Below are 72,089 nucleotides of genomic sequence, written 5' to 3' on the forward strand. Positions count from 1 at the left end.
CTGTAGTATGTTGCACTACTTTGCTGCCCTCCATTTTGTCACAAAAGAAGGACTGTGTGTTATCCTGGCAGTGATTAGATGGTCATAACCTGAAATCATGAAGCAGGATCCCTTGACTGGTTGAATATTCACTCAGTTACCCCAGAGGAGCCCTGAACTTTCATATATTTCAAAGAAATTCTGAATCGGAGGAAAACACAAAATTAAACAAAAACCCTCAGTCCAATGTTAGGGAAAGTCTAATTGCCTCTCTTCTCTCCTCCCTGCTATCCTGACCCTTCTGTGGTATGACACTTACCACTCTATGTACCTGGAAGTTTGCACTGAAGGGCAAAAGACCACTTTCTTGGAAAATCTGCCCAGAAAGAACCTGAAATCTCACAAATCAGTATTCGCTCACCCAGACTGGTTCTACCTCCTTGAAAAATCTATTAAGTTTGAAATATTTTCAATTTCATTCCATTCCAGTCAGTTTCATTCAGTTCAACTAATTTATTAAGCATTAGCTATATACAACAGACTGCTGTTAGGCAGTCGAGCTACAAAGACAAAATGAAAACTGTTCTGGCCCTTGAAAAGTTTATATTCTATGGGAGAGACACAACAAGTAAATACCAAGTGTATACAAAGTAGTACAAAATAATTTCAAGAGGGAGAGAAAGTGCTCATTACCAAGGGGATCAAGAGATGTTTACAGAGCTGTGCTTTGAAGGAAGTTAGGGATTCCTCAAAGTAAAGATGAAGAGGAGCTGCTTCCCATACATGAAGGAACCACTTTGCAAAGGGAGGTGGGATGTCATTTGCAGGTAAGAGTGTGCAGGCAAATCTTTAGCAACTGGCTCTCTGTAAATAAAATGTATGTAGGACAAATTTTTCAGTTTAATATGCATTATTGACATTTTCTCCATCACTTTCTTAAGTCTAGAGTGGAGGGGGAGGGACCTGTGGCCTCGAGGTCACATGTAGCCCTCAAGGTCCTCAAGTGCTGCCCTATGACTGCAAGCACTTGAGGACCTAGAGGGCTACATGTGGCCTCGAGGCCACAGGTTCCCCATTCCTGGAAAACAATCAAACAAGCTTTATTAGTAGTATTTGCAGATTTCTGAAGTGTAAATGCTCACAATGAAAATTTAATTCACAAATGAAAGCTTTCAGAGAAGGTTAGAGCTGCATTCAGCACATTCCTGTAACAGGGAAAAGCTAGCAGGCTATTTTGACTGAAGTGAAGAGTTCATGAAAGGTAATATGAAATAAAACTGAAAAGGTAAGTAGGAGCTAAACTGCAGCAAAGTTTAAATCCTAAGCTGAATATTTTTTATTTTATTCTAGAGGCAATAAGAAGCTATTGCAGATGGGAGATTTAGAGGACAAGGAGATTAACATGGTCAGATCTATATTTTAGCAATAGAAATCTGGCAGGTGTTAGGAAGATGGATCAAATAAAGATGAGACAAGACAATGGAGGCAGGGAAGCCATTTAGAAAGCCATTCCAATAGCTACGGCAAGAGGTGATGATGGCCCAAACTAAGGCAGAGGCTGTATAAACGTAGAGAAAGGTACAGAAGCAAGAGATGTCATGGAGGTGGGATTGACAACACATGGCAATCAATTGGATATAGGTACTGGGGGAAGGGCAAAAATCAAGGATGATTTCAGTGTTGCAAACAGCATTGCTAGAAGGATACTGGTGCCAGGAACAGATTTTATTTTTAAATGGAGGAGGGAATTAAGGGGGGAAATGAACCAAAACTGATCACTGCCCTCAAGGAACATTTTCTTTCAAAAATGTTCTGAATGATATTAGAATAAGTTTAGACTCTTTCAGGTGGACTACCTAGAAGGGAAGAACTATTATATGGATGTTTACATCCTGATATGTCATTAAAAATCAGTCACACTTTGTCAGATATATATACATCTCCATTGTTCACTTGTTTTAAATGATATGTGATTTTACCAGTTTTAGGGAATTCTTGGTGAGGCAGAGCCCTCTATTCAGTTAGGTTAGCTCTTGCTCTGAATCTTAGAATGTTCAACAGTTGCACTGAGCACTGAAATGGAATTGATTTGCCCAGGATTACATAGGCAGTACTGTCAGGAGGAAAATCTGAATGCCGGTTTCTTGGGCTGTGGTTGGCTTTCTGTCCATGAATCAGAAAGCTATTTTTCTGCTTTAGAAGTATTTTCCTTCTCTCCCATCCCGTATAGGTGGACTAGGGGATGATTTTTTTCCTTCATCCTAACAAGGAGAAGTGAAGGAGAAGCAGAGGGGAGCTTGCCTAGTGTTTTCAGAAAAGTGCCAATATCAGAGGTAACTTGTCCATAGACAAATGAGGTTTGGTAAAATGCTTCCTTATTCACTCAGGAAGTATTCAACGAACACCTACGAATGTCCTCAGCATTGTTCTAGGCACCATGAGGACACAAGACACACCAATACAACAGAAATATAGTATCAGCTGTAATACCTGCCCTTGAATTGCTCACAATTTGGCTGAGACAAAATATGTATGTATGTCTAGATGTATATATGCACATATACACATATACACATGCATTGAGAAGGCAAGATAGATCTATATATATCTATATATGTTATATATGTACATACATGTCAAGGAGACAAGATATGTTGATATGTACATGGGTGCATATGCAAGACACCTATATACATGCACACATATATCTGACCTTCTCAGCTAAGTGATAATGTATTACATGTATATCACAAACAAGATATATATCAATCACATCTTACATGTATCCGTAGATATTGTCTGTATATATACATATATACATGTATGTTATCTATACACTTATATTTGTACATGTTTATATAACTATGCACATAGAGAGGTAGTATAGCATAGCAAATAGGGCTTTCAGTTTGGAGTCAGGAAGACTTGAGTTCCAATCTTGCCTCAGACCCTTACTGGCTATATGACTCTGGGCAAGTCACTTACCCTCTGTAGGTCTCTGTTTCTTCATCTGTAAAAGGAAGGGCTTGGACTAGATAACCTCTGAAGTTCTTTCTGGATCTAAATCTATGGCCATATAACATTCTGTATTCCCATACATCCAGGAATAACTAGAGAAAGAACACAACACTTGCGATGCCTTCTGTCTTTTAAGGCATAAGTGTCTTCTGGGGGAGCAGTTGTATCCTGGTTTCATTTCATTCATAGTATCCAAAACTGATAGCTCGAGTCTGTTGTTGAAGGATGGTTGAATTCCATAAAAACAGTGGTTCTTGTCTATATGGTATCAAATAACCAGCTTGACTAAATTTTTCCATTTTCCCTCTGGTTATTTCGACATCACATAGACACAGAGACTGTCAATACAAGCCAGGGGAAATGGGGGAAATGACGTGATAAGACAGATAAAACAGGCCAAATAAAGCCACCCTTGGCCTGAATTGTTTATTTGAGCATGGTTTTTACCCCAATTTATCCAGATAATCGCCTCAATTCTCAGCTTTCTTTGGCACACCATAATTGCTAAAAAAGAAATTAGCTGAGATTTGAATTAGCTTTATTTTACAGAGAGCAAAAGCATCTAGAGTCATCTTCCAAATCATCCAGAAATGATGCAAAAGCACAAACAGAACCTGGAATCCATGCCAAACCCCATACTAGTAAATTTATGAACATAAAAAACCTCATTTCTGGGGCCTAAGGAAGTAAAGTGGAAAACAGATTTACCAAGTGTCAAATGTAGCCTTTGCATGCACAGCCTCAGGCCCTGGAAAGGCTATTGTGACTTAAGGCAATAACTATGTTGTGCGGTAGTGACTTAAGTCAATAGATATGTTGTGTGATAATTGATACCATTTTTTTGGTGGGGGGGGATATGGGTGCTTTTGCAAAAAAAGAAAAATTTAGTTGTGAAAAATAGTTCATTCCTCAGGGCTTTCCCTGCTGTGACTTGCAATAAGTAAAGGATGAGAAACAAAAGAGGCCAAATCCCTAGTGCTACGTGCAGTTAAAGTACAGTTTATGAAAGGACTGCCCTGGCTGACCAGGAAAACAATGTAAACAGCTTTTCAAAGCTAAAGCAGATGGCTTGCCATTGCCAGCTAGCAGGCTGTGCATGGTCCCAAGCAGAGCTAAGAGAAGCAAGCAGGAATCTGCATGGGGGTAAGAGCAAGGATGCTATTGTGGCCTGGAGATTTTCACAGTAACACAGAGTTGAGGTCACCAGGTGCAGCATGGCAGTGGCAAGAGGTCTGGATTTGGAATCAGAGGACAGGGGTTCGAGCCTGTCTCTGCTATGCTCTATTTGCTTGACTTTGGACAAATCCTTTCACCTCTCTAAGCCTTGTCTTGTACTATTAAAACTCCTAGTTGACTTTATTCTATTTATAGACTCTTTTATTCTCATTTTTATTAGTTATTCTTCACAATAATACTTTAATCTATTAATAAATATTGATGGAATGGCTAGAGAGTATACTTAGGATACTTAATAAGAAATGGACATAGTCTCTATCTTTAAGGAACTAATTCACTATGAGAAATGGGCTAGACAAATATGCAATAGGGAGAAATAGATACTTATAACATCAATTTACCAAATATACTGCCAAAATATTCTTACCAAAAATATTCTCCTTCAGAAGTGAACCTGTATTTATTCTAATGGACTCCTCTCTTTGTCCTCTGATTTGTTTTCCTCCTAGTAATATCGAATGTGTGCTAACTCATCCACCTTCTTTTGAATGTCTCCCTTAATGGTTAAGAGTTGACATTTTCCTCTGAACTTACAGGAAGACTGGTCAGGGTCAGGGGTGTTATGTGGCCATGAAACAATAAAAAATTGACTAGCCCAAGAACAGATTGGACCTGCCTCCACTGTAGCCTCGTTTGCACCATGCCCTTATAAATGGAGCTAACTAAAACCAGTCCATACAGCAATTACAAGAGGGATTTTATTAGGGGGAAGACTAAGTCAGAGATTGGACTAGGGGATTGGTGAACATATGCGGTTAATCAAAATGAAAGCATATTAGCATTTGGCAAATGGATGTTATCCTCATATTAGCTCATATTGCCACTTAGAAGAGTAAAGCACAGGAATAATAAGTAAGCTGTCCAATGCCACACATCAAAGCAGCACCAAAGTCAGAATTAAGGCTCCTTGCTCAGGAGAAGCAAAGAGCACTGGATTTTATAGGATGAGAGATTAGAGTTTGAAGGAACCATCTAGCTTATGCAGGCCAATGTTCTCATTTTGTAGATGAGCAAACTAAGACTCAGAGAGGATAACTGGTTTGTACAGAGTAATACCGGAGAGTCAACTTCAGGGGTGGGGCTTGAACCCAGTTCCTCTGACTCCAAATACAACATTCTTCCTACTCTACCACATTTCCTAGCTTCAAACTGAAACTGTGCCACTTAACTAGCTGTACTGTTATTCAGTCATTTATTTAGTCGTGTCTGACTCTTTGTGACCCTATTTGGGGTTTCCTTGGAAAAGATACTGGAGTGGTTTGCCATTTACTTCTCCAGTTCATTTTACAGATGAGGAAACTGAGGCAAACAGTGATTTGTTTAAGGTCACACAACAGTAGTAAGTATATGAAGCCAGATTTGAACTCAGGAAGATGAGTCTTCTTGACTCTAGGTCTGGCACTTCTTGACTCTAGGTCTACTGTGCCATCTAGCTTCCCCAACTAGCTGCACTACTATGTCAGAAAATAGGAAATAATTTAAATAGGCATGCCCTTTGGAATTTCGGAGGGATCTATGACTTGGGGAGATTCTGAAGTCTGTGTTCTCTCATAGTGACTAGTTAATTTTTTTCGATTTTAGATCATGAACTGGAGCTGGGAAGAAGCCTCAGAAGCCACCTAGCCCAACAAATGAGGGAAGTAGGGCCTAGAGTTATAAAGGGATCCACCCAAGGTCACACAGGCAATAAATGAGAGAGATGGGATATGAATTCAGGTTCTACTGTGTGACTAGTTTGCAGAATGGTTCAACATTCTGCTGCATAATGCACCCCGCCGTGGTGACAGAATTACAAGAGAGGAGATGGATGGCAATTATTGGCAGAGAATATTTATTCTCCTATAGAAGAGGTGGGGAACCTGTGGCCTCAAAGCTATTTGTGGCCCTTTAGGTCCTCAAGCATACCCCTTAGACAGAGTCTAAGTTTTATAGAATAAATCCCCTTAATAAAAGGATTTGCTGTATAAAACCTGGACTCAGTCAAAAGGCTGCACCCAAGGACCTAGAAGGCCACATGTGGCCTCGAGGCCCTGTCCTGTGCTAATGACCTCAAAGAAAGACCCTAAAATTATACCACAGGAGGCTGTTTGCTAATACCCTAAGCAGGCAGTTGTGATATGGTTTCATCAAAATCAGTAACACATTCCTTCTCTCCTGATAAATCCTCCAGTTCAATTTTACTTTCTTTTTTTAATTAATAAGCATTATTTTCTCTCCCTCTTACTCCCTCCCATAAAAAAGAAAAGAGAAAAACCAAAGCCTTGTAACAAACATTCACAGTGATGAAAAAAACATCCCCACTTTAGCCAAATGCAAAAAGGAATATCTCATTCCGATTATTGAATCCATCAGCTTCTCTATCAGGAAGTGGGTAGCATGATTCATCATTGATACTGTGGAATTGGGGTTGGTCCTTAAGTTTCCAAATCATTGTTGGCTGTTTGATTCTTGCTTTTTATCCTGGAACATCAGGGTGGCACCCTTCTATTTTCTCCCATTGCTGAGTTCCTCCAGGAGCCTTCATTTTGGGGAGGGGCCTACGCTAGCCCTTCATTCCCAACCTTAATTCTCCCGCTTACTCTACTTTTGACTCTGGACTTTAACACACTGCTCAGGCATGGCAGCTTTCTCCCACCTCCACTCCTTTTGGTGTGTTTTATTTCTTCATTAGAATGCAAGCTCCTTGAGGTCAGAAACTATCTTTTCTTTTCCCTTGTATTTGCATCCTTGACACAGCACAGTGTCTGGCCCACAGTAAACACTTAATAAATGCTTGTTTCCTTGCTTTGCCTTGCTGATCAAACGTTTCCAAGTGCCTACCTCTCTTCTGCTGGCTTTTATAGCAAGGACTACAATTAGGTCTCAAAACCAGAACTTTGTATTATAAAAACAAAAATATTTTTAAGAATTGAGAAAATAAGCCTAAGATGCCTGGCTCATTTCTTCTTCTCAACCTTCCCTAGAATGCCTCAGGAATTCTTTGCAATTAGGTGCCTGCCAGTAATAAGCTAATTACTGCAAGGTTTTGAGTTTACCCCTACGTTGCCTTGCACAAACTGGGAAGGCCTCCAGGGTACAAGCTTTTGACAGGATCAGAGGATTGAGACCTGGAAGGGATCTTAGATTTTATACATATATTTCCTATAAGTTTATACATATTTCCTATAAGGCAGCTAAAACCCAGAAGGATGAAATGATTTCCCCAAGGTCACACAGCTAGTCTGTGGCAAAGCCATGATTTCAACCCAGGTTTTCTGACTCTCTCTCCAATTCTCTTTTCATTACACTACAGCTGCCTCTTAGAGCCTCATCTAACTTGGCTCCTTATTTTAAATATTCAAATTGATTGTGAGCCAGGTTTGCTCACCTGAAACATATTAACACCATATCATAAAACTGTGATATAGCCTGGCTATATGGCTCATATGGGGCTCTCCCCCAACACTAACATAACAAAGAAGACACTCACTCTGTTTTCAATCTTTAGGAAGCATTTTTTCCCCTTTACTGGCTTCTCTTGGGAAGTTCATGTTGGTCATTTCTGATGACCCCTAAGTCACTCAGCCCATCCTTCACTCTCACCTGCTGTCTGATCCCCTCCATAGTTGGAGTCCTTCAGTGCCACGTCTTCCTTGATAGTACAACTGAAAATAGCTTGTGAATAAGTCAAAACAAGGGGCACTGAGTTATTCAATGACATGTGATGTTATTTGTTCTTTTGTTTCCATGGGCAGGCAGCAACGGCCCCAGTAGTAATTGGGATTGCCCAAGAATGAGGACTAATGACATAAATTCAACAATTTCTGTGGGGTTGCCTTTGTTTTTTTTCTCCTTAGTCATATTTCAATATACCCCTTACTTCAATGACTCTTTTATAACAAAAATAACAAAATAGTTAAGCAAAACTGATTAATAAAGGAAATTTGCCTGTGCGCTGCATTCTGTGCACCCCCACCTTTCCACAGAAGGGAAAAATGCATGTTTTATCATCTATTCTCTTGGACCAAGGTTAACCAATAATATTAATTAGTCTAAGAAGAAGTTAGATGGCACAGTGGACAGAGCACTGGACTTGGAGTCAGGAAGACCTGAGTTCAAATATGGCCTCAGATACTTACTAGCTATGTGATCCTAGGCAAACTTAAACCTTATCTGCCTCAATTTCCTTGTTTGGAAAATGGAGGTAATTCTGTTGCCTCCAGCACAGGATTTTTGTGAGAATAAATTGAGATAATATTTGTGAAGCATTTTGCAAACTTAAAGACCTGTATAAATGCTAGCTGTTATTATTAACCAGAGTTTGGCTGCCTTTCAATGTTTTTCTCTTTTCAATTATTGTACTTATCATGGATATCGTTCTTGGGGTGCTTACTTTACTGTGGAGAAGATCACATAAATCTCCCTAGGGTTCTCTGAATTTCTTATATTTATTCTTTCTTACGGCTCATTACGTTTACATATCACAATTTGTTCAGCCACTCCCTAGTCAAAGAGCACCAACTTTACAATTTTTGCTACCATAATATGCTGCTTTTTACATATGGGGATCATTTTATCCTCCTCTCCTAATCTCTTTAACTCCCAGGGGGTATAATCTCATGTAGTAGGTTTGTTGGGTCAAAGGGTATGAGAAATTTAATAACTTTTTTTTGCACGATTCCAATTTTTTCTATAATGATTGGATGAATTCACAACTATCAACAATGTTTTAGTGTTCCTGTCTTTACACAGTCCCTCCAACATTGACTATTCTATCATTTTATCATCTTTGCAATTTGAGGTATATGAGGTAAAACCTAATATTTTTAATTTGAATATTTCTTCTTATTACTATTGATTTGTAATTTTCATATGGATGTTTATATTGCACATTTCTGTTGGAAAATTGTTTTTATTCTGCTGGCAGAAATTCATGTGTCTCTGATCATGTCCAATATTACCCCCTGCCTCTTCTACGGTCATTTTCTTTCCCATTTTCCAGGGAAATTCCTTTCTGGGTCCCTATCCTTTTTTCCCTTTTGGATGCTTGTGGCTCCTAAAAACTCATTTTCCTTTCTCCTGAAATAGGATGCTGTCTATGGAGGCACAATACTTTATCAAAAGAAGTTTCCTTGGACATCAAATTCCTGTAGTTTATGCCAATTGTAAGGTCCCAATCTCAGCTTACAGAAGATATCCGTCCTCCCACGGAGTGTTGTTCAGTGATACCTCTTCCAACCACTGAGTCAACATTCCACTGCCTCTTTCTTTTCTTTTGCTTGATTCTCTTTCTTTTTCACAGTTATTACCATTGCATTGAGTAGGGTTTATCACATACTTCTATCTACCTTCTACTCCTCCTCTTCCCTTTTATGTACTCTGTATTCTGCAGTTTAATCTTACAACATACATTGATTCACCTGGGGAGGGAGGGGTTGTGAAGTTTAGTTCATGAGGTTTCAGATCTGTTCTTTCACTATGTCACAGCTCCTATTTCTTTAAATTTCAGTCTATCTTTAGTCTATTGTACATTTTGCTTTTAAGAGTCTGTAGAGATGGTACAATTTCTTTAATAACCTGTGTTTTCATTGGTAGTTGTACTTATCTACCTTTCTTGTGTTTGCAAGAATAATCTGATCCCATCTCTTGTGGGGATTTTTTTTTTTTTTGGTAGGAATGCTTCAAGTGACTATTGAACATTTTTTTTCATTGATCATTAAGTTCAGATTTGCAAGTTATATAACTTTGGATTGTATCTGGAGATCCTTTGATCCTTTCTGTGGTTTCTAGTGGGTGAAGAATAGCCTTGAAATATCTCCACTATCTCCTTTAGGAATTGATACAACTAAATGAAGAACAAAAAAGAGGGAGACAGCAGCATGTACGAGGCAATAACAAAGAATTTGTTTAGAAGAAGAAACTCAAACTTGGTATTTTTAGAAGCTTAAGTTCCATGAGGAACACAAAAAAGTGTTAATAATGTATAAGTAAATGTTAAAGGGAAGAGAATGTATGAAAACAAGGTAAAGAAATTTTTTTAAGAAAATGTGCAGAATTTTTAAAAAAGGGAACAAAAGATGCTGAAGAGTAGGAAAGGAGGGGAGATCTTTAAATTACTTAACTGAAAAGGGAAAAAAAGAAGAGGGGAAATGAGGAAAAAAATAGACACTTAAAAAAGAGAAAGAAAAGGGATGATTTGCTAAGTAAAACTCCAAAACCAGAGAAAAGAGTGACAAATTGGGAAGGAAGGGGAAAAGGAAGAATTTGAATGTGATGGGAAGAGAACTTGTGGGAATAGGATTTCCCTTAGATAGCAAAAATAATTGTAAAGAAAAAGCACTGTCTTTTAAAAAGGAGTACAATACTACTAGAATATCTGATTCTGAATTCAGATTTTTGGGAAGAAAACATAGAGGTAACTCTCACAACTTTACATATAAATGAAATGGACAATCCAATAAGATGGAAGATCTATGGATTGGATATGAAAACAAAACCCCACAATCTGCTGTTTACAAGAAACACACCTAAAAAGCAATGTCTTTCACAGAATAAAATGAGAGTCTGGATGAAAATTCACTATGGATCAGGTGAATTAAAAAATAGGATTTGCAATTATGATATCAAACACATAAAAAAATAAAAATTCATAATATAAATAGAGATAAGCGAAGACATTGCATTATGCTAAAAGGAACTGTAGGTAATAAACCAATATTAATATTAATCTTATGTACTACAAATACTTTGGCATCAGAATTCTTTTGAAAAGAAAAATGAATCAATCTCTTCTATTGTTTGTTACAGTCCTAGAAATTTGAGCAATAGCAATGACAAAAGAAACTGAAAGTATAAAGATAAGAAAAGAAGAGGTAAAAAATTATATTTGTTGATTACATGATGGTTTACTAAGAAAATCCTGAGAAATCAACAAAGATACTAATTGAGACAATAGTGTAGCAATGTTTTGGACTACAAACTAAACCTGCAAATACATCCCCCTAGGGAAAAAACAATATACATATATATATATATATATATATATATATATATATATATATATATATATATATACATACATACACACACACACATACATACATACATATACATATTTATATAGATATAAGAAAAAAAAGAAAGGCAAAGGGTCAAGTCCAGGTTTCCAGTAAGATGGAGAGAGACAGAGTGATACTAGACATTGAACTACTGTTACATTCTTTATATAAAGCCAACTCAGTCTCAGTGAATTTTTTTATATGTTCCTTTGTCATTAATATTTTCATGAAAACTTGTCTATAACTCTTTTCTTTCTTCATTCCTAGGTTGGATAATAGGGACCATAGTTATCTATGAAAATAAGTTCCATAATATATTTTTTCTTATTTATTAAAAGTAATTTTTCAGCATGGGTATTAATTGATCTTTACACATCTCAGAGAAGTCATTTGTAAATATATCTCAGTCAGTGTTTTTTCTTTGGTTATTCATTCACGGTTTCTTTGTTTCTCTTCTTTCTTTAAGATCCCTATTTTGCATTTTAAAAATTTAGATATTTTATATTTTTAGATAATCACACATTTACTTTAAATTATTAGTTTTGCTGGCATATACCAGTTCACATATTGAAGTTTTTGATAGTTCATTTTATTTTTTCTCTTTTTATAATAAATTTACCTTGTTAATTTTTTATTTAGATAATTTGATTTCTCTATGTTAAAAATCAAATCAACTAAATGACTCTTTTAAAAGTATTTATTTATGTATTTATTTTTAGTTTTCAACATTCACTTTCACAACATTTTGAATTCCAAATTTTCTCCCCATCTCTCCCCTCCTCCCACCCCAAAATGGCAGGGATTCTGAATACCCCTTCCCTCAATCTGTCCTCCCTTCTATCACCCTCCCTTTCTTTTATCCTTTTCCCCTTCTATTTTCCTGTAGGGCAGGATAGTTTTCTATACTCCATTGTGTATATAATTTCCCAGTTGCATGTAAAAACAATTTTTCACATTCATTTTTAAAACTTTGAGTTCCAAATTCTCTCCCTTCCTCATTCTTCACTCACCCTCATTGAGAAGGCAAGCAATTCAATATAGGTTATACATGTGTAGTCATGCAAAACACTTCCATAATAGTCACATTGTGAAAAGCTGACTATACTTCCCTCCATCCTATCCTGCTCTCCCATTTATTCCATTTTCTCCTTTGACCCTGTCCCTGTTTGCTTCTGATCATCCCCTCCCCTGATCTGCTCTCCCTTCTGTCATCCCCCCTCTCTTATCTCCTTTCCCCCTATTTTCCTGTAGGGTAAGAAATATTTTCATACCCAATTGAGTATGTTATTACTTCCTTAAGCCAAATCTGATGAGAGTAAGATTCATTCATTCTCTCTCACCTCCCCACTCTTCTCCTCCACTTTAAAGCTTCTTCTTGACTCTTTCATGTGAGATAATTTACCCCATTCTATCTCTTCCTTTTTCCTCCTCCCAATACCATTCTCTCTCATTCATTAATTTTATTTGTTACATATCATCCCTTCATATTCAACTCACACTATGCCTTCTGTATATATGTATGTACATACATGCATACATGCATGCCTACACACACATATTCCCTCCAACTACCCTAATACTGAGAAAGGTCTCATGAGTTACAAGTATCATCTTTCCATGCAGGAATGTAAACAATTCAACTTTAATAAGTCTCTTATGATTTCTCTTTCCTGTTCACCTTTTCATGCTTCTCTTGAGTCTTATATTTGAAAGTCAACTTTTCTATTCAGCTCTGGTCTTTTCATCAAGAATGTTTTAAAGTCCTCTATTTCACTGAATTTCCATTTTTTTCCCCCTGAAGGATTATATTCATTTTTGCTGGGTAGGTGATTCTTGGCTGTAATCCTATCTTCTTTGCCCTCTGTAATATCATACTCCAAGTCCTTTGATCCCTTAATGTAGAAGCTGCTAAATCTTGTGGTTTCCTGATTGTGTTTCCACAATATTTGAGTTGTTTCTTTCTGGCTGCTTGCAATATTTTCTCCTTGATCTGGGAACTCTAGAATTTGGCTATAATATTCTTAGGGGTTTTCCTCTGGGGATCTCTTTCAGGAGGTGATTGGTGGATTCTTTCAATTTCTATTTTACCCTCTGGTTCTAGAATATAGGGCAGTTTTCCTTGATAATTTCTTAAAAGAAGATGTCTAGGCTCTTTTTTTCATCATGGCTTTCAGGTAGTCTAATAATTTTTAAATGATCTCTCCTGGATCTATTTTCTAGGTCTGTTGTTTTTCCAATGAGAAATTTCACATTGTCTTCTATTTTTTCATTCTTTTGGCTTTCTTTTAAAATTTCTTCATTTCTAATAAAAATCATTAGCTTTTATTTACTCCATTATACTTTTTAAGGAAGTATTTTCTTTAGTGAGCTTTTGGACTTCCTTTTATGTTTGGCTAATTCTGCTTCTAAAGGCATTTTTCTCATTGGCTTTTTGGACCTCTTTTGCCATTTGGTTAGTCTATTTTTTTAAGGTGTTATTTGCTTCAGTATTTTTTGGGTCTCCTTTAGCAAGCTGTGGACTTGTTTTTCATGATTTTCTTGTATCACTCTCATTTCTCTTCCCAGTTTTTCCTCTACTTCTTTTACTTGCTTTTCTGTTTTGTTTTCTTTTGTTTTTTGTTTTTGTTTTGCTTTTTGCCAGGCAATTGGGGTTAAGTGACTTGGCCAGGGTGACACAGCTAGTACGTGTTGTGTGTTGTGTGTCTGAGACCAGATTTGAACTCAGGTCCTCCTGACTTCAAGGCCAGAGCTCTATCCACTGCACCACCTAGCTGCCCCTTTTACTTGCTTTTCAAAATCCTTTTTGAGCCCTTCCATGGCCTGAGACCAATTCATATTTTTCTTGGAGGCTTTGGATGTAAGAGCTTTGACTTTGTTGTCTTCTGGTTGTATGTTTTGATTTTCTTTGTCACCAAAGTAAAATTCTATAGTCTGAGGGGGGTTTTGTGCTATTTGCTCATGTTCCCAGCCAATTACTTGAGTTTTAAACTCTTTGTTAAGGTAGGGTCTCCTTCCAGTGTGGAGAATGTGCTGTCCCAAGTTATGGGGGGTTTATGCAGCTATTTTCAGAGGTACTTCTAGGGACCTGTAAATTTTCAGTTCTTACAAGGTGGTATGATCAAAGGAGAGGTGTTTACTCCTCTCCTGGCCTGTGCTCTGGTCTATGAGTCACCACAAGCACTCTTTTCTGCCTTTTCTGCCTCCTCTATGAGGAGGATTCCCTCCCACTGCTGCTACAAGCTCTGCCATGCCAGAACTCCTCTTTGCCCCAGAATTGCCACCCAAGACTGTGACCCAGGTCCAAGAATGGGCAAAGCAAGAGAATACTGCCTCAGCACCAGCCAAGAGATCCCTGCAGTCACCCTATGATCAGTCACTCAATCTTCCCACCATCTGTGGTCTGAGAGCTCCAGAAGCAACTGCTGTAGCTGTGGTCACCACCTCAGTACTGTGCTACAACCAGGGCTGGCCCATGCTACTCTCACCCAGGTCCAACAGACCTTTCTCACTGACTTTCTAAGTTGTCTTTGGAGTTTGTCAGTTGAGAGGTCAAGAAACCACCAGAGCTCCCCTTGATTCAGTCCCCTGAGGCCTGCTCTGGGTTTGCTAGGCCCCATCTTTGTCAGTGTGGTCAACACTGAACTGTGCTCCTCTCCCAGCCTGGTGCAACAGACCTCTCCAATCGACCTTCCAGGTTGTCTTGGGCTGGAAATTTGTTTCACTTTGTCTTTTTATGGGTTCTGTTGCTCTAGAAGTTGTTTAGAGTCATTTTTTACAGGTATTTGGAAGGGTTTGGGGAAGAGCTCAAGCTAGTCACTGCTTTAACTCTGCCATCTTTGCTCCATCCCCTAAATAACTCTTTTAAAGAACCAACTTTTAGTTTTATCATTTGGATAGTCTTTTTCATTTTTAAATTTTATCTATTTTTATATAGTTTTCATGATTTTTTCTTTGGCACTTAGTAACTTATTTTCAAGGTTTTTGAAAATTATGTACTCAATACAACTGTTCTCTCTTTAAAAAAATTTGCCATATGTTTTCAAAGATATATATTTTTCTAACATTAATTTAGCTTAATGCCTTATTTGTTTCATTACAGTCATTTTCCCTAACATAATTCTTTAATGTTTCTAAAATTTGTTCTTTGACACACTTGATATTCAGGATAACTTAGCTTCTGTCTTGGTATGTATCTTTAGCTAATGTTCCCTTTCTTAATTACTATTTTATTACATTCTGGTTTCTAATGAATTAATTCATCATTTCTGCCACTTTATATTTATTAATTATTTCTCTGTGCTCTAAAACAACCTTTGTATGGATGATGCTTAGAAATATGAGTATTCTTTCATAGTCCCATTCAAGAGGCATCATAAGTCTTTCAAATCTAATTTTTCTGACAATTTTTTTAGATCTATTTCTTTCTCTTTCACTTTCTGTTAACTTTGTCTAGTTCTGAAAGGGGAATATTGAATTCTCCTATAATTTTTGTTACTATTTATGTTTATTTGCCATTGGCTTTTTCTTAAAGGACTTAGACACCATGTTTTTGGTTGTATATCTGTTAGGCAATTAGGCAAACTACAGTCTAGGACTGTAAGTTACTGATTCATTGCTGACTTGCATTTGTAAAGGGGGTTTCCTTTCTGGGAATCCCTACATCAATAAAGTCAAAGATAAGTAAAAACAAATTATGATATTACCTTATTGTCCGTGCTGCATTATTAATTTTATAGTTTTCATCTGAAATCATGATTGCAGTCTCTGCTTATTTGGAATTTTCTGAAGTGTAGTAGCCTCTTCACCATCCACTATCTATTATTTGAAAGACATTTATTAGTACTTAATGTATTTTCCAATAAGTACTAATTTATTTTACTTTTCTTTGTTCTTTTCTCTTATAATATCCCATTTACATCTTCATACTTGCACATTTTTCTTTATTCTTTCTATATCCTTTACTTGAGGTAGGGCTTCTGGAAAACAAAACATTTTTCCTTCTGTCCAGTTCAGCTAATAGTGCAATTGGAAGTTTCATCCATTCTTCTTCTTCACCTCATCCCTCTCCTTGTGTTTTTATAGTCATGTATATTGTTTTGGTTCTAGGCATTTTATTTTGCATCATGTCATTCATCTTTCTATGTTGTTTTTATTTCCTCTTATTCATCATTTTTAGGGTGTAATAATATTTCTGTATATCCATGTTGCACAATTCATTCAGTCATTCCACAATTGCTGGGCATCTACTTTGTTTCTATAATTTTTGTTAGCACAAAAAAAGTGTTGTTATGAATATTTTGGTATTTGTGGGATCTTTCTTTCTCTGACCTCTTTTGAGTATATGTCTAGTAGTGAGATCATTGGGCCAAAGGCTATGAACAGTTTAATAACTTTTATATAATTCCAAAAAGTTTTCCAGAATGGCTGGACCAGTTCACACTTCCATCAAGAGTGTTGCTAATGAAAAAACTGACATTGGAGAGAAGTGAAATTACTTGCATAAAGTCACACAGCTACTCAAAGTTGGAATCTGGACTGAAGTTTGGTCCTTCACTTCCTATTACTATATTCTTTCTGATATAGCACCCTTTTGCCTAGGTGTACGTGCTTGTATCTCCACCTCCTGATCTTCCCCTTATGTTTCTAATAATAAAAGTTGGTAGACATTAATTAGAACTTCACCAATATTAAAACTTTGTAGACATAACTATATAAAAGGTTACCTTTCTATAACAAGTAAATTCTGCTTTCTCTGCATTTACCTATTCAAAATAATAGTGTAATTGATCATTTATCCTGTGGCTTGAAAGTCTCTTAATCTATAGTGATGTCTAAGCAAACCTTGATTTTCCTAAAAGTTTAGTTGGTTTCTTTTGAAACACATAGAGGAAAGAGGGACTTAATTAGCTATTCCTTAATCTCAAGTCTTAAAGAGCTGACAAACAAATAGGAAACCTCAGGTAGCAGCTGCTAAAAACCTAAACTAAAGTACAAGTTAAAAAGTTACTTAGAAAAAAGCTGGAAAATGTTCATAACTGAGGGGTGATCAGAGAAGTAGCTCTTCAAAACTTGAAGGCAAAAGGCAAAAAAAAAATACTGAATTCCATCTGTCATGAAATGGAAGACAAGACAAATATAAACCATGTCAAACCTTAAAATATTTAAATCTAGCAGCAGCACTAATTACAGATAATTAGGATCATACCTGGCTAGACATTTGTGAAGACTTGGTTTCTTATTCCATCCCCATGTGCAGCACTGTAAAGTTCACCACTGCCCTAATTAAGTATACTTAAGAATTTCTGTGCTGAAAAGAAAAAAAAAACACAGGGCCTGTCATTCTCTGTTGGGTTAGCTCAGTAGGATTCAGCACGATGCTAAGAAGACCAAAGCTTAATCCTCACTTCAGAAGTAATCTGTTCTTTGCCCATGGATTATGCCCCAAACCCTGCTACTTATTTTTTAAATGCCTGCCTTTGGTCTAAGGTGGTACTTTGGGGCAAAGAAAAGAGCAAAGGACTTGGAGTCAGAGAAATTACATTTGAATCCTGACTCTACTATGTAAATGACCCAGAGCAAGTTACTTCATATCTCTGAAGTTCAATTTTCTCATATATAAAATGAGGTTTGTACTACATCAGTGGTATTAAGCTCAAGAAAAAAATGCCTATTATGTGTGTGTGTACTGGGGGTACAAGTACAAAAAATGAAACAATGCCCTCTTGAAATGGGGAACCATAAATGTCTGCATAAGCATATCCAAAATAAAGATAAAGAGAATTAACACAAATAAATACAAATTAGCAAAATACAAGATGGTTTGGAAAGATGGGTAATAGCATGGAGTGGGGGTGAGGGGAATCAGCAAACTCTTCATGTAAAAAGTGATTTTTGAGCTAGGTATTGAAGGAAGAGAGAGAGATTTTGTGAGGAGGAAGTAAGGAGAGAGTGAATTTCATGGATAGAGGTTAGCCAGTACAAAGGCCTGGAGATGGGAGATGGACTGTCCTGTGACAGGAAAAGAGAAAGCCAATTTGGCTAGATTGTATGGTGTGTGAGGGTGCCAGTCTTCTAGACCACAAAATTATTTTTATTAGTGTGTGGGTTTTTACACCAGAAGATTGGCTAGTCAGTGATGATTTTTCTCTTTCCAGTTGCTGAAGTTCAAGAAGAATGTTAATTAAGGTTCATCAGAGATGGTAATCTGTATCAATGGAAAGGATATCCCTGCTAATGAAATCACAGATCCATGAAGTATTATTGTGGGATAAGAACAGAGGTTTGGGGGCACACATATATGCAGACAGGTAGTCATATGTATTGTTTCTGTTCCTGGCACAGATTAGCAAGCACATCAATTGGACTGTTACAGTCTTTTTCAATTTCACTTCTTCTCTCCTCTGCCTTCTACTAATTGTCTAAGAACTCCTCCTCTTGGTCTTGTTGGGCACCAGGGCTATTGCTCCACTCCTTATTGATCTACAAACCTTAATTCAGTTTCCTAGGATTCTGCTCAAATAATTTCCCTGAATGAGATCACTCCTTTCCAGAACACATGGATCTGCTCCTCTGAGATGCTTCTAGTTTCAGCCTTTGTTAGCCTTTCAAAGTTTTTAATATAAACTTCCTCTTTAAAGTTTCTTCAGGTTCTTTGATCCCACACATTTTCAAAAGCAAGTTCCTTGTCATCATTAATCCCCTCTTGGGTCATCCTCATTCCTCTTTAGGGAGTTTCTTCCTCCAGGGACAGTGGCTCCTGACCTATTGTCTCTTCTTGTTACAAATATTAGTATAAACATTGGTATATCTAAAACTTGATTGCATTTTTATTGTTCCAGGTCCAATTCTCCTTGGCTTCTCTGTAACAATGAATACTGTTCAACTCAATTCAGTAGGCTGGTTTTAAGGACTGAGTGTATCCAAGCTATCATGCTAGACATGGAAGATACAACCCCTCACCCTGCGAATAGGCCCTGTTCTCCTGTAACTTACATTCAATATTGGCTATCCTTATATTTGTCTTCTAGTTTCTGTCACAACTAAGGTCCTAATTTTCCTTCTACCTCCCTGACTTATTTTATTTTTCTTTCATGATTCCTCTTCCTTTCCACATCTCCCTAACAATGGGAACTCATCAAGGCTCAGTCCTTCACTGTCTATTTCTCAGGTGTTAAATGATTTTGTTCAGAGAACAAAACCATTCTCAAATTAAGTTAATAAAGTAAATGAAATATTTACTAAGTACAATGCTAGGTGCTGAAGATATGCAAGGATAACAGTATTACATTCTCTGACTTCAAGATGCTTATAGTGGGTGAGACATGTATAAAGATAATTGTAATACAAGTTAGAAGAGGATTAAATTCATTAAATTCAAAATCGGGTTAAATAGGATCATTTCTACAACCTGCATATGAATAGCTCTTCATGATATGTCTCATTCTTTAATTCAAATATTTATTAAGTACCTAATTTATGGATAGTACAGTACTAGGTGCTAAGATGATTTTTTAAATTTTTTTAAGAATTAATTTATTTTTAATTTTCAACACTCACTTCCATAAGATTTTGAGTTACAAATTTTCTCCTCATCTTGTCCCTCCCCCCACCCCAAGATGGCATGCATTCTGAATACCCCTTCTCATAATTTGCCCTCCCTTCTATCTCTCCCCCACCCTTCTCTTATCCCCTTCCCCTTCAATTTTCCTGTAGGGCAGGATAGATTTCTATACCCTATTTCCTGTATATCTTATTTTTGAGTTGCACATGAAAACAATTTTTTTAACATGTGTTTTTAAAACTTTGGATTCCAAATTTTCTCCCTTCCTCCCTCCCCACCCACCCTCATTGAGAAGGCAAGCAACTCAATACAGGTTATACATGTGTAGTCATGCAAAACACTTTCATAGTAATCATGTTGTGAAAAACTAAGTGTATTTCTCTTAATCCTATCCCACCCCCATTTATTCTATTCTCTCTTTTGACCCTGTCCCTCCTTAGAAGTGCTTGCTTCTGATTACCCCCTCCCCCAATCTGCCCTCCCCTCTATCATCCTCCTGCTTTCTTGTCCCCTTCCCCCCCACCCATTTTCCTGTAGGGTAAGATAGATTTCCATACTCAGTTGAATATGTTATTCTCTCCTTAAGCCAAATCCGATGAGAATAAGATTCACTCATTCCCTCTCACCTTCCCCGGTTTCCCTTCCACTATAAAAGCCTTTTCTTGCTAAGATGATTTTAAAAGAAGTATAATATCTAGTCCTTTTCCTCTAACAGGTTATATTTTAGTTGGAGAAATGAAGCATATAAATGAGAAGAATGAATTGCAATGGAAGAGAGTTAAAATGAGTGGTAAGTGTTCTAAAAGAATCCTCTCAGAAAAGTGAAGGGAAAAACTGATAGCTAGAATTGAATGGACAAGGGAAGGGACTAGATCTGAAGAGTTGCATGGGGAATAGAAAGAGAAAAGTCTTTGGAGGGAAAAGGAACAATAGAAGAAAATGGAGTGGAGTAGATAGAATGATCAGGAAACAATGAAGTCAGTTGGATTAAATTTAAAAAGCCCGCACTTGTGCCTCAAAGGAAACAATAGCAAATAGATGATTTTGGGCCAGATGGAAGAGGTAATGTAAATCTAGAATGAAGAGTTTGGGCTTGATTCTGTAAATTATGGGAATTTATTAGAGACTTTTTATCAGGAGAGTGACATGATGAATTATGTTTTAAAATGATTAGCAGCAAAGTGAGGAATAGATTTTAGTGGAGACTGAAGGCAGAAACTCATTAGAAGGATATTGCAGTGACAAAATTTTGAGATAGTGTAGTGCTAGATGTCAGCATGACTTGAAAAGAAGTGACAGAAGCAAGAGACACTGTATTTAGTGAACAATTGATTCTTCCTTCTCATTTATCTTCCTTTTCTAAGCACAAAGCCAATGTTTCTAGTCTGGTTCCTAGGATAACTTATTTTCTCATTGCTTGAATTCGAACATTTAGTGGGGGTGATCCTTTGAGAGAGATGAGTTGCATTTTAAACACGTGTTAAGTGTGCCACAATCACCTCAAAGTCATTGAGAATTATTTTCCAAGTCACCTAGTACTGTAGTAAACACCTAGTAAATCCCCCTCCATAAAATAGTTGTTGATGTGAATTAAAATAATAAGGAACTTAAAAAGTGTGAACTAATAGCATATTTTTTATCTCAACTTTATCAAAGAAACAATAAGAGTTCACAAAACACCTACTATGTCAGTAACTATTCAAGGTGCTAGGGATTCAATGACAAATATAAAACACCTCTTACACTCAAGGACATATTTTCTATATGGACAAAATAAGATATACGCTTCTGAGTATATATAAATTATATACAAAATTAGCATAAGGTAATATAAGGGGGAGGCATTAGCAGCTATGAAGTTTGGATTAGGAAAAGACTCATAGTATAAAGTGGCACTTGGGCTGAGCTTTGAAGGAAACTAAAAATTTTAAGACATGAGGGTGAGAAGGAAGTTCATTCCAGAAGTGGGGGATGACATTCCAAAAAAAAAAAACAGAGGTCTGAGATGGACTATTGTGTACAAGGAACAGCAAGAAGAACAGGTTGTTTGGCCCAAATAATTGTGATAGGGAGTAATATACATATAAATAAGGCTGGAAAGATAGGCTAGACCTAGGCTATGAAGGCATTTAAATCCAAACTGAGGAGCTGAACTTAATTCTAGAAGTAATAGGGAATCACTGGAGCTTACTGAGCAGGAGAACTATTTGGGCAGACCTGTGCTTTGGGAATGTTAATTTGTTAGCAATGTGAAGGATGGAATGAAGAAGAGAGGGATGGGAGCCTAAAAGACCAATTCAAAAATAAATGTCAGAGTATAGGTAGATGTTATGAGGAACTGGTAGACATATGAGTGGAGAGATCAGGAGAAAAGATCTAAGAAAGCATATGGAATTAAAGACAAGATTTAATGCCTGGTTGCATATGGTGGGGTATATGAAGAAGAGTTGAAGATGACCTTGAGGTTGGAACCTGGGTGATTAGAAGAATGGTGGTGCTCTAGTTAGAACTAGGGACATTTGGAAGACTGGCAAATTTGGGAAGAAAGATAATTTTATATTTTGAACACTTTGAGTTTGAGTTGTTGATGGAACATCCAGTTTAAAATGTCTTAACGGGCATTTCATGATACATGACCAGAACCCAGGAGAGAAACTAAGGCTAGATAGATGGGTCTGGGGCAAAATACATTTATTCATTTAGAAAACATAAGGTGCTAAATGTTGAGGAAGGGGCAGCAGAACCTCATCACCTCTTCAATCCTCTGCATTAGTCCCATGAACATAGAACAATACTTAGGAGAGTTCTCAGAAAGTTGATGTATTATTTCAATGGAACAAAACTCAAGGCTTTTCTAGCATGTACTCTCCTAGTATGAGGCTGGTAGGTGGTACAGCATATAGAACATAGGCCTGGAGTCAGGAAGACTCATCTTCCTGAATTCAAAGCTGGCCTCAGACACTTACTAGCTCTGTGATGCTGGGCAGGACACTTAACCCTATTTGCCTTAGTTGCTTCATCTGTAAAATAAGCTGGAAAAGAAAATTAGGAAACCAATCTAGTATCTTTGCCAAAAATAAAACACCAAATGGTTCACAGAGAGTTGGACATGACAGAAATGACTGAACAACAACAACAACTCCTAGTACAGCTTTGAGAAATCAGGATTACTTCATTGCTGCAATGAATTATTGGAATGGGACTGCAGAGTGCGGTAGGCCAGAGATGTCAAACACACAGCCACATGGAGCCCACAACTCCTGAGCGTGGCCCGAAAATGTAGTTCCTATCTGATTTTAATGTGTTGATGTATTAATAAATATATATATATATATATATATATATATATATATATATACACACACACACATATATATACATATGTATATACATGTATGTGTGTGTGTGTGTGTGTGGTTTTCTAAGTCAATATGTGGCCCACAGGAGCCCTTATGTAAGGTTTGGGTGCCCCTCCACCCCCTTTCAATTTGAGCTTGACATCATTGATGTAGTAGAAAAAGCTTTGCATTGGATATCAAGAAGATCTAGATTTGAATTTAATAGTTTCATGATCATGGGGAAGTCACTTAAACCCTTAAACTCCCTAAGCCTTATTCTCTTGCTCTGTAAAATGAAGGGATTGGACTCAGTGGCTACTAGGTACCCTTCCAACTCTAAATCTATGATCCAGGTTCCTACACAACAGATTTATCTACATTCTGGGCCTCTATTGTTCTTTGGCATATTATACAAATAAAGAATAATACCCTAGAAAACAATGTTAGTTGAATAGGTCATCAAAGAGATTTAGAACCAAAAAAAGAGGTTTCTTAATGAGAGCCAGGGATAATAGATGGACAGCTTACATGCTCCCCTGGTACATAGTAGGTCCTCAATAAATGGGTGTTGATTGATTGGTCCCTTCACAATATAAAGAAATCTAGGGAAAGGTCATTAGTATATTACATGTACCCTCTGTGAAGGGTTTATGGGGAGGACTGGACCAGGTTCACACTTTAAGAAACTGTGGATGGGTTGTGATCTGTGCTATTTCTGGGCATGCTCTAATTGATGAGATCACAGATTCATCAAAGAATCAAAGGATCAGAGTAATTAATTTTCCATTAGATTCCATTTCTGCTCATTGAATTTGATCAAAATTCCCATTAAGATTCAGAAGAAGCTTTGTTTAACAGGGAGGTCCAGTTTTTGCAAACATCTAGCTTAAGGAGATTAGGGATGGGTTTTCTCCTCTCAAAACAGACACGATCCCTCCACCCAAGAGATAATTGCATTTTTGGGTCCAATACCAAAGGCAAATCCTGTCCTGATAAACTTGAGGTGTCAAAGTTTCAAATGGAACATCACAGTGTGTTCTGTTCCAGGGTCAAAAACAAGATTTGAATATGAGATCCAAAAGGGAGTATGCCTATCACCCTTGTAACTTCTGAGAAGAGAGGGGGAGGGAAATCCCTCATGGCAGGGCTGGGGGATGTAGTTTGTCAGCACAATGGAGATGGTGATTGTGAGCAAGCAAAGGCATACTCGGGTTTTTCTTTAGGAGGGGAAACTCAGCCAAGAAACCAGATTAAAAAGGCTCTTGAAGAGGCCAGCCAGGAAACAAATCAAAGACCTAGGTGACCAGACTGGAAAAATAAATTTTAGAGGATAGCATCTGGTTCTTACACTGTCAGCTCATTCTGGGAATGCCCTGGAGCAGTTTGACTGTTGGAAAGGTCTCTGAGGGAGAGTGTTGGGAAGGAGCAAAAGGGGCCCATAGTGAGCAATGTTCACAAAAGGCTAGATAAGCCATCACTTTCTGAACTAACTTAATCTTCGTGGGTAGGGATGGCCCCTACAACTCTGTGTGATAAACCTGGGGTTCCTATAAATACCCTCAAAGGAAGAGTAATCAAGTTAGTTGAAATTTTAGTTATGGGTAGGATGAGGATAGTACAGAACAAGTGAATCTCTGAAACTCATTTTGGAACTCTTTTTAAGGGTGCAAAAGGAAAAAAATGAACAAATACCATGGATTTAAATGAGAATGCCTTCTATTTCCCTGGTGTGTATGGATAGAAGTGTTAATTAGCCAAGAAATGGCTGAAAGGCAAAGGGGGAAGGAAGAGAAGCCTAGGACCATGGGACAATTGGCCCCAAACTCGTCCAGCATTCAACAGTATTTCTATTTGATAAGTATTTCTTAAGCACTCAATCCTAGGCAAAATACTCTGCTAGGGCCTATGAATTCGGAAACAAAAATGAAATAATTTCTTCCCTCAAGGAGATTATATTCTACTAGTGGATATAATATTTATGGGTCTAAGCAAACCCAAAATTTATATTAGGTGATTTAAGCAGGGTCTTCTATAACAGGTGGATAATTGTCGCAGTGGAATCATAGATGTAGAGTTCGGTGGAATCTTCAAGGTAATTTAGTCCAACGCCCTCATTTTCCAGATGAGGAACAGAGGCCCAAAGACTTGACCAAGGTCAAAGAGGCATTGAATAACAGAAATAGGATTGGAACTCAATTCCTTTGGCTCCAAATCTAGAGCTAATTGCTCTGCTCCAAACCACCTCCTCAAATGCCCAGGGGGAAATGATATCAAGTTTTTCCCGAGGTAAGGATGAAAAGTATAAGACATGCTAAGGTCTCCCTCAGAAGAAAATATTCCTTACAATAGAAACATTTGTTATCTTTCCTCTTCCTTTTGTTCCAAAGGCAAAATATAAAATCCATGTTTTTCTTATATAGAGTGTCCCAAAAGTATTAATGCAATTTTAAGCTGTTAAAGCTTAAATCTGAGCTAAGATTTTTGGGACACCCTATAGAACAAGTGTGAGTATTTATAATCACATACCTCTATCTGCTCTCTAAAATGATGGCTTCATTCCGCATCCAGTTTATCAAGAATGGTGAAGCTCTCCAAACTGTCGTGATTTTATTCCTCAAGCAAACTTTTTCAGGGTGCCCAGCACTAAAAGAAGGTGGAAGCCAGCTAAGAAACCTATGACATTTGTGTGTGTGTGTGTTGTGCGTGTGTGTGTGTGTGTGTACATGTGTATTAAACATAGGTCAGCATAATTTATGTACTTCTATGCTCTCTCTAAAATTAAAGCTTTAGCTCTGTTGCAGTCCAGAGATTTTTCCAACTTACCCTCTCAGTTCAACAATCTCTTTGTGCCCTAGCCGTATTTCTTCTTCCTACCTGGCCTTTTTTTCTCCTGACCCTGCCTCCCATAGAACCTTCTATTCTAGACTAAAAACTTCTAGCTTCCTACTACTAGGTATCTCTCTGCCTGTGTTCTTCTCAGCAAAACCCCTCCCCTCTTATAAAGTACTTGATGACCTCTGATGCGTAGCTGGCCAGGCTACTTTGAAGTATGGATCCAGGAGTCCCAGTGAGAGTTTGGTGTTGTCATTTTCCAACTCCAGGGAACTGCTGTCAAGACCATGCAGAACTTCCTATTATGGCCTGAAGATCAGCATGCTACAGGCTCCCTCGCTACATCTCCAGCTATATCCTACCGCTGTCCTTTTCCAGTCTTGCTTTAGATTTTTCAGTTACAGAGAAAGTAAGGAAGTTAGGGGTTGTCCTGCTTCATGGTCTGTCACCTTTCTTTTTTTACATAAAGTATATATGTGTGTACATATGTATGTATGGATAGATATATACATATGTGTATATATACACACACATATAGACATATTCATATCTATATGTGTATAGCTAGACAGATACAAATATAGATCTAGATCTGGATCATGACCTGTAATTTTGCTGCATAGGGAGCCACCTTTTGTAGAAATTTCCTTCACCAATGCACATCAGTAACTCATTTATAATTTATAGCCTTAGAGAATAGCCTGGGTCAGTGAAAGGTTAATTGACTTATCAACTTCATACTTTACTGAGAAAATGGAAGCAATCTTGAGTTCCTTATTCTGTATTAATTTGCATCCCTTAAGATCACCTCCTCTTCTTTCCTCCTTTATCCCAGGCATGATAAAGAGATGACTTTTTCTCTTTGACAAGGTCAAAGAGAAAGCCTTCTCTACCAGTAATTCTAGCAGCCTGACCCCAAAATTAGGCAGGCAGGCAATCAACAAGCATTTATTAAACTCTTACTATGTGCCAGGTACTGCACTGAATGATGGGAATAAAAATCCAAGCCAAAAGGAAAAAAAAAGAGCTCCTGCCCTCAAGGAGATTACATTCTAATGGGAAAAGCAATACATAAGAAAAAGAAGCTCAAGGGGAAGATGGTACCCAGCACATGATGGAAAACTTCAGAAGAGTGAAGCCTGATGAGAAATTGGAAAAAGATGGCTGGCCCAAGAACCTTCTTTGATTGGAGGATCTGGGAGGAGCCAATCAGAAGGAGGGACTCAGAGGAATTCTGAAGTGTGAATTCCAGGGTAATCATTTTCATTCTCTAATCTCTAATTTATTCTGGTGTGTCTTTCCCTGCTGCCTACCTATACTCCAAGTCTCCCCCAGCCTTAAAAAAGAAACAAATCCTAACTTAACCCTATCACTGCCTCAATCTATTTATTCTCCTTTTCACAGTGAAACTTCTAGTAAAAACTATCTACATTTGGTGCCATGACTTCTTCTCTTCCTATTCCAATGCTTTGCATTCTGGCTTTATCACTTAACTAAAAACTGTTCTTGCCAAAGTTACCAGTGATTTCTTAATTGCTGAGTCTAGAGGCCTTTCCTCCATCCTCATACTTCTTGACTTCTCTGCAGCCTTTCACGTGTTTTACTATCTTCTCCTCTGTCCTCTCTGGGTTTTCATGACCCTCCTCTTTCCTTGTTCTCCTACTTACCTGACTATGCGTTCTCAGTCTTCTTTGATGGATGTTCATTCATGCCCCGCCTCCCTCCTCAACTTCAGGTTAAACTAAATGTCTGTTCTGAATCCTCTTCGCTCTACATTCTCTATTTCAGTGTACTCATCAGCTACCATGAATTTAATATCATTTACATGCAAAAATACATGCATATATATACACATACATACATATACATATGTAGATAGATCTCTCTTCATATACATTTATATATAGAGATCTCTCTCTCTCTCTTTCTCTTCACACACACACACACACACACACACACACACACACACACATACACACGTACATCATCCCTAGTCTCTCTCCTAAGCATTCATCCTGAATTACTACCTGCCTACTGGACATTTCTAGAGGGGTGTCCCAGAAATACCTTAACATCAATATGACCAAAACATAAACTATCTCTCTGAACTTCCTTATTTCTTTCAATAGTACCACTACCTTCCAGTCAATCAAGTTCACAAACTTGGCTTAAACCTCAACTCCTCACTCTCCCTCACCCCCACCTCACATCCAACCAGTAGCCAAGTCTTGTCATTTCTACCTCTGCAAGATCTCTTATAGACTATCCCTTCTCTCTACTCATATAGTCACCACCACAACACAAACTCTCATCTAGATGCTTGTGACAGCTTAATTAGTCTCCCTACCTCAAGTCTCTCCTCTCCCCAACCTACTTTTCACACAGCTGTCAAAGAATTATTCCTAAATCACAGGTCTAACTATGTCATTAGCCTGATCAATACACTCCAGTGAGTCCCTATTACCTCTTGGATCCAATACAAACTCCTCTGTTTTTCAACCAGTTCATAAAGTGGCTCCGACCTACCTTTGCAGTCTCATTATATACCATTCCCCTTTGTTACACTGTATAGTCCAGCTAAACTGGCATGTTTAATAACATTCCATATCCTTTCTCCTTTCCATTGTACGAGCTGTCCATCAAGCCCGAAACAAACTATCTTCTCCTCTTGGCTTCTTAAAATCCATAGTTTCCCTCAGTGTTCAGCTCTTCCTACAAGAAGCCATCACTGATCACTCCAGCTCCTAAAGGCTTCCCACCCAAAAATTACCTTCTGTTAGCATCGTACATATTTTGTATCTACTTACGTATGTACATATTATCTGCCCCACTAGATGTAAATACCTTGAAGTTGCCTGTTTCATTTTTGCCTTTGAATCTCCAGTAAGTAGCAGTATCTGGCACATAGTAAATGCTTAATAAATGTTTGTTCATTGATTTATGGGTCAGAAACAAGACTTGAAACCAGGTCTTCTTGCCTCCTTGGTCTCCTATCTTCTTTGCCATGATGTTCTTCAGGACTTCCCCTAATCATATCAAATAAAATAGCCTATTCCTTGGAGATACTGGCTAGATATCTAGTTCTTCCGTGAAGACCCTTTGATCTCAGGAATGGGTTCTGACAATCTCTTCTCCACTTGGTTTCTGTAACAGTCATGCCCTCCCACCCATTGTGGTTAATGGTATGCCTCAAGAACACGTTTACAGGATGCACAGTTGCAGAAGAAGGTGGCAGCCAGATCACAGGATGATTTTAATTCAATGTCTCAAACATGCAATTCCAATTACCAAAAAATGTCACTTGAAGACAGGGTCAATAATAGAGGGTGGAGAGGCACTTATATTTACAGAGGTAGGACCATTAATTCACCAACAAAATAAATCATCAAAATATTATTTTATTTTAAAAAAACCTTAAATTAAGCATGAAGAAAGGACTCACTATGTTTTTTAACTGAAATTCAAGAGCCATCTGTGTATATAATTCTAGCATCAGATCCAGCTCAAGGAGGAAGAAACTTAGGAGGGAATAGAGTTTGACAGGTCTTTTGAATATGCTATAAAACAATTTTCCTAAAGTCAACAGATTTAATTTCAAAAAGTTTTCCTGTGACATAAAAATGAACTGATTAGCCACTGAGCTTCTTCTACTATTGAATCTTAAAGCCAAATGCCCTTTAACTTTACTGACATGTCAGTGGACATTTGGCTGAGGAAGACCATCAGACCAATAAATCACAGATGCACTGTTTATCCTGTCTCATCATTGCTACACACCAAATACTATGTACTTCCCTTGCAATATGGAAAATAGCACTAAAACTAAGTAACAATTACAAGTTCTCTCAAGTAGAACTTTGGTAATGGGATCAATTCTGATGCCAAGCAAAATTTCTTGGTTCTTTGGGTTGATCCTGGTGTATACTGACAAATGTTTAACAACTGGCTCTCTAGCGGAAAAATGTACATGGGACGTATTTTTAAGTTTAATATATGTTAACATTTTTCCCATCATTTTACATCCAGACAATCAACAAAACAATGAATCAAGCCTTGAGATATATATATATATATATATATATATATATATAATATATATATATATATATATATATATCTCATTTGCTGATTTCTATGGTGTAAATGTTCACAATGAAAATTTAACAATTAGCTCTCATAAAGCCAATTTGAAATGGCGCCAGCACCACAATGATTGTGACTATTTTGAAGCCATAAATTTTGAGTGAGCTCCAAGCTTAAATCTATCCTCAGATCCACAAACTTTCAGACCATCATGACAAACTTTTTCAGAATTTGGAAAGTAGCAAGTACATGGTGTATATACCTTGGTTCAAAAGACCCAACTAATCAGAATCTAATTAACCCTCAGTTACATAGATTTTGTTTTCCTTTACTCTACATTCATGAAACAGAAGGCAAGGACAAGATACGCATTGATATCCTTCATTATCTTCCATCTGGACTACTTTACTAGCCTCCAACTTGTTTTCCTGCTTCCAGTCTTTCCCCATTATCAAATCCTTTATTCATGCAATTACCAAAATAATCTCCCTATTACACAGGGAGAACTATGTCTTTCCTTTACTTAAACATATTCAGTAGTTCTCTATTGCTTGAAGGATAAAATATAATCTCCCTTTTTTGAGAGGTCCCCCACCATCTGACTGCAGCTTATTGTCTTCCATTACATTTTACCCTATATCCCCTCACACACTCTATGTTCAATTGGTATATTTATGGTTCTTTAATCTTGTACTTCTACGCATTTATACAATCTGTCAGTTCATCACATCCTCCCCCCTCTATCTCTACATTTCAAAATTTTCCTCTTCCTTTATGTCCTAACTAAATGGCTATCTTGGTATTTAAAGAAACCTTCCCCAATGTCCTCCCCACCCCCATTGGAGTATGTTCTCCCCCTCTTTGAATTTACCTGAAGCACTTTGCCTGGATCTTCTTTGCCCTCATCCAACTGTCATTTGTATTATCTGGGCACATTCTGTACTCCACTTGGTAGACTCTAAGTTCCTTCAGGGGAGAGAAGTGGTTGCTTTTTATGTTTGTATGTACAGTGCCTGACGCATAACAGATGTTGCATACATGTTGCTTGTTTGTTTGAGTAATTGGGTTAACATGAGGGAATCAGTCAAAAAAGCAACTTCCAAGGTATGTCTGGAGTGGATGACACATCCAAAGCTCTGCCATGAGAACTGATACTTAGAATGGGATTCCCCAAGATAACTAAGACACTGAATCCCAATACATGAAATTCTGTTGGGTTTGGGCTGCCTGCACAGTTATCCCTGCAATATCATAAATTATGACAGCCTAGTTGCCTTCCAGATGTTTAGAATGCAGGGTACAATAACACCTTGCCCTTCCCCTCCTCAGTTCCCACCAGGACAATGGGCTTCTAAGAGTCAGGTGGGTAGAATAAGACCTCCTTGATTTAAAACTGGAATTTCACTGGGAAAAATAAGAGGCGAAAAGGGGAAGAAAGGTACTTCCATGGACCAAGGCAAAAAAAATGGAAATGCAAAGATTTTGTTTTCAATTTTAAAGTGAGTAGATCTGGGCTGGCCTGGTTCCTAGCAAGAAGGTATGTAACTAGGAGTATGAGTAGAGCAGAAGTAATAGGTGAGACTTTTTGTCTCGACCTTACTTACTTCCCTAGTGGCAGGCCAAGGAGGAAGAGCTCTAGGTTCTGTTTTTCCATCTCTTTCTGGTAGGCCAAGGAGTCTTTTGTGATTCTCAGGTGAGTGTATGGCAAACTGCATTGAGCTTAGGATAGGCTTGTTGATTAGGGATACAATTTCAGGAGCAATTGTGCCTCATATTTTCTGGATTATTGTTAAGATTCTGTTTTTTATTATATAGGAATAATTCAACTTGTCACTTAAATTCTTAATTTATTTTTTAATTTATGGAATAAAACAAGCATTTCCATAACATAATATAATAAAAAAAGATGATTGAACATGAAACTGCAAATTTTACTATGTACAACTTGCTATTCCTTTTAAATACACAACAAAGTTACATAAATCCCCCCTTTTTTCTCTTCCTTTCCCCCCACCTCAGAGATGGCTACCATTAGATGCAAATAGGTATATATGTATGTACACATATACAAACATATATACGTATATGTAAAATTATTCTATAAATACATATATTTATCCATTCTTTCTCTGAATTCATACAGTGTCTTTCTTCATATGTCCTTTATAGTTTTTTAGTTTGGGTGTTTGTAACAGTCAAAATGACCTATTCACTCGGTCATTCTTTAAAAAAATATATTGCTCTCAGTGTATACAATGTTCCCTTGGTTCTGTTCATTTCACTCTTCATTATTTTGTGCATCTCTTTCCATGATTTTCTAACATCATTGAGCTCATCATTTCTTATAGCACAGTAGTATTCCATCACAATCATATCCCACAACTTGTTTGGCCATTCTCCAATTGATGAGTATCCCTGTAATTTCCAGTTCTTTGCCACCACAAAGAGAACTGCTATAAACATTTTAGAACATATAGCATATTTTCCTTTTTCCCTAATCATCTTTGGAAATAGATCTAGTAGTGATATTGCCAGGTCAAAGGGTATGGTAGTTTAATAACTCTTTGGGCATAATTCCAGATTGCTCTCCAAAATGGTTGGATCACTTCACAACTCTACCAAAGATGAACTAGTGTCCCAATTTTTCCACATCCTCTCCAGCGTTTGTCATTTTTCCCTTCTAACATTTTAGCCAATCTGATAGGTATAAAATGCTATCTCAAGGTTGTTTTAATTTTCATTTCTCTGACCAATAATGATTTAGAGCACTTTTTTTTTTTGGTATGAATACACATTGTTTTGATTTCTTCATGGGAAAACTGCCTGTTCATATCCTTTGACCATTTATCAGTTGAGGAATGACTTGTATTCTTATAGATTTGATAAAGTTCTTTATGTATTTGAGATGAGACATTTATCTGGGAAACTCAATAAAAATTTTTCCCCAATTCTTAATTTTCCTTCTGATCTTGGCTACATTTGTTTTCTTTGTTCAGAAACTTTAGAATTTAGTGTAATCCAAATTATCCATTTTATACTTAACTTTGCTCTCTGTCTCTTGTTTATTCATAAATTGTCTATCCATAAGTCTGATAAATAATATGTCTGTGTTCTTCAAATTTCTTGTAATATCTCTCTTTATATGCAGGTCATATGTTCTTTTTGACCTTGGTAAATGGTGTAAAATATTGGCCTGTGCCCATTTTCTGCCATATCGCTTTCCAGTTTTCCAAACAATTTTTACCAAATAATGAATTCTTGTCCCAAAATCTTAAGTTTTTATATTCACCAAATACAAGGTCATTATACTTATTTGTTGTTGTAAATTGTATGTCTACTCTGTTACATTGATCTATCTTTCTATTTCTCATCCAGTAACAGATAGTTTTGATAATTACTGCCTTATAATGTAGTTTAAGATCTGGTACTGCTAAACCTTCTTCCTTTACATTTTTTTCATCAGTTCCTTTGATATTCTTGCTTTTTGTTCTTCCAAATGAATTTTTGTTATTATTTTTTTCTAATTCAGTAAAGTATTTTTAGATAATTTAATTGGGAAGGCATTGAATTTATAAATTAGATAAAATTATAATTTTTATTTATTGGCCCTGCCTATCTATGAGCAATTAATATTTCTCCAATTATTTAAATCTGATTTTATTTGTATAAAAAGATTTTTTTAATATAATTTTGTTATATAGTTCCTGGGTTTGTTTTAGTAGGTGTATTCCTACTGCAGTATTTTATACTGTCTACAATTATTTTAAATGGGATGTCTTTTACTATCTCTTCTTGCAGGATTTTGTTTGGGATATATAGAATTGCTGATGATTTATGTGGATTTACTTTCTATTCTGCTACTTTCCTAAAATTATTAATTGTTTTAACTAACTTTTTAGTTGAATCTTTGGGATTTTCCAAATATATCATCATGTCATCTGCAAAAAGGGATGGTTTTGTTACCTCCATCCCTATTCTGATTCCTTCTATTCCTTTTTCTTACCTTATTGCTATTGCTAGGATTTCCAATACAATATTGAATAATATAATGACAGTGAGCATCCTTGTTTCACCCCAGATGTTACTGGGAAGGCTTCTAGCTTAGCCCCATTACAAATAATGCTTGCTGGTGGTTTTAGATAAAGCCTTTTTTTTTTTTATCAATTTAGGCAAAAATCCATTTATACCAATACTTTCAAGTGTTTTTAATAGAAATGAGTGTTGTACTTTATGAAAAGTTCTTTCTGCATCTATTGATAAAATCATGTGATTCTTTTTTATGTTTATTATTGGTATAATCAATTATGTTAGTAGTTTCCTTACATTAAACCATCCCTGCATTCTTAGTATAAATCCACTTGGTCATAATGTATAATTTTTGTAATGTTGTAATCGTTATTTTGTTTAGGATTTTGGCATCCATAATCATTAATGAAATTGGTCTATAATTTTCTTTTTCTATTTTTACTCTTTCTGGTTTAGGTACCAATATCATATTAGTTATTTGATATTCTACTACTTTGCTAAAGTTAGTTAGTGTTTCAATTACTTCTTAATTTAAACTCTCAGAGTCTTGAATGAGATCATTATATCACATGGAAAAAAGTTGTGTTCCCTCTTTTTCTATGTTTATTTCCATAATTTCTTCTTCATAAAATTATCTATTTGTTCTTTGACACCTATATTCTTTATCCCAAATTATTTAATCATCCTTTAGTTTGAATCCTTCCTCCAAAAGCTCATTATTAATTATAATTTTTATGTTGTGGTCAGCAAGAAATTGACTTAATATTTCTGTTTTTATGTGTTTGTTTATGACCTTTTATGGTCAAAAACATGATCTATTTTTATAAAAGCCAAGAAATGTATATTCCTGCATATTTCCATACAGTAATCATTAGATATCTGTCATATCTAATTTTTCTATAGTCCTTAACTTCTTTCTTGCTTACCTTTTTGATAAATTTGTCTAGGTCTCAAAGGGGTTCTTTGAAGTCTCCAATCATTATACATTTTCCATTTCTTTCTTTAATATGATTAATTTTTCATTTAAGTATTTATGGTCTATAGTACTTGGTACATAAATATTAATTATGGGTATTGTCTCTTGTTCTGTTCAGCATAAAGTAGTTTTTTATGTTTATTTCTTTAAAACAGGGCTATTTTTACTACTTCCTTGTCTGAGATCATGAGCGCTACCTCTGCTTTTTTTGATTTTACCTGAAATATTAAAATTTTTGTTCCAGCTCCTCATTTTAACTCTGTGTGAATCTTTAAATGTTTCCTGTAACATGTGTAACATATGTGTGTATGTGTATAGTTCGATCATGTTTTCTACTCCCTTCTGCTATATGCTTTCATTTTCATTTTCACATTCAAGGTTATTATTTTTTGTTACATATTTCCCTCCATTACATTCTCATTTTCCCCTCTATCCTTATTGCTTAAAAGAAGGTGGTGAAAGAGAAAGGGAATGAATATAATCAATCATAGAGATCTATAATTGAAGTGATCTCTTCCTTTCAACTGTCCCTCCTCTCTTCTTCTCACTGAGACCAGGATCATAGTTCTTATACTATATTTCCTATTAATCTCCCTTTATGATCTGTCCTTTAAAGTTGAATTTTATTTTGGCCATGGCTATTCTCCATGACTTTATCCCACTTAAAACTGTATCTTTCCTCTCCATGTCCCTGCTTGTTTCTTTGTTCAGTTGAATATATTTCTACATCAAATGTGTGTGTGTGTGTGTGTGTGTGTGTGTATGTGTTCAGTCCTCCATTCTCTGATTTAGATAAAATGAAGATTCATATTATTTCTGCTCTAGTCAAGCCCATCCTCCATATTTGTATTCTCCTTTTCCCTCATAGCCCAATTACAAGAAATATTAAGATCAATATCCTTCTTTCTCATTTCTTCCCTAGTGTAGTACATTTCTCTCCATTTTATTTCATTTCTTAAGATTATCAAAATGGAACAAAATGATCCTCAGTACTTCTGTCTTAATTAACTCTCTGTGATTCTAAAGACATTGGGGTTCTGAAGAGATATATGTCTCCTGGTCATCTACTTAAATATAAGCAAGCATTAAATTATCTAGCTACTTCCAATTCTTCAGATATGTTCATCTTTCTAGGCTTCTTTTGACTCCCATCTTAGTACTTGAGTTTCTGTCGCCTCCTGTTTTTCATGTTGTTATTGTTTGTCCTTCATTCTCAAAGAGGACCATGATATCAAGTAGGTGATGCTATGACTTGCAAGTGAATTGTATTTAAGTGAGGGAGGACTGTGCAAAGTCACTGATCTCACTTTCTCCTCTGGAGCCATCTGGGTCCAGTGGTAAGATATAGACCAGGGCAACTGGCAACAACCCCGCTTTTTCATGAGGAATGCTTAAAAGATTTCTCTTCCATTAAAGGGTCCTCTGTACCACTATCACACACACACACACACACACACACACACACACACACACAGAGACTATAATCAATCTGGCAGTGTAAGTTATTCTTGTTTTTAAACATTTTTTTTTGCCTTTTGCAATGTAACATCCCAATGTTTCCTCTCCTTTAAAGTAGTTGTTGCCAAATCTGGTATGATCTTGACTTTACTTGATATCCTTAAATTCTTTCTTATAGCCTACTACAACTTTTTTTTTCTTTGACTTAGAAGCTCTGGATTTTGGCTATGACATTCCTGAGAGTTTTCATTTTGGTATTTCTTTCAGGATGTAACTTATGGTTTCTTTCTATTTTCACTTTGCCTTCTGGTTCTAATAGATCTATGCAAGTTTTCATTTATAATATCTTAAAATATGGTATCCAGATTTTTGTTCAGTCATTGCTTTTAGAGAGTCTCATAATTCTTAAATTCTCTTCTTCTTGATCTTCATTCCAGGCCACTTATTTGTTTTATAATAGATATAATTAATTTTTTCAATCTTTTGATTGTTCTAATTCTTTTTTCACCTCATGGAGTCATTGAGTTCTGTTTGATCCTTTCTAATTTTAGGAATTCAATTATTTGGGCAAGGTTTTCCATCTTCCATTCTAATTTATTTATTCTCTTCCTAATTTTTTCCTTTATAGTGCTTATTTCTAATCTTTACCTCAATCCCTGGTTTGGGAATTCATGCCAGAGTTATATTTCTCTCCTTCCCCCACTCTTGAATGGGGTGATCAGGTTTTGTTTGGTCCTGACCTTGCTTTCTTGGGCTTTTGCTGCTAGCTTTCTTTTCTGCTTTGTCTGCACTAGGAGTGCTGGAAGGTTTCAGTTCACCTTAGGTTATCTAGGTCCAGAGCACTTCAGTCTTTGGGACCTTCAGGATCATGTCAGTCCAGAGTGGTAGAGAATTCAAGCCCCTCTGCTGTATTTCAGAGTGCTCCCTCCTCCTGGTCCAATACCTACAGTCAAAGTTATCAGAGGGATGAAGGTTTCCAAATATCCTGGAATTTCCCTGTATAAGGTCTCTGGGCTTTCTGTCTCCCTTTCTCCCAACCTCCACCCCTCTTTAAGAAGAGAAAGTTGCAGGTTTCAGGTGCCCCAGTGGTGCTTCTGGTCTGAGCACTGGCAAGCTCTTGGTTTATTTACCTGGGTTCATGCTGATTTCCCTGAAGGTGAGGTCACACAAGATTCTGGCGTGTGTGGTGTGTGTGTGTGTGTGTGTGTGTGTGTGTGTGTGTGTGTGTGTGTGTGTGTGATCTGCAACTGGGTGAAAGAGTTTATAGTAGTTTCTCTTTGTATTTTTTTAATTGTTTTTCTATTTGCTACCCCTTTAAAATCCAAATCTTCACGTGTCATATGAAAACATTAAACAGAATAAAATCTAAAGTCTGGAGAAATGATACTAAATAAATATTATTATCTTACTCCTTTCATAGGCCATGAATGTTCCTTCTGTTCTTTTAATGACCTTCAGATAGAAGATAATTTTATTTTATTTTTCCTTTTTAGGCAATTGGGGTTAAGTGACTTGCCCCAGGGTCACACAGCTAGTAAGTGTCAAGTTTGGTCTGAGGCCACATTTGAACTCAGGTCCTCCTAACTTCAGGGTCAGTGCTGTCTCCACTGTGCCACCTAGCTGCCCCAAGAAGATAATTTTAAAAGATAATGACCTTACCTCCTCTTGTAATAGACAAACTTTGATTTACTTTAAATTAACAAGCATTTTGTTAGTGCCTGTTATTTTCCCTGCATGGTACTAGACAAAAAACAAACAAACAAAAAACTACAAATATAAAAATGCAACAGAATTTTAAAGTTTACAAAATGATTTACATACATCATCCTACTTAATTGTTATAACAATTAAGGTATGTACTATTGTCTACATTTTATGAATGAGGAAACTGAGCCTGAGAGAGGTTAATTAATTTGCCTAGGATCACAAAGCTAGTAAGAATTTAAGGCAGGATTCAAATGCATGTCTTACTGATTCCAAGGCCAGTATATTGTTCACAACACCAGTTGTCTTTTTCATGCTTTATACAGCTGATTATCCTTTCAAAGTTATCTCTTCTTTGATGAATCTACATATTAACTCCTATAAGAATGTTTCAGATTTTTCCCTTCTGCTGAAAACTCAGTTATTGTTTTTAATAGATAGCTGTATTCAACATTGCAGGGTACATTAGATTGAGAGTAGAAACCAATTTCCTTAGCACCTCAGAATATTCAAGCCTTTTTTCTTTCCTTTCATTTTTTTCCTTCCTTTTATGTTTCCAAATCCACTGGTATATTTTTCAAACTGTCTGCTTCATTAGTAAGATTTCCTGCTGCCAGTGCTAGTCAATCTTCTTAGTTGTCTTTTGAAGTTGTGTTTGAAACCTCTAATTTTTGTCCTAATTTTCATCGTTCCCTCTTTAATTCTGTTTTTTAAGCTTCTAAACCACTGTGGGAATCAATGCAGTTGTTCCATTTTAATTTCTGGTGACCTATTTGTTGTTAAAATGATAATGTTCTCCCTTTCTCAAATGGTTCTAATGCATTTCATTTCCCCTATATTCTCTATTCATTATATTAGAGCTTTTTTTTTCTTAGCACTTACTTATTTTTCTCTATGTTGGTTTTTCTATAAGGTTTTCCCTTCCCTGTGTTTCCCCCCCTTCATTTTTATTCTTTCACTTTCTTTGCATACCTCTTGATGTCTTGAGGTGATGAAGGGAAGTTAGGCTTAGTCCCCAACTCAGTCATCTCTCCAGAAGTTAACTACTAGTTCTTTTTTATATCAATAAATCATAACTGGAGCAGCAAAGGATATGAATGAGAAAAAAGGATAATTGGGGATTAGAAATGAAAGAAAGAGGCCTGTCTATTTCAACAGGTAAATGTAGGAATTATATATATACCAAATAATATTTAAATGGAAAGAGAAGGAGCAAGAATGAAGGATGGCATATAAAAATTAGCAATATCAGCATTAGGACTATTGGCAGGAAAATACCTGTAATTTCCTGGTCTATATAATGCCTCCTTTGGAAATTTCCTTTCCAGACCAATATCTGCTCTAACACATAGTGTTAGAGAGTTATTTGAGGACATTAAGAAGTCAGGGTCACACAGCTAGTGTATGTCACAAGTAGAATTTGAATCCAGGTCTTCCTGATTCTAAGGCTGCCTCTTTCTCTTCTGCCTCTGGATGAGTCTTCCACTGATTCCACTATACATATAGATTCATATCAAACATATTTTCACATTAGCTATGTTGCAGAGAAGAATTAGAACCAAATGGAAAAACCACAAGAAAGAAGAAACAAACAAAAAAAGAGAAAACAGTATGCTTCAATCTGCATTCAGACTCCATCATTCTTTCTCTGGATATGGATGGCATTTTCCATCATGAGTCTTTTGGAGATGCCTTAGATCCTTGTATTGCTGAGAAGAGCTAAGTCTATCAAAGTTAGTCATTGAACAATGCTGCTGTTGCTGTGTACAATGTTCTCCTGGTTCTGCTCACTTCACTCAGCATCAGTTCATGGAAGTCTTTCTAGGTTTTTCTGAAGTCTGCCTGCTCATCATTTCTTATAGCACAAGAGTACTCGACCACATTCATATACTATCTTGGCTCCATCCCAGATAATAGTTTTAAAGTGCTTAGCACAGTGACTGGCACATACCAAGTGCTACATAAATGCTTGTTCCCTCCCTACAGAATCATCTCAATGACTGACATCTCTCTGAAGGTATTGTAAGAAACCTTTTCCAGATGAAATCTGTTGTGTATAATGTCAGTCTCATTGTAGTTCTGGGAAATGTAGAAAAGCCATAATGTGTGTCTTATTATAAAATGGCTACTCAGTTTCATAACTGAAAATAAATCCACCTATAGTTTAGAGATGACCCTTAGAGATCATATGGGTTTAAATCCCAGTTCTGCTACTTAATATACTTAACTTCTGTCACTTAACCTCTGTGGGCCTCAATTTCCTCATTTGTAAAGTGAAGAGTTGGAATATAGACCTCCAAAGTCCTTTCTAACCCTATAGCTGTGGTCATATGTTCCAATAAGTTGCTTGGATTTCACAAGTATGGGGGAATTACAGAAAATTTCTAACATAGTATACTTGGTCATAATGTTACAAAAAAACAAGGCTCAGAGTCAAAGTCAACAAGTGGCTATTATTGCAATAGACTCACCAGACAGGACCCTATTTAATGCATTTGCTGACAACTGTTTTATCCTTCATTATCTCAGGTGCACCTAGATATGCTTACCTTCGTGTATTTTTTGTTTGTTTTTAGACTGTGTGTGTGAGAGACACAGACAGAGAGACAGAAAGAAACAGAGGCCGAGAGAGAGAGAGAGAGAGAAAGAGACAGACAGACAAAGAGAGAAATCAAAGAGGTAGATAACCATGCTTTACAATTTATAGCTAACCCTCCCCCTAACCCTCATTTAACCATAAGGACTTTTGGTAGGCCCAAGGGCCTAGTCACTGTACCTACTCCCTCTCCATAAAGGGTCCTTCTGTTCTGAACTCAGTCATATGGTTCTTCCAAGTTTGGTGCTGGGGGAACATGACATCTAAATAAGAGGTGCAAGTTTCCCTTTTTTCATTCTCCAGCTTGTTAAACTCCCACTCCAGAATCCTGGGGTGGGGAAGGGGGAGAAAAATTAATTAAAGCTTAGTTTTAGGCTCACATCTAGGATTTTCCCAAAACTCGGGAACAAAGGGGCACTCATTATACGGTATGAACTGGGTATTGGAACAGGTATTTATTACCTTCATACAAAAGGAACACTAAACTTAGAATGTACACTTAAAAACAGGGTTCACTAACAACTTATACTTACTGTTACAATTTGCAGAGAGACTGCTACTTAAATATCACCAGGACATAAAGCAGATTGTAGTACTGCTAATTAGGTATTTTACATTATACTTCACCTCTGCATTGTCCAAACAGTTCCTAATACATTGCTGCTGGTAAAACAGTGAGGCTTGGGCCTATCCTCTTGTTGGTATTGACTTTCTTCAGTGAAGACACTTCTCCTGGTTTCACTTAGGTTCACTCACTGAATCTAGGACCTCCAGGCCTTTCAAACTCACAGGGTTGCCTCCGAGCTTAGAAATGTCCACATTAAGACAGATATCCATTCATCCAAGCTCAAGGAGTTAAGTACAAAAAGAAGGAAACAAGTAGAAACTAAGTTAGTACCCATCTTTTGAAGAATGGCTAAATAAATTAAACAAACTATGATATGTGAAGGTAATTGTGCCATCATGCTTAATGACAAAATTGGCAGTTTCAGAGGAAATAGGAAAATGATGAACCAAAGCAGCATGACAGGAGCAGAATCAGAAGAACAAATTACAAAATTACAACTTTTCAAAGAAAGGCAACTTTGAAAGACTTTGGAATTCTGGTCAATGCAATGATCAACCATGAGTTCATAATATCAAAGAGGAAATATGTTAACAACCTCCTTACAGAAAGGTGATGTAGTCAAAACATAGACCAAGATACTTATTTGCTGGTCATGGCCAGTGTGGGAATTTGTTTCCTGGAAAATGAATATTGTTATGAAAGTTTCTTTCTTTCTTTTATAATAACTCAGTGTGAGAAGGAGTGGGAGGCAGAAATAACAAATGCTTATGCAATTTTTAAAGTTTTGTTTTACACACACACACACACACACACACACACACACATATACATCTACAAAAAGAAGTTAAAAAGCTAAAGGCTCAGGCACAAGCTTACCTGGTTGAATCCTCCTGTACTAGTTGATACATGATCAAGGTCGCCATTATGGCAAGGTGGAAAAGAGATAGCCCCTCCCCACTCTCACTCAAAGTCTCAGAGTTACCTGATGCTGCCTGGAAAGTTGAAAGGAAGAAGAGTGAGCTAGAATCTGAGACTTGACTAGGGCACTGATAGATTAAATTATTTGCCCAGGGTCATACAACCAGTATGATTCAGAAGCAGGTCTTGAACTCAGGTCTTCCTTACTTGGTTAGAGGTCAGTTCTCTATCCACTATACCACACTGCTTCAAGATATAGATATATTCTCCACTAGAGTCCTACTCTGTTGGCTCATTATGGCAAATGTGACACTGGGTCTTCAGAGGAGAGATGAAGCCATGTTCTTCAAATACTATCTGGTTCTATCAAACCAAAAGTTTACAAAGTGTTGGCCTGATGACAAACTGTGGGCTGAGTATCCTAGAACCAACCTAGCTAAGTGGAAATAGAAGTTTGTTGCTAGTACTGGTAGTTGTTTTGGTCCTCAAAACTCAGGAAGAGCATTGACCAAGATAACCAGTATTTACATAGCCCTTTACCTTATTTGGTCCTTACAACTATCTGTGAGGCAGGTGTTATTATTATTCCCATTTTATAGATGACAGATAGAGAAGGTCACACAAAAAGTTTCTGAGACAGGATTTGAACTGAAGCATTCCAGATTCAGGTTATTACTCTATTTAGTGCACCACTTAGCTGCCTCCAAGATGTCAGGCCCAGTGTTCTACATCAATGGAGAGAGCAACTGCACTAATGAAAACATGGATTTTTAAAAAATTAATTAATTTTTAGTTTTCAACATTCACTTCTATAAGATTTTAAGTTCTAAATTTTCTCCCTCTCCTTTCCCTCCTCCCTCCCCAGACAGCAAGCAATATGATATTGGCTATACATATGCAATCATATTAAACATATTTCCACATTAGTCATGTTGTAAAGAAGAATTAGAACCAAAGCAAAAAAGCATGAGAAAGAAGAAGCCAGAGAGAAAGAGGGAGAGAGAGAGAGAAATAAAGAGAGAGAGAGAGAGAGAGAGAGAGAGAGAGAGAGAGAGAGAGAGAGAGAGAAAGAGAGGAAGAGAGAGAGAGGGAATGGTATGCTTTGATCTGCATTCAGACTCCATAGTTCTTTCTCTGGATGTGGATAGCATTTTCCATCATGAGTCTTTTGGAATTGTCTTAAATCTTTGCATTGCTAAGAAGTACTACATCTGTCAAAGTTGGGCATCACATAATGTGGCTGTTACTGTGTATGATGTTCTTCTGGTTCTGCTCACTTCGCTCAGTATCAGTTCATGTCTTTCCAGGTTTTTCTGAAGTCTGTCTGCTCATCATTTGTTATGGAACAATAGTATTCCATTACAACCATATACCACAACTTGTTTAGACATTCCCCAATTGATGGGCATCCACTCAATTTCCAATTCTTGGCGACCACTAAAAGAGCTGCTATGAATATTTTTGTACATGTGGGCTATTTTTCCACTTTTCTGATGTCTTTAGGGTATAGACCTAGAAATGGTATTGCTGGATCAAAGGATATACACGGTTTTGTAGCCCTTTGGGCACAGTTCCTAATTGTTCTCCAGAATGGTTGGATCAGTTCACAACTCCACCAACAACGCATTAGTGGAAAACATGGATTCTTTTTTTTTTTTTTGCTAGGCAATGGGGTTAAGTGACTTGCCCAGGGTCACACAGCTAGTAAGTGTTATGTGTCTGAGGCCAGATTTGAACTCAGGTCCTCCTGAATCCAGGGCCAGTGCTCTATCCACTGTACCTCCTAGCTGCCCCTGAAAACATGGGTTCTTTAACAATGAAACAGTAAGTATGGAAATATGTGGGTGTCATTAAAAAATATGGTGTGATAGCACATGTATAACCTATATCAGATTGCTTACCATCTCAGGGAGGGGGGAGGGAAGGGAGGGAGAGAGAAAATTTGGAACTCAAAACTTTAAAAAAACAAGGAATATTAAAAATTGTTTTTATATGTAATTAAGGAAAATAAAATATTATTTTTTAAATGTGGTAGATATAGCTGGGCAATAGATGGACTAGTAGGTGCTAAGACATACCACCACAAGCTCACAGATGTACCCCAAACTTGAAAATGTTGTGAAACACTTCTCTGGAAGGACTGAATGATTGATATTTAAATTGATGTATTAGTTTTAGGTTTTCTTTTAAATTCCAGCCATTTTCAGATTCTTTTCTCCCCTCCAACTCCCCACCCTTCACAGAAAATGAGCCCATCTGTAGCTGGGAAAAAAAGCCTGAATTCAATTGCAGAAAAAATCAGCCTGAACAGTCATTTTCCTTTGGTTGTAGAAGCTAATAAAACCCCGAGCTGGTTGGTGGTAGGACCAGGTCATAACTTGATTTCAATGATGAAAAATGAAAGAGCTTGCACAAAGAAACCATGCTTTGTTTCACATTTCATATGCCACCCATTAAAATTTCTTTTTAAAACAAAGCCCAGCATTCCATCAAACCAAACAACTGTGCAACACTGACATGTGCTTCTTCTCTCCAAGGTTGTCACTCTGTAAATTATATAGCTTATTAAATAGGAAACAAATATGTATCTGTTCCATCTGCATGTCATCCAGATGATTATGTTTTAAGAAATTACCAAATGCTGAAGGAAAGATCACATCTACTCTTGCTCATAACACACATCTATATTTAGAGATGTCATAATTCTGCTTATTTTCACTGATAAGAAACATTAATAGTCTTCTCAGCACAGAAGTTAGACTGTTCCCAAAGGCCTGCCCAATGACTTAGTAAAATTAAAGATACCTTAAAAGCAGATCAAGGTCTCACTTAAGTAATAATAGGCTGAGGACCTGAAGGGAGGTCTTCTAGGGTCAATGACAGCTGCCAAAGTCAGACTCTCCCAGGGGAAGGATGGCTTTGGGACAGGTGGTTCTTTTTTTTTTTTTTTTTTTACTTTCCTTGATGCTAGTTCGAGTGGGAGAGGAAACGGCCATCGATTGAAGCCTCTGAAAACTCTGCCTAGTTAACCAGCTTGTCCAAGCCTAAATTTCTCAGAGTAACTTTGTAAGTGCAATGTAGTAGCTATTTGGAAGAGGAGAAGGAGGAAGAGAAGAAAAGCAAAGGAGGAGGAAGCTGAGGAAGAGAAGGAGGAGGAAGTTCAGGGGGAAGAATAAGAGGAGGAGGAACAGAGGAGAAAGAAGTTCAGAAGGAGATGGGGGGAGTGAAGGAGTAGGAAGAAAAGAGGGAGAAGGAGAAGGAGAAAAAGCAGGGAGGAAGAAAAGCTTGAGGTTTCAAAAGAACTTTTACTATAAGCACACACATTCCTCAGATGCCAGAAGTCAGGAGTTTTCACTGCTTAAATTTATCTCATCTCTCTCGGTTCTTTTTTGACCTACCTGACCCATCTTTATCAGTTTCCTTTTCAGATAGGTATATCCCAGAGTTCTGTCTTGGGAATTTTCTTCTTTATATATTTACTCTCTTGGTGATCTCATCAGCTCTCATTTGGTCAAATATCCTCTCTATGAATCAAAGAAAAGGGAAAATGAATTATGTATACCAAAAAGATATAGCAGACCTTTTTGTAGTGGCAAAGAATTGGAAATTGAGGGAACGCCCATCAATTGAGGATTGACTGAACAAGTTATGATATATGATTGTGATGGAATATTATTGTGCTATAAGAAATGATGAGCAGGATGGTTTCAGAAAAACTCAGGAAGTCTTACATGAACTGATGCAAAGGGAAATGGGCAGAACCAGGAGACTAATATACACAGTAAAGGTAATATTGTTTTGTAAATATGGTCAACTGTGAAAGATTTACCTATTCTGATCAAGACAATGATCCAAAACAATTCCAAAGGCCCCATGATGAATGATGCTATCTGCTTCCAGAGAGAGAACTGATGAACTCTCAGTGCAAATTGAAATATGCTTTTTTTGCTTTCTTTATTTTTCTTGTCTGTGCGTATGTGTATGTGTGTGTGTGTGTGTGTGTGTGTGTGTGTGTGCGTGCGCGTGTATGTTTTCTTTTGCAACATGGCTAATATGGAAATGTTTTGTATGACTTCACATGTATAATTGATATTATATTGCTTGCCTTCTCAAAGGATGGGGAAGGGAAGGAAAGGGAATTTGGAACTCAAAAATTTTAAAAGTGAATGTTAATTTTAAAAAAATTAATTGGGAAATATTTAATAAAAAATAAAAACATGTTTTTAAAATGTGTATGACATAAAAAAGAATCAGCTGTATACTGATAATTCCCAAATCTATATACAACTACTTAAGCAGCACAGTGGACTTGGGCTCAGGAAAACTAAAGTTCAAATCTTGCCTCAGACATTGTTAGAGATGTGACTTTAAGATGGGTCATGTAAGCTCCTCATCCGGAAAAATGAGGATAATAATAGCACCTACTTCATAGGATTGTCATAAAGATATTATGAATTAACATATATAAAACACTTTGCAAATCTTCACATGCTAGATAAATGCTATTATAATTATCTAGCTATCATCACACCAGTCCACCTGGCCCACACTCTGTACCAGCTAGTCACTGGGTAAAGGACAGAGGGATCCTCCCAGTGCCTCTGTAACCATGTCTTATGGACCAGTCAATGCCAGGTAAAGTGTGCCTGACTAAAATCTGGTACATCAGTCTTTCATCTTGGTGTTCAGCCTAGACACTGCTCCATTCACTCAGAATTCTTCCCTTCAGTAGATAGCAGACTTGGCTAGTCTATAAGGGGGAAAGTCCAAATTTTTATTTAGCATTTCTATGGAACAGAACTTACAATGTGCTCTCAAAACCGTACTTGTTAATGACTCCTCCTAACAACAGCCCTGTGAGGTAGGCTGATATTTTTCTTTCCCTCAGCCTTGGACTATCTCCACCCAGCCGGCTGAGCAAATTCCAGTGGTTCCAGGCCCAGAGGCAGAATTTCCAGGGGTGGCTGACCAAGCGCCCAAGCAGATACCAAGCCACCTGGGCCTGTCATTGATTCTGCAAAAGAACGTACATAGATAAGAAGCCCAAAACAGCCAAGTGAAAGGAAAGGACAGTGATGGGGAAGAGGTAAGAACAATAACTTTCATGCACCCAGGTCTCTGGATCTGAAAATCCATTGGCCCTCATCGGCTTAAAGAGATGCTTCTTTACATTTTCTTTTTCACCATTAATTTTAAAACTTTATCCCCATCCCTATTTCATTTAGCCAAAGTTCTAGAGGTCAGCAACTGGCTCAAACAGAGAATTTGACTTACAAAGCATGATTTAAAAAGAACTGAGAGTCCTTCACATTTTGGAAACTATTGAGAGGGAAAAAAAGATTTCCAGTAAGAAAAAATGCAAAAAGAAAATACTGGAACAGAGGCTTTCCATAAATTGAAAATGTTTGCATTTGCTGAAGTCTGTGAGACTTTGCAGAGTGACAGATCATTGAGCACTGTTTGTTCTCAAGAAGAAGAGAGGAGGAGGCAAGATAGGCTCCAAAGAATCCCATATGGTAAAATCAAAGTTCTTGGGAAATTCAGACAATTCTAGCAGCCCCACTGGCAAGTACCTCCTAGGGCAGCCACAGAAAGGGACCAAAGAGAGAGCTGAAATATTTACTTTCAAATCTGGATCACCAGAGCATTCTTTAAAAGAAAAACATAGTAAGTTAGACATGCTATCCTTCTGTCACACTAAAACTCCACAGTCACAGAATCATAGCCCTAGAACTGGAAGAGACCTCAGAGATGATCTCATCCAACCATTTCCAAAGGAAGAAAAGAAATTGAAGTTCAGGGAGGTTATGTGACCTGCCCAAGGTTATTTTGATCATAAGTATAAGGGGCAGAATTTGAACCTAGTCCTTTTAGTCATTGTGGCATGCAGAAGACCCTGGATTCTAGAACACTTTGCTAGCAGAGCACAAGGAAAGACTTTGAGTATTGGGCTTTGACTATGTACCTAGTGTCTGAAGACCAGCCTATAGAGAAGCTCGCTATCAGAAGGTCTGATCACCGGGTGATAAATGTTTTGACCATGAAAATGTAGAGTGATGGATACACATGTTTGTATGTATATATGTATACACATATGTGTATATATGTATGTATATGTGTGTATACATGCATGTGTGTATGCCAGTTCTGAATTCTGTGTGACTTCTCACCTTCTAAGTTGACAATGGGAGAGTTAGTAGAAAAGGAGGCAAGGTGTGCTAAGAATGACATCATTTTTAGATCATGAAAATGACCATAATCTGGGACCTTTCTCCAGTAGCCAATGAGATGATAAAGCTATGGGAGGGACTGAATCATATCCACACTGGCATTCTTGCTGGAAATGAAACCAAATGATAGAAAGAAGTTGATCTAAAAGAAGAGACTGCTCACAGATTCTCTTCTCCAAGATAAATAAAGGAGGTGCAATTTGCATCAGGCAACCAAAAGCAACAATATTCCATAGGATATTTGGGGTTTTTTTAAATTCTTTTAACTTCTCAGCAGACTCGAGCTTATCTGCCATTAATATTTCCTTCAACAGAGTCAGAAGGTTTGAAAGCCAGGCAGTCAGTCGGTATGGATTTATTAAACATGCACTATATGCTAAGCACTATGCTAAGCATGGGAGGATGCAAAGAAAGGTCAAAAGAAATCTAAACAATAAGAAAATGCTCACTGACCACAAGCAACTTACATTTCTAACAGGAGGAACAACAGGTAAGTAGGTACATAGGTACATATTTTCTTCAGAAGGTGATATTTGATCTGAGTCTTAAAAGAAACCAGAGAATTCAAGACAGAGAAGTGAGAAAGAAGAGCATTGTAGGCATGGGGGACATCTACTACAAAGGTAGGAGGAAGATAGATGGAGTGTCATGTATGAGGAATAGCAAGCAGGTCAGTAGAGCTGAATCATAAAGTACTTAAGAGAATGTGCTGCATGAGGTGAGCACTGAATAGTATCATCCAAATGAAGGTGACTTTATTTTTAAGGAGCAGACATCATTTCAAAATCAGGAGTCTTCATGCAGTTGGGTTATTGGCTGTTTAGAACAAAGGTCAAAAGTCAATGTCAAATTAGAAGAAAGGATAAAGATGACAAGATGTTATTTAATTCAATTATAATAGCTTCAATTTGACCTTCTCAGAAATGCTTTCAAATCCCTCCCCTCCCCCAAAAAAGAACAAAAAAAAATTATGTTTTATTATTATGTTTTAGTGGGAGTAAAAACAAAAAGCAGGGGTAGCAATCCTGATCTTGAAACAAGTAAAAGCAAAACCAGACCTAATTAGAAGAGATAGGGAAGGAAACTGCATCTTGCTAAAAGGTACCACAAATTAGAACAAGGAATAGTCTACCTGTGAGATCTATGGGGAGGGGAAGAATTCATGACCAAACAAGAAATAAAGAGTATTACAAAATGTAGAATAAATAATTTTGATCATATTAAATTGAAAGGTTTTTGTACAAACAAAACCAATGTAACCAAAATTAGAAGGAAAGCAGTAAGCTGGGAAACAATCTTTATAGCAAATATCTCTAATAAAGGCCTCATTTCTCAAATATATAGAGAACTGAGTCAAATTTATGAGAATCAAGCCATTCCCCAGTTGATAAATGGTGAAGAGATATGAACAGGCAGTTTTCAGATGGAGAGATCAAAGCAATGTATAGGTATATGAAGAAGTGCTCTAAATCACTTTTGATTAGAGAAATGCAAATTAAAACAGCTCTGAAATACCATCTCACATCAATCAGATTGGTTAATATAACAAAAAATGGAAAATGATAAATGTTGGAGAGAATGTGGGAAAATTGGGACACTAATGCACTTAGTGGAGTTGAGAACTGATCAAACCATTCTCAAGAACAATTTGCAACTATGCCCAAAGGGCAACCAAACTGTACATACCCTTTGATCCAGCAATACTACTACTAAGTCTGTATCCTCAAGAGATCATAAAAAAGAGAAAAGGATCTACATGTGCAAAAATATTTATAATTAAGCAAAAATAAATTAATTTAATTTAATTAAAAAACATAGCTTTGACTATATGGACCTTTGACAGCAAGGTGCCGTCTCTGCTTTTTAGTATGCTGTTCAGATTTGCCATAGCTTTTCTTCTAAGGAGAGTCTTTCAATTTTATGGCTACAGCCACTTTGAGTAGTGATCTTTGAGCTCAAGAATATAAAATCTGACACTGCTTCCATTTCTTCTCCCTCTATTTGTCAGGAAATGATGGGACCAGTTGCCAAGATCTTAGGTACTTTTTATATTAAGCTTCAAGCTAGCTCTCACACTCTTCTCTTTCACTTTCACCAAGACGCTTCTTAATTACTCTGCACTTTCTGCTATCAGAATGGTATCATCTGCATATCTGAGACTGTTGATATTTCTCCCAGCAACCTTGATTCCAGCTTTTGATTCATCCAGCCTGGCATTTCACATGATATACTCAGCACATAAGTTAAATAAATGAGGTGACAATATACAGCCTTGTTGTACTTCTTTTCCAATCTTAAACAAATCAGTTACTCCATGTTTTGTTCTAACTCTTGCTTCTTGGCCCACATACAGTTTCCTCAGGAACAAGTGAGATGATCTTATGCTCCCATCTTTTTGAGGAATTGCCACATTTTATTGTGATTCCACGTAGTCAAAGGCTTTCATGTAGTCAATAGAGCAGAAGTAGCATTTAACTTCTATATGGTTTCGTGAAGAATAATTTTGAATTTGAAGTAAGAGGACTCAGATGACCTTGGAACAAATCCAGGTCCTGTCACTTATCTGGGTAAATTTAAGAAAGTGGTTTCTCTCTGGATCTCAGTTTCTTCATCTCCAAAAAAAATATGGCTTCTATGTTCCCATCTAAATCTTATGCTCCTAGGAGTCTGGAAGAATAGAGACTATCTCAGTCTGGAAACACTTTATTGTCTTGACAAGCAGAAGAAATAAGATGGCCAAAAGCAATACAAATTTAGAAAACATGTTCATTTGCAAATCAAAATGGAGGAAGATAATAAGATTATAAGCATAGTCATCTCACGAATTATTAAAAAGAAGTTAGAAAGGAAATTAATCTGTAGAGTTTGGCATAAGACCCAGTTTGAGCAGATCGCCCTCAAGTATATGCATAAATTAAACTGAAAATAATAAATCAAGGTAAAGTGAAACAAATTTGTTGAAACTTCTGTATTGATATTGTCTCATCACTGTTTTTTACGGGGGGTTTCTAAATATTTTATTTTTTCCAATTAAATGTAAAAACAATTTTTTTACATTAAAACAGTGAGTTCCAAATTCCGTCTCTCTTTATCCTTCCTCCCTCATTGAGAAGTGTAATCATGCAAAACATATTTCCATGTTAATCATTTTGTGAAAGAAAACAGGCACAAAAAAACCCAAGAAAAATAAAGTAAAAAAAAAGTATGTTTCAATCTTCATTCAGATTCTATCAAGTTCTTTCTCTGAAAGTGGAGAGTACTTTTCATCATAAGCCCTTCAGAATTGTCTTAGATCATTGTATTACTGAGAATAGCTAAGCCATTCTCAGTTGATCACCATACAATATAGCTGTTACTATGTACAATGTTCTCCTGGTTCTGTTCACTTCAGTTTGCATCAATTCATGTAAGTCTTTCCAGGTTTTTCTGAGAATATCCTGCTCATTATTGCTTATAGCACAATAGTATTCCGTCACAATCATATGCTACGTGTTGAGCCATTCACCAATTCGTGGGCATCCCTTGAATTTCAAATTATTTTGCCACCACAAAAGGAGCTGCTATACATATTTTTGTACAGAGAGGTCCTTTTCCTTTTTAAAAAGAAATCTCATTGGGATATAGACCTAGTACTGGTATTGCTGGGTCAAAGGATTTGCACAGTTTTATTGCACTTTGGGCATAGTTTCAAATTGCTCTCCAGAGTGGTTGGATCACTTCACAACTCCACCAAATGCATTAAAGTCCCAATTTTTTCACAGCCCCTCCAACATTTGTCATTTATCTTTTCTGTCATATTAGACAATCTGATAGGTGTGAGGTGGTACCTCAGAGTTGCTTTAGTTTGCATTTCTCTAATCAAAGTTGATTTATAGCATTTTTATATGACTATAGACAGCTTTGATTTCTTTGTCTGAAAGCTGCCTGTTCATATCCTTTGCCCACTTATCAGTTTTTATAAATTTCATTCATTTCTCTCTATATTTAAGAAATGAAGGCTTTGTCAGAGAAATTTGCCATAAAACTTTCCCCCAGTTTTCTGCTTTCCTTCTAATTTTGGCTGCATTGGCATTGTTTGTGCAAAGCCTTTTTGATTTAATGTTATCAAAATTATCCATTTTACATTTTGTAATGTTCTCTCTGTCTTTTTTGGTCATAAAGTCTTCTCTTATCCATAGATTTGCCAAGGTAAACTATATCATGGTCCTCTAATTTGCTTATGGTATCAACATTTTTAAATCATGTAATCCACTCTATTATCTGCTTCTATTTTATGGGTGAGTTCATCCCATTCATATTCACAGTTATGATTCTGTGTATTTTCATCCATCCTACTCACCATATATTCTTTTCTGTCTCTGCTTTCACCCTCTCCCTCCTCAAAAGTGTTCTGCTTCTGTCCACTGCCTTCTCTAACCTGCCCTCCTTTATTCTTCCTTTCCCCTCATGTTCATAGGGTAAGATAGATTTCTACTTCCAACTGAGTGTGTATATTACTCCCATTTTGAGCCACTTCTGATGAGAGTAAGGTTCAATCATTGCCTTTCACCCCCTCCCATCATCCCTTCCACTGTAAAAGCTCTTTTGTGCTCCTCTTATGTGAGATAATTTAACTCACTTTACCTCTCCCTTCACCTTCTCTCTGTGCATTTTTCTTTCTCGCCTCTTAATTTTATTTTTTGATATCATCCCATTATATTCAACTCACACCCATGCCCTCTGTCCATGTATACTCCTTCTAACTGCCCCAATAATGATTAGTTCTTAGCAGTTACAAGTATCATTTTTCCCATATAGGAATGTAAATAGTTTAATTTTATTGAATCCCTTATGATTTCCTTTCCCTGTTTACCTTTTTATGCTTCTTTTGAGTCTTACATTTGAAAGTCAAATTTTCTATTCAACTCTGGTCTTTTCATCAGGAATGCTTAAAAGTCCTCAATTTCATTATATACCCATTTCCCTCATGAAGGATTATACTCAGTTTTGGAGGTAGGTGATTCTTGGCAGCTCTTTTGCCCTCCAGAATATCATATTACAAGCCTTCTGATCCTTTAATGTAGAAGCTGCTAAATCTTGTGTGATCCTGGCTGTGGTTTCACAATATCTGAATTGTTTTTTCCTGATGGCTTGAAATATTTCCTCTTAGACCTAGAAGTTTTGGAATTTGGTTATAATAGTCCTGGGCTTTTCAGTTTGGGATCTCTTTCAGGAGATGATCAGTGGATCTTTTGACTTCCATTTTGCCCTCTGGATCTAAAATATTGGGTCAGTTTTTCTGATAATTTCTTGAAAAATAATGTCTAGGGTCTTTTTTTTTTATCATGGCTTGCAAGTAATCCAATAATTCTTAAATTATCTCTCCTTGATCTATTTTCCAGGTCAGTTGTTTTTCCAATGAGATATTTCACTTTTTTTCTATTTTTTCATTCTTTTGATTTTGTTTTATTGCATCTTGATGTTTCATGGAGTCATTAGCTTCCATTCGCCTAATTGTAATTTTTAAGGAATTCTTCTCTTCAGTGGATTTTTGTGCTTCTTTTACCATTTGACTTATTCTTTTTTTAAAAGATGCTATTTTATTTTTTTTGTACCTTCTTTACCAAGCTGCTGACTCTTTTTTCATGACTTTCTTGAATCACTCTCATTTCTTTCCCCAATTTTTTCCTCTACCTCTTTACTTGATTAAAAATTTTTTGAACTCTTCCAGGAATTCTTTTTGGGACTGAGACCAATTCACATTTTTCTTTGATGCTTTGCATGTAGCTGTTTTGCATTGTCTTCTTCTGAGTTTGTGTTTTGATCTTTTCTGTCACCATAGTAACTTCCTATGGTCCGTTTCTTTTTTGTTGTTTGTTCATTTTTCAGCCTATTTTTTGACTTTTAACTTTATTTTAAAGTTGGACTCTGCTCCTGGAGTGGAAAGGACACTGTCCCAAGCTTTGTGATGCTGTCTTCAGAGCTAGTTCTGGGGGTTTGTAAGGTAATCAATTCTTCCAAGGTGGTATGATCTGAGAGGTGTGGTCACCGTTCTCGTGATCGTTGCTCTGGTCTGTGAGTAATCGCAAGCACTCTTTTCTGGCCTGGAACTATGCCCAGGGTCCCAGCTCCTGCTAGTGCTGCTCCTTGCCCTCTGACTGTGACCCAGAATCATGTATGGGCAATGCAAGAGAGTCCTGCACCCAGTGCTGGCAAATTATCCCCTGTAATCTCCTTCTGACCAATTTCTGACCCCCTTACTGTCTTTGGGCTGAGAGTTCTGGAACCCTCATCAGCCCAATTCAATCACCACCACCACCTTCCAAGGCCTGCTGCTGGCTTACCAGGGCACACACAGCTTGTGCTGGTATGGTTTGCATTGGACTGTGTTTCACTCTTACTCCAGTGAGACAGACCTTTTCTGCTGACTTTCTAAGTTGTTTTGCGCTGGGAAATTATTTCATCCATTCCTTTTGTTGGTTATGCCACTTCAGAATTCATTTTGAGGTATTATTTTACCATTGTTTAGAATGGAATTTGGGAGACCTCAGGTGAGTTCCTGCCTTTACTCTGCCATCTTGGCTTCATCCCTCTCTAATCTCATTATTGTTAATAATGGAACTACTATTTTTAGACTGAACGTGTTTGGTGAAGTGGCAATGGAGAGTAAGGAAATGCAGTTAGGAAGCAGAGCTGCATCTTACCAGATGCATAAAGAAGAAAGCAATGCTGAAAGTAACACTAATGTTTAAAAATATCCAGGAATCAACTTTCATTGTATATCAAAAAAAAGAAGATTTCAAAAGGATGAAAAAAATGACAGATAAGTACCTTCACCAAAAACAAACAAATAAGTAAATAAAAGTGGCTGAGAAACAAGTATTGGTCTACATGCCTATTTTCTCATCATTATGAGAATGGTCTATGCATTTATAGCCTTAACAAGAATATTTTGGATGAAAACATGAAATAAGAATGAGCAGGCTTTTAAAGTTGGTTTCCTAATGTAGATAACAATTTTGCAATTATGTGACTAGTTGATAGGTGTTGAGAGTATATCAATTGTTTGCTAATTTCCAAAAAGCATTTGACATAAAACAAATGCAGATTCCAAGATTCCCTTCCAACAACTATCCTCTACACAAATTAAAAATCATAAACTGTTATATAAAAGGTGCAGGCACTGAAATTACTTTGTTAAACAAGTCAATGAGTATCAAAATCAAATGAAGTATATAGCAGGAAAATATGAAATGTAATCATTCAAAAGATAGCAGTTTAACCATTCACATCAGAGAAAGAGAGTGGATTTTAAAATGACTTTAATGGTATGTCTTTTGAGATTGGGGATACTGTTGAGTTAGAGAATCCACATATACTCATATATCTTAGATGGGAGCTGCAAATAGGCAATGACTTGAGCCCAGAGGGGATTGTACTGTATCATACTTGAGAAAGAGGAAATCGTGCATTACTTTCAATGATTTCAAGCTGCTTCTTGACAAAAAAGCCCATCTCATGCACCCAATATTCTTCCAGTGATCCAACATGGTTATGAATCATAGAACATTATGATGTTACAATATGAGAACTAAAATTGCAAGTGATCCAAAAAATAACAAGGGAATTCAAGGTAGATTGTAGCATATTACTAATGATGACTTACACATGAGAAGTGGCATAAGACATCATTGAGAAAATGTAGGATTTTAAGGGAGGTGATATAGTAAAAATGAATGACAAGAGATGGATAGCCACCGGAAATATTAAAGGAACTAGAATAAGGCCTAAACACATTGGGTGGAAACTCTGCGAGGTAGTTTCAGGAAGACCAATAAGAATCACCCAAGATGAAAAGATGTAGACAGATTGCAATCTGTACTGGTGGGGAGAATGACCACTGAGATGAGGTCAATGAATATAAGTTCTAATAAAAGACGGGTGAGCCATTATTAGAAAATTATCTAATTTGAAGAATTAAGGCAATAGAAATCATAGACTTAGAACAGGAAGATAGAGATCATCTATTCCTCGGGTGAGGAACCTGCGAGTCCACATGTGACCCTCTAGGTCCTCAATTGTGGCCCTTCCACTGAATCCAAACTTCACAGAACAAATTCCCTTAATAAAAAGATTTGTTCTGTAAAACTTGTACTCAGTTGAAAGGCTGCACCCAAGGACCTAGAAGGCCACATGTGGCCTAGAGGTGGCTCAGGTTCCCATGGTAACAGGCAGCAAGGTCAGGATTTGAACCCACTTTCCTTTGACTTCAGATCTATCATTCTTCCCACCATACCACACTGCCTACTAAGATAGGATTCAGACATAAGAATCCCTATTTACTAAGCAGGTCCTTTGGCCAGATAAAACACAAAATCCTGCTTATAGTGTTTCTCTGCCTGAAAAGCAATTACTTCAGAAAGTTCCAGTTTCTGAACAGTAATAATCATATTTTATTAAGTTTATAGGACCCAGGACTCCTAGCTCCTCATTCATTGCCCCAGTGATAGACAATCCAGGCTCCATTTATAAGACAAAGACATCAAAAGGAATCAGAAAATTCCTTTTTTAATTGAATGCAGATTGCCACTGGAGAAAAAGCTATAATTTCAACAAAAAGAATGGCAAGACTGTCCTTTCCGAAATGCCTGAAAAGGAAAAATGAGCCAGACTGCTTTACTTTTAGGATATTTCAACACCACTCTCCCTTTCCCCCACCCAAACCCCAGCAAAAATTAACAAAACAAAAAAGAAATCAAAGTATTTTTCTTTGAACATATTCCTGACATGAAATAATTTAACCCAGTAGTAGATAAGAGATAGGTGTACTGTGTTTTTGTTTTTGTTTTTGTTTTTCCACACAAGACTTTAAGATTAATTCTTTTGACCTATCAGTTTTGTGAGCTAATTCTTTCTCTTGGTTAACTATAACTTCAAAAAAGCCCTAGATTTCCAAGTCCTGGTGGCATAAATCTACTGCATCCCATGATTCCCCATTTTGATTGAATTTTCCCCATTTAATTGAATTGATCAAGGAAATAGTGTTTCAGTATTATTTAGATAGCACCCTAATCTATGCCTATTATAGTGAAGAGGAGATTGAGGCACAGAAAATTATTTGTAAATGAACACACCAAAAAAAAATCTGTGTTGGAACAAGTATTAGACAGACTCCAGGTATCTTAAGCATAATTGATTAAAGCACACACACTTATTTTAAATAAATAAGAGGGCTCACTTCAAATCATAAAATGTTAGAGCTAGAAGGGGCCTGAGAGATCATTCAGCTCAGAGACTCTGAATTTTTTGTGTGTCATGGACCCCTTTGGCAGTCTGGTGAAATAAAATCCATAGGATTACAATGATATTGCAATAAAGTTATCAAAATTTTTTTAAAAACAAGCTTATGAAGCCCAAGTTAAAAACCCTTGATCTAATCCTATTCCATCATTTTACGTTTTGTAGGAGGCCTAGAGAGGCTGCGACTTGCCCAAGATTAGACAGTGAATGATGTCATAGCCAGATTTCCTGACCTCCCTTCTAGGACACTTTCACCAATACCAAACTGTCTTCCTTAAAAGGACAGTTTGTATCAGTAAGAGGATAACATTCATGTAATTGTTGCTCAGGGACCATTTGATACAGATTAGGAATGGCATGACAAGTTCTGGTGCCAAAGCCTCAAGAAAAAACCAAGCTAAAGGGTTAAAACTACTCCCTTTTGCCTCCTACAGGACAATGGTTTTAATTTTATTTTAATCAAAACTTTTGGAAGTCATGCATTAGTTTGGGAATTTTGATACCAAACCATGTAGATCAGAGTAGGACATCTAGAGAGAAAGCCAAAGCCCATTAATTAATATGAATGGTCAAGTGAAGAGTAAGAGAGTTTGTGTTTGGGATGGAGTAGAACAGTTGAAAGTTCCTGGAAGTTTTGACTCTAGATCAGAGGTTCCCAAACTTATTTGGCCTACTGCCTCCTTTAAAAAAAAATTATAGAGTACCATCCCTGGAGTCAGGAGGACCCGAGTTCAAATCTGGCCTCAGACACATAACACTCACTAGCTGTGTGACTCTGGGCAATTGACCCCAACTGCCTCACAAAAAACAAAAACAACAACAAAAAATTACTCAGTGCCCCCTGGAAATCTACTTTTTTAACCCTTTAATCATTTTTTTGAATTTGCATCATTTAAAAAAATATAAAATATATATTTTGTTAAAATGACGCATCTTAAATTTAATAATTTATTGTAAATTTGTGGGGGTTTTCCTGCATTGCGATTTTGATGACACAATATTGCATTGTGTAACTGTATAGTATCATATTGTAAACAAGTCATTACATGCATGTATTCCTGCCAGTACACGCTGGACTTCCTGACATGCTCTCCTGCCAACACTTGCTTGTTAAGCCCTATCAGCAGACTTGACCACTGACTGGTTATAGCTTGCATTTTGTGCATTTGTTTGGAAAATAATGTAATCACTGTGACTTTAACTCTGTTACACAACAGATGAAACATGTATGAATGGTTTTTCAAAATTTTCTTATCTTCTCTTCTTTCCTTATACTTCCACCACCCCCTTATTTTTTTTCAATACTTTCCAATTGCTCCCAAGGCTACTACCACTCCCCTGGATTGTTCCAGCACTCCCAAGGGGGTGCTATCACCCTCTTTGGGAAGTATGCAGAGATTAATGGAGTCAGAGTGAGTTAGAATACCTCTAATCAAGCTTGGGGAAAACCATGGCTAGTTTAAATGGTGACAGCTTTTAGCAATTAAAGTTTAGTGAAAAAAGGTACTAAACTCACCTTTTTTTTAATATCTTGCAAAAAAAAGTATCACTTAAAACATAATGATTACTTAAGTTGGTCAAGGTTATTAATTTGAGATGTTTGAATTGGATTACATCCTAATAAATGGGATGGTTATACCCAAAAGCATGTTAACTCTTTCTTTTGATTAACCATAATTTGGAGAAGTCTAGATGTTCGGGCCATAAGGCCATGTTGCCATGGGCCTCCTGCATCTGATGGGCTTCACTTTTCTTCCATCAGTGACTGTCTTGGCTTAACTCAAAGTGTCCCCTTTTGGTTTCTCACTTCTACCATATCTCCATCTCTGGGATGTATGACATGTTCAGGCAGGACTAGCGCCTCTGGTGTGAGGGCCTGCCAAGACCTTTTCAGGGCTGCTCATAGCCATTTGGAGTTCACCAGTCATGCAGCTCTTACCTGTGGCTCCAAGAAGCTGTAGTGTGGGCAGCAGCCACATCCTAGTAAAACCAACTTGCCAGACTACCTCACAGGCCTCAAACCTGTTAGTGAATTAAGGGGATGTCTACCCCAAGCATGTGATGACTTCCCCCAGTAGAATGGGTGGATGAGAACAATTTGTTCCAATGACCATGAAGGGGGCTAAAGCAGGTGCTGTGGAGAACTTAGGGCTTGGTCATACATGGTGGATGCCAAGGTGTCCACTGCATCCTGAGCCATTGCCAGTAATCCTGACTTTTGTCTTGGCAGTGAAGTTCAATGACTCTGGGAGAGTTAGACTGAAGACTTTGTGCAACTGTGCCTCCCTGAAATCTAGTTCATGCACTAATTAAAATCATTAGTTCTCTTGGAAAAGGAAGAATGAATGACAATCATGTCTCCTCTTTGGACTAGGTTTTTGTCATGCAGTTAGTCTATGGGACTAGATATAAGCCTTTTGTTTTCTCTCTATAACCTGCTTTCTAACAACACACAACTTTTGCTCTGTTTTTTTAATTTTATTTTGTTTTAGAGATTTGAATGCTAAGGACCACAGCGCATCATAGGGATAATTAGAATAACAAAGACAAAATGGACAAGCTTACGAAGTCTTAACAATTCATTTTAGCCCTATATATTCTTTTTCTTTCTTAGTTACCCTCTCCAATGCTGACTACTAACTACTTTTTTTCAGGTCTTTTAAAGAGACAATCCTGCTCAAACTTGAAGACCCTCTTCATTTCCCAGACTTGGTCCTCCTAGAATTCTCCACTTTCTTCCAGTCACTGTTGATATAATTGCCAAATCTAATACCCTTTTCTCAGTTTTCATTGTTTCTGAACTACATGTAGCACTTGACACTGTTAACCTCTTCTTGGATTCTTTGACCTATCTAGGTTTTTATGACCTTGTTCTCTTTTAGTTCTGATCCATCTGACCATGCCTTCTCAGTATCCTTTGCTGGTTCATCATCCAAGCCACACCCACTAACTCTGGGTACACCTCAAGACTCTGTTCTACATTCTTTCTTTTGTTGATCTCATCAACCATCTCAGGCTTAATTATCGTATCTGTGTAGATAATTTCCAAAGCTGTCCTAGTCAGCATTTCCAGCTGGATGTCAAACAGCCATCTCAAGTTCAACATATTCAAATAAGAACTCATTTTCCCCTCAAACCTAGCCCTCTTTTTTCCTTACCTACTTATGTCAAAGACACCACCACCCTTCCACTCATCCATGTTGGCAATGTCACAGTCATCCTTAATTCTTTACTCTTTCTCATTCCATACTTGATAAATTGCTACTTATCAATTCCATAGCTTCTTTCACCTCTATGCCCTTCTTCTTACACATGTGGCCACCTCTCTAATTCACCTGTAATCATCACCTCTTACCTGAACTAAAACCATAGCATTCTACTTGGAATCTTTCTCCTTTCCAATCTATCATACACACCACTCCCCAAAGTGTAGATCCAATCATGTCATTCTCCATATCAGCTCAAGAAGACTCAATCACTTCCAATTTCCTTTCCTAGGATCAAAGACAAACTCCACCTTTAAAGCTTTTATAATATGGTTCTAGCCTACCTTTTCAGACTTATCACATGTTAGTTCCATTCACATAGTCAGCATTCCACTCAAATGGGTGTACTTGCTGTACTTCACACCTGACCTTCCACATCTTGTCTCCATATTCTGTCCCCCCATGTCTGGATAACACTCCCTCTTCACTTCTACCTGTTAGAATCCCTTCGAAGTTCAGCTCAAGCACTATTTCCTTCCTTGAGGTTTCCAACTGTTAGCACGCACCTCCAAAGTTACCTTGTACTTACTCTCTCTATATTTTGTACCTCCTTGCATGTGTAATTGTTGCTTCTCTGACAGCATGTAAGCTCCTTGAAAGCAGGGATTGGTTTGTTTTTGTCTTCATATCTCTTGTGCCCGATGCAGTGCCTGGTACATAGTAAGTGTTTGATTCAGTGTGCTTGTTGATTGATTGATTCCTTACTTCCTTTTTAAAGGGAAGCAATGCAAAAAAAAAAGGTTTCATAGTTTCTTCTACCACTACCCCCTTCCTATTGCTGATAGGGTAAATCCAGCCAGGCTCATGCAGAACTAAAATATATCTTTTTGAGTTTCTAAATTGGCAGTCTGGAAGCAGGATGAAGCCATCCTACCAAGTGAGCCCTTTTTCCCATTTTTTTCTAGAGTCCTAATGCCCCTCCTTCTCAGCTGAAGTTCATGGCCATGGATGTAACTGCTTCTGAATGAACCCCAATTTAGCAAAAACAGTCAAATATTAAAGCTTGAACATGCATATATGTATCCTATGTCCAATTTAGATAAAAATAACTACTTAACCTGCCATAGTACTCTGAAAGTTCCAACATAAAAAGTCTGAAAAAATCTGTCATGCTCTTAGCAACCACTGAATGTGAAGCTATCCATCTTCCATGACACCAGATATATCTAGGTAAAAACTGAAGAAAAAGAATCAGTGAAACATTAATGTTTCCAAATATCCAGATGTTTGGCATCATGTAGATTTAAACTCCAGGTGCTTGACTCTGTTTTCCATTTTCTATCTGAATGTTGGCACCAATGTTGTAAAGACCCAGACCCAGACAGCTTGTGTAGTCCCTGGGAGACTTGACCTTCCCCTTCAGATAATGCCAGAACTACATTCTTTTCTTTTTGATTTGCAAGAAGCATCCATTACAAACCTCCTGAGTTCACAAGACTTGTGTGCTATGAAAAAAAAAATCAGTCTTTAGAGTGAATTCATCCTAATCTTCCTGCCTATTCCTTTTTGCCTTGGAGTGAGGGTGGGGGGAAATGCTGAATAATAAAGAGATGTAGAGGGGAAAGTGTGGAACCAGCTTTCCAGGTGATAATTGAATTCCTAGGCTTTCCTTGGCAATCCCCCGTCTACAATCAAAGATTGGAAAGACTGTGTTCTCTCATGTCTCACACCTGCTGGTAGCTGAGCTTATACATTCTCCTCAACTGATGTCTCCTAATTGACTTTTGGGAGAACTAAGCAGAACACATTCCTCGTGCAGACTCCAGGCAAGATTCTTCTTCCAAACATTTCCACCCCTACTTTAAGTGTCCTCCTTCTCTCTCTTTGCTTTATCACCCAATCAGACACTAGGAGGCCTCATAATGACCCAAAGCCTTTCCTTTGGCAGTAATTCTACTTGAGGCCTGACCTGGCAAAATTCAGACCTTTTCTTCTCCACTTCCTTATCCTTTTAAAATCTGATCCATTCTTTAACCTATTCTCTCAGTACTCCTATATCTGCTTGGTGACAAAGAGTAAAAATGGCTTAATCAGGTAAAGGAATCCTCAGTTAATATGCTAGCTTGTCTGTTTTCCCTTCCAACAAATAGAATGCTTAACCTGACAATTACTACTCACAATTTAAAAAAATTCCTCTCACCAACTTTGTGAAACGGGTAATACAGGTGTTTCTTTCCCCCTATTTTGTACCTGAATGATTTGTGATTTCATTCATATGGGGAGCACCTGAAATGGTCAGGCCTGTGTTTTAGTAACACCAATTTGGCAGTTGTATGGACAATTAACTAGAATGAGGAGAGACCTGAGGCAGGGAGACCAATGATTGCTATAGCACAAGCGAGAAGGGTCCAAAGTGGGTTGGAGGTTGTGGGAATGGAGAGAAGGGGATGAGTGTGAGAGATATAGTAGAGGTAACCTTGATGAGACCTTGAAACTGATAGGATATGGGAGCTGAAAAAGAGTAGGGACTCTAAGGTTGTAAACCTGGATAAGTGGAAAAGTAGTGATGCCCTAGAGGGAAACAGGGAAATTGAGAAGAGGAATAGGTTGGGGCAGGTGGGGAAGATAATGAGTTCTGTTTTGGACATGCCAACTCTAAGATGACTCTGGAACATCCAGATTGAAATATCAAATAGGTAGATTGTTTGTCCTTCGTTCTCGAAGACGACTAATGACATCAGGAGGGTGATATCCTGACTTGGAAGTGAATTGGATTTAAGTGAGGCAGAGCTGTGCAAAGTCTTCAGCCTCACTCTCTCCTCCAGAGTCATCTGAGTCCAGTGGCAAGATGAAAGTCAAGATGACTAACAAAGTCCCCAGATACAGTAAGAGACCTTGGTCTTTTTTTTAATATAAATTTATTTATTTGTAGTTTTCAACATTCACTTCCACAAGTTTTTGAGTTCCAAATTTTCACCCCATCTCACCCTCCCCCCACCCCAAGATGGCATGCATTCTGAATATCTCTTCCCCTAGTCTGTCCTCTTTTCTTTCTCTCCCCCCTTCTCTTATCCCCTTCCCCTTCTATTTTCCTGTAGGGCAGGATAGACTTCTGATTTCTTATTTCCCAATAGCATGTGAAAACTTTTTTTTAAAAACATGTATTTTTAAAACTTTAGGTTTCAAATTTTCTCTCTTCCTTCCTCCCTCCCCACCCACCCTCATTGAAAAGGCAAGCAACTCAATATAGGTTGTACATGTGCAGTTATGCAAAACACTTCCTATAGACACATGTTGTGAAAAACTAACTCTATTTCCCTTAATCCTATCTGCCCTCCCATTTATTCTATTCTTTCTTTTGACCCTGTCCTCCTCAGAAGTATTTACTTCTGATTACACTTTCCAATCTGCCCTCCTCTCTATCATCCCCCTGCTCTCTTGTCCCCTTCTCCCCCTATTTTCCTGTAGGGTAAGACAATTTCCATACCCAATTGAATGTGTATGTTATTCCCTCCTTAAGCCAAATCCTATGAGAATAAGATTACTCATTCCCTCTCACCTTCCCCTGTTCCCCTCCACTGTAAGAGACTTTTCTTTTTGTTTTTTTTGTGAGATAATTTACCCCATTCTACCTCTCCCTTTCTTCTTCTCTGAGTATAATCCTCCTCATCCCTTAATTTTATTCTCCAGATATGACCCCTTAATCTTCAACTCACCCTGTGCCATCTATCTATCTACTATCTACTACTATCTATCTATCTACTATACATATAATTTTTTTCCTCCAACTACCCTAATACTGACAAAGTCTCATGAGTTATAAATATCATCTTTCCATGCAGGAATGTAAACAGTTCAATCTTAATAAGTCTCTTATGATTTCTCTTTCCTGTTTACCTCTTCATGTTCCACTGAGTCCTGTATTTGAAAGTCAAATTTTCTATTCAGCTCTGGTCTTTTCATCAGGAATGCTTGAAAGTCCTCTATTTCACTGAATGACCATTTTTTCCCCTGAAGGATTATACTCAGTTTTGCTGGGTAGGTGATTCTTGGTTGTAATCCTATCTCCTTTGCCCTCCAGAATATTATATTCCATGCCCTGTGGTCCTTTAATGTAGAAGCTGCTAAATCTTGTGTTATCCTGATTGTGTTTCCACAGTACTTGAATTGTTTCCTTCTGGCAGCTTGTAATATTTTCTCCTTGACCTGGGAACTCTGGAATTTGGCTATAATATTCCTAGGAGTTTTCCTTTGGGGATCTCTTTCAGGAGGAGATCTGTGGATTCTTTCAATTTCTATTTTGCCCTCTGGTTCTAATATATCAGGGCAGTTTTCCTTGATAATTTCTTGAAAGATGATGTCTAGGCTCTTTTTTTGATCATGGCTTTCAGATAGTCCAATAATTTTTAAATTCTCTCTCCTGGATCTATTTTCCAGGTCAGTTGTTTTTCCAATGAGATATTTCACATTGTTTTCTAATTTTTCATTCTTTTGGATTTGTTTTACAGTGTCTTGATTTCTCATAAAGTCACTAGCTTCCAATTGCTCTATTCTAATTTTTAAGGAAGTATTTTCTTCAGTAATCTTTTGGACTTCCTTTTCCATTTGGCCAATTTTTCTTTTTAGGGCATTTTCTCCTCATTGGCTTTTTGGACCTCTTTTGCCATTTGGGTTAGGCTATTTTTTAAGGTGTTATTTTCTTCAGTATTTTTTTGGGTCTCCTTTAGCAAGCTGTTGACTTGTTTTTCATGATTTTCTTGCATCACTCTCATTTCTCTTCCCAGTTTTTCCTCTACTTCCCTTACTTGCTTCTCAAAATCCCTTTTGAGCTCTTCCAAGGCCTGGGACTGATTCATATTTTTCTTGGAGGCTTTAGATATAGGAGCTTTGACTTTGTTGTCTTCTTCTGGTTGTATATTTTGATCTTCTTTTTCACCAAAGTAAGATAATATAGTCTGACTCTTTTTGCGCTGCTTGCTCATGATCCCGGCCAATTACTTGAGTTTTAAACTCTTTGTTAAGGTAAGAGTCTGCTTCCAATGTGGAGAATGTACTGTCCCAAGCTTCAGAGGTTTGTGTAGCTGTTTTCAGAGATACTTGTAGGTACCTGTAAATTTTCAGTTCTCACAAGGTGGTATGATAAGTGGCGAGGTGTTTAATCCTTTCCTGGCCTGTGACCACAAGTATTCCTTTCTGTCCTGTAACTGTTAGGAGGGGTTTCTCTCCACAGCCACTACAAGCTCCACCACACCAGCATTCCTCCTCACCCCAGCACCATGACCCAGATCCAAACACGGGCAAAGCAAGAGATTCTTGCCTCAGCACTGGCAAAGAGATCCCTGCAATCCCTTTCTCATCAGCCACTGGATTCCCCCTCAATCTGTGGGCCGGAAGCTCAAGAAGCAGCTGCCCCTCCCCCCAGGACCACACTCTTAGGGAATGAAGCTGAGACCCTGCCTTCTTTTCTCAGCACTGACAGAAACAGACTTTTCCCACTGACCTTCTAAGTTGTCTTTGACATTAGTGGGTTGAGGAGTCAGGAAACCTCCACAGCTGCCTGTGATTCACTCCTCTGAGGCCTGCTCCAGGTTTGCTGCAGCCTGCACTCCCAGGCTGCACTGCACTGCGTTGCGCTGCACTCCCAGCACAGGTTGTCTTGGGCTGGAAATTTGTTTCACTCTGTCTTTTTGTGGGTTCTGCTGCTTCAGAATTTGTTTACAGCCATTTTTTATGAGTATTTGGAGGGGTTTGGGAGAGAGCTTAAGCAAGTCACTGCTTTCATTCTGCCATCTTGGCTCCACCCTGCTGTAGACCTTGGTCTTTTTAAGCTAAGATCTTCTTCAGATCTCAGTTTGTCTGAGACAACACCTATTCAGTGATTAAAGACTAGGCAAGAATTGAGGCAAAAGATGGCCAATTTGTCTTCACCAAAGAATCATTCTGGGAGAGGAAGACCCTCAAAGTCTCTGGCCAGAATAGAAACAATTGCTATTTATATTCACTCAGAGCCTTCAAAACCCAAACGATGATGGTGAAGTAGGACTGAAGCTCAGGAGTAAGATTAGGGATGGATATATAGATCTGTGAATTTTCTTCATAGGAACAAAGGAAACAAGCATTTACTAAGTACGTACTATCTGTCAGGCACTGTACTAAGAATCTGCCAAATATTCCATTTCACCCTCACAGTAACTCTGGAAGGCATGTGCTATTATCGTCCTCATTTTATAGATGAGGAAACTGAGGCAAAGGTTAAGTAGGCTTTCATTCATTTAAGTGATGACTCATACAGCTAGTGTCTAAGGATTTATACTGTGAAGTTTGGATTCAGTCAAAGGGCCACCCTTGAGGACCTAGAGGGCCACATGTGGCCTTGAGGCTGTAGGTTCCCCACCTCTCATCTATTCTATAAAATAAGGGTGTCAGACTAGATGGTCTCCAACACCTTTCTAGCTCTACATTATACTGAGGTAAAGATAATGGTTCAATGAGCCTGGATGGGCTTGTAATCAGTCACACACATGGGTGAAATGTAAACTAGAATAAAGTAAGAAAATGAGGAGAGATGCAAAGTACTGATGTAAGGTTGTAGGTTCTTTGATCTATTCTGGACCCCAAGTCCTGAAGTGACCACAAGAGCCACAGCCCTTGAAGATGATGCCAACTGGGTCAAAGGGTTGATGCAAACAAATACGTGAAATACAGTTAAAGGTTATTTACCTGGAAAGCAAGTTTGGCTCACAAATGGCACTACCACATCCCTGAATAGAACTAATAGAAAAGCTTGAAAAATCATGTGCAGGCAATTGTCTTTTAAAAAAATATTCTAAAATTAGTAGAATTTCAGAGTCATAAAGATGATGGAAAATGTACATTAATAATTCCCCCTGCCTTCAGCTGAAACAATGCTCTCAGCACGTTTTTATTAAAGAGCATTTATTCTTTGTTTATTTATAAGGTTCCTGGTTTGATGCTAAGTTCAAGGCAAACCTAGCCCTGTGCTCTGATAACAAATTTGCTCCGCATTGCATACACTTGGAGCAGGCCTCCAACTCCCTCCTGCACAAGACACTAACTATTTTCTTCAGCTCTACTTACCAGGCCTTGCCTTAGGGACTTGCATTATTTAGTCTACAATCCAATGAGCAATAGACTTTATTCCTGGAAAGAAAAAAATTCTCAAAAGAGTAAATAAAACCTTTTATTGATTTCTTTCTAAATACTCTCAAATTTAAATGCAGATTCCTAATATGTGGAGGATTTGGAGGGGGTATCTCTGTCTCTCTGTGAAGGAGTGTAAAACCACAAAATCGGAGGATGAGATAATCTATATGTAAGGTACAGATATAGATAGATAAAAATAGATATAGATATAACTGTATCACTATCTCAGAAATCCCCACAGTACCTAGGAATTGTGATGATCTAGATCCTTTGTTTTATCCTCCCCCACTACCAGATCCCAAGATAGGATTTTAGGATCATGAACTCAAATGATTTTGAGCAGTAAGGGATCTTAGAAATTATCTGTTCTAAAATATCTATGCTTTTTAGCACAAAGACTCCATTACTGGGCTAATACCCCAGTAAAGCCATTAATATGAAGAAACTTGTCATATACACCAAAATATTGATAACAGCATATTTTTTTATTTTTGTGATGACAAAGAATTGGAAGCAAAGTATATGCCCATCAATTTGGGAATTTCTAAGCACATAGTGACCCATGAATGTAATGGAATATTCCAGGGTTATAAGAAATGATAAATGTGATGAATATTGAGAAGCATGGAAAGATCTACATGAACTGATGTAGAGTGAAAGAAGCAGAGCCAAGAAAATAATGTTAACAATGACCACAACCATGTAAATGGAAAGAACAAGCACACACAAAAAATCGAAAGTGAATGTTGTGATATATACAGCAGGTCTTTCTATGGAGGTAAAGAATTGGAAACCAAGGGGATGCTCATCAACTGGGGAATGGCTTAATAAGTTGTGGCATATGATTATGATAGAATATTACCGTACAATAAGAAATGATGTGTGGGATGGTTGCAGAAAAACCTGGGAAGACTTACATGAACTGATGCAGAGAGAAGTGAGCAGAACCAGCTAAACGTTGTACACAATAACAGCAAAACTGTAAAATGATCAATTGTGAATGACTTAGCTAATGACTCAGCAGTACAATGATGTAAGGCAATTCTGAAGGACTTAACAATGAAAAATGCTATCTACCTCCACAAAAAGAACTGGTGGAATCTGAATGCAGATTGAATCATACTTTTTTTAAAAAAAACTTTATTATTCTGGTGATTTTTTTGGTATACATTTTCTTTTGCAATATGACTAATATGGAAATATGATTTGCATGATTGCACTTGTATAATCTTTATCATATTCCTTGCCTTCTCAAGGAAGGGAGCTGAAAGGGAAGGAGGGAGAGAATATGGAACTCAAAATTTTTTTTAAATGAATGTTAAATTTTTTTGTTTACATGCAATTGAGAAAAAACAAAATGAAAAGTTAAAAAGTAAATGTAAAATTGCAAAATCACACATAACTCAAAAGAAGAGACGTAGGAAGACTCTCTCAACCCATTTCTTTGAGGGGGCAGGAGTCCACAGGCATTATACATTGCACATTTCCAGACTTACTCAATGTGTTGATTAGTTGTGTTGCTTTTTTTCCTCTTTTATTCTCTTAAAAACACTATTTGTTATATGAGGTGGCTCCCTGGGCAGGGAAGGGAGAAGAATACTCTAGAAGCCTATGATGTTGTAAAAAACAAAAGACATCAATAAAAGCTGGTTAAAAGTTAAATTATCTACTCTAATCCTCTTATCTTGTAGATGATAAGACTAAGATGCAGAAAAGAGAAAAATGACTTGCTTTGCACATAATAGGAACTCAGTAAAGGCTTCTTTATTAAATATCCCTTTCTTATCTTGAGTTTTAAAGTGCTCTGAATCTGATTCATCTCTATCCCTCAAACATGATAGGCTTCATTCCATTACTGTTCATAGGCTGACTTTGTTGTTTCAGTTGAGCCATTTTTTTCAGTCATGTCTGACTCTCCATGACCCCATTTGACATTTTCTTGGCAAGGATATTGAAGTGGTTTGTGATTTCTTCTCCAGCTCATTTCACACATGAAGAAACTGAGGCAAACAGTGGTAAGTGACTTGTTCAGGGTCACACAGCTAGTAAGCAAATCCGAGGCCAGATTTGAACTTATGAAGAGGAGTCTTCCTGATTCCAGATCCAGGGCTCTATCCACAGCACCAACTAGGTATCCTTCATAGGCTGATAGTTTGGGCTATTCAGAGTTAAGACTTCTTTTTGTCATGTCACCCTACAGAGATTAAGCTATGGTATTTCCAAACTAAAACAACTCAACTGTGAAATTACATTAAGCTTACATGTGCTCCCAGCTGCCATTTTGAAAGCCTACATTTAACATAACAGTGCAAACCACAGAATCCTAGAATTTTCAGACTTGAAAGGATATGAGATTTTCTAGTCCAAAGCAGATCAAGTGGTATTCATAATTAGTCAATATCATAGTTGTAGATTTAAATATGATTATTATAGCAACTCCTTTAGGGTACATACCCTCTAACATAAATTTTCTGACTCTGAGTTCTTAGAAGGCAGCATAGGCTTGTCAATTTAGGACCTCGAAGGGCTTTAAGAGTCATCTCATATAACCCCCTTACTTCACAGAAGAGAAATTGAGATCCAGAGACACAAAGTAATTTGATAAAGGTCAAAAAGGTATCAAACAAAGGACTAGAAGAGAAGTCTTACTCATAGTGCACAGATTTTTCTCCTAAACCAAAACGCCTCCCCAAACTTGGAATCTAATGGAATTAAAGAGACTTCTCTAGTGAGAATTTGTGCAAATCCCCCTACCCAATGTAATCAGAGAAAGGAAGAGGCGTATAACAGAGGTAGTAAAGTATGAATAATCCAATGAAGTGCAAGTATATGTTAACACTTTTTTTCTTTGTGAATAGCTTAAAAAATGCCATCTTAGCAAATGTCTTTGCTTTGAGCTGTTGTAACTAATGACTGGTGATTAAAGGTGAGCTCACTGGTGAGGGCATGTCAACAAATGTTAAGACTGCAGACACACAGGATACACTCAGAACCTGGAAATAGCAGCTGCTCTCTGGTAACCCAAACCTTGAGTGCAAGTGTAAGCTACAGAAGTAATATAGGAAATATGTTACACTTTTAATTTAATAATTCTTTTTTTTTTTTTGCTTTTTGGTGAGGCAGTCCTGGTTAAGTGACTTGCCCAAAGTCATACAACTAGTAAGTGTCAAGTGTCTGAGGTTGGATTTGAACTCAGGTCCTCCTGACTCCAAGGCCAGAGCTCTATCCACTGTGCCACCTAGCTGCCCCCCCACTTTTAAATTTAATAGAAGCTTTGTTTTAAAAAGGGGTAATCAGAAGTAAGAAAATAGAAAGAAAAAGGAGAAATAATAATAGCTGACAATTATATAATATTTTTAAAGTTTGCAAAGCACATTATATTAATTATCTTATTTGAATCTTATAGCCGTGTTGTGAGTTAGGTACTACAGGCATTATGTTTCCCATTTTGTAGATAAGGAAATAACAATTCTGAGAAATTAAGTGATTTCCTGCAGATACAACTAGTAAGTGTCAGAGGCAGAATTTGAACCTAAGACTTCCAGATTAAAGTCTAACACCTTGTCTGTTACAGGAAGCTGAGAGTTAATCAGTAGACAATAAAAATTTATTAAGTGCTGCTATGTGCTAAGTGCTGGGGATAAAAAGAAATGTAAAGAAAATCATGTTTCTCAAGGTATTCCCAGTCTAGTGAAGGCAGCATGAAAACAACTACATACAAACAAGCTATATATAGAATAAGTTAGAGAAAATCCACAGAGAGAAGGCATGAGAATTATGGGGAATCAAAAAAAGGATTCTTACAGAAGGTAGGGTTGTAGCTGGGCCTTAAAGGAAGCAAGGGAACACATGGAGATAGATGAGCTATATACAAGATGCAT

Source organism: Phascolarctos cinereus, unplaced genomic scaffold (genome assembly GCF_003287225.1).
Source record: "Phascolarctos cinereus isolate Bilbo 61053 unplaced genomic scaffold, phaCin_HiC Scaffold_4;HRSCAF=312, whole genome shotgun sequence".
NCBI lineage: Eukaryota > Metazoa > Chordata > Mammalia > Diprotodontia > Phascolarctidae > Phascolarctos > Phascolarctos cinereus.